At 54.1% G+C, this 64,706-nt stretch overlaps 3 protein-coding genes across 12 annotated transcripts; 1 reads left to right on the top strand and 2 right to left on the bottom strand.

Moving 5' to 3' along the window:
- The first annotated feature begins 24,314 nt into the window (after positions 1-24,314).
- On the top strand, positions 24,315-28,636 carry ERFL (ETS repressor factor like). Its single transcript, XM_036742674.1, has 5 exons — positions 24,315-24,378; positions 26,182-26,416; positions 27,138-27,321; positions 27,898-28,027; positions 28,185-28,636. The coding sequence occupies exons 1-5, from the start codon at positions 24,315-24,317 to the stop codon at positions 28,634-28,636; spliced, it is 1,065 nt and encodes a 354-aa protein (XP_036598569.1).
- Positions 28,637-30,200: 1,564 nt separating this feature from the next.
- ARHGEF1 (Rho guanine nucleotide exchange factor 1) lies at positions 30,201-51,922 on the bottom strand. Of its 10 annotated transcripts, none has more exons than XM_036745747.1 (31): positions 51,829-51,922; positions 45,123-45,161; positions 44,953-45,030; positions 44,135-44,248; positions 43,362-43,460; positions 43,198-43,240; positions 42,868-43,114; positions 42,673-42,702; positions 42,370-42,469; positions 42,183-42,279; positions 41,882-41,917; positions 41,620-41,754; positions 40,571-40,679; positions 38,965-38,976; positions 37,809-37,976; positions 37,442-37,587; positions 35,042-35,188; positions 34,734-34,816; positions 34,246-34,371; positions 34,031-34,145; positions 33,143-33,243; positions 32,811-32,888; positions 32,615-32,690; positions 32,363-32,530; positions 31,884-31,971; positions 31,635-31,718; positions 31,378-31,445; positions 31,211-31,300; positions 30,844-30,992; positions 30,666-30,760; positions 30,201-30,512 (listed from the first exon to the last, which is right to left on the bottom strand). In XM_036745747.1, exons 2-30 carry the CDS (start codon positions 45,147-45,149, stop codon positions 30,677-30,679), a joined length of 2,898 nt encoding a protein of 965 aa, XP_036601642.1. In that variant the 5' UTR covers positions 45,150-45,161; positions 51,829-51,922; the 3' UTR covers positions 30,201-30,512; positions 30,666-30,676. The 10 variants fall into 10 exon arrangements, with proteins under 10 accessions (XP_036601642.1, XP_036601646.1, XP_036601641.1 ...); XM_036745751.1 differs by having other exon boundaries at positions 31,211-31,297; positions 45,123-45,203; XM_036745746.1 differs by having other exon boundaries at positions 45,123-45,203.
- A 2,929-nt stretch (positions 51,923-54,851) lies between these two features.
- Positions 54,852-60,355, bottom strand: CD79A (CD79a molecule). The gene is made up of 5 exons (XM_036742876.1): positions 60,194-60,355; positions 58,441-58,740; positions 57,085-57,203; positions 56,176-56,244; positions 54,852-56,027 (listed from the first exon to the last, which is right to left on the bottom strand). The coding sequence occupies exons 1-5, from the start codon at positions 60,249-60,251 to the stop codon at positions 55,914-55,916; spliced, it is 660 nt and encodes a 219-aa protein (XP_036598771.1). The 5' UTR covers positions 60,252-60,355; the 3' UTR covers positions 54,852-55,913.
- Positions 60,356-64,706: the final 4,351 nt, after the last annotated feature.

Genomic DNA, 64,706 nt, shown 5'->3' on the forward strand with positions numbered 1-64,706 from the left:
CACATACAGATACACAGATGAGATAGGAACTGAAGATTCTGAGGCCACACACACACACACACACACACACACACACACACACACACACACACGCAGAGGTGAGTCACACAAACATAGATTCATACCTGGATATACACATATAAAAAGGCACACAGACAACACAAAGAAAAAGGCCCAAATGGACACACAAACTCCCCAACACCAACACACAGCTAATAATCAGACCCAGACATCTGCCAAGTCTCCCATGTACACAGAGACAATCATAGACACACATGGAAATGGAAGTGTTAACACACACACACACATACACATACACATACACATGCTGAGAAAGCTCCCCCACCGCCCTCCCCAATTTCCTGCCATGTACCTGCCGGTGAGGCACACACAGACACACACATTCAGATATACACTAGGACATTTGAACTCTGGTGGGCACACACACTAGGGCACGTAGCTTCAACAACCCCGAAATTCAAACTCCCTCTCCCTCCCTGCCCCACAAACATGGACACAACAACCCTACACCTATCCATCCCCAAACCAAGACATACACACACTGGGGCCTTTGTACTCAAAAATACAGAGAAATGGACACACACAAGCACACTTACAGGCCCACAAGCACAAGCTTACACGCAGATCATATCCATTGACATAGACACTTGGTCTCCAGTCCACAGTCAGGGGCTCTGGTGTAGTGAGAGGGGATTTGTGACTTAAGCACTCAGCTGCTAATGGCTCTGGTTACCCTCTCTCTGTCTCTGTCTTTCATCTCTGTCTCTGGCTCTTTCTCTCTGTTCATCTTTTGTTTCTGATACCTCTGACTCTTTCTTTCCGTCTGTCTCTAGAGCGCCATCTCTACTGTTACTCTTTTTCCTGTTCTTTCCATATCTCTCTGTGTCTCGGTCTCTTTGGCCAAGAGCAACAAGGTCCATCTATTCAATCACTCCCTCTCTGGTCCTCCTCCTCCCCTCTCTCCATCTCTCAGTCCTACTAGGGAGCTTCTCTGTGACCGTGTCTTCATAGAGATGTCTCTCTCCCTCCTTTCCTGGTTCTCTTCCTCCCCTTCCTCATTCTTGTCTCCTTCCTTCCTCTTCTTTCCTTTCTCCCTTCCTCCCTCTCTTCCTTCTTTCCTTTCCTTCTTCCCTCCTTTCCCCCTCCTTCCTTTTTTCCTTCCTCTTCTTCCTCCTTCCCCTCCTTTTCTTCCTTCCTCTATCTTTTCATCTCTCACTTTTTGTATCCTCTCTTGTTCATGTCTCCTTTCTTGCCCTCTTTCCTTTTCCCCTTCACTATCTGCTCCTTTCTTTTCTCCTTTTTCTCTCTTCAGACTCTTTATTTCCTTCTTTCCTTCCCCCCTTTCTATCTCTCTTCTCTGTCTCTTTAATCTCACAGGTTGTTGAGGTCCCCTTTCTGTTGCCACCTCTCTCGCCTATTTGTTCTCTTTTCCTCCCTTTCACTTGCTCATCTTTTCCTCTCCTCCTCTCTTTATCTCTTCCTCAGTTTTTCTGCTTACTTCTCTTTACCTCTTTCCTTCTCTTCTCCTCATCACTTCTTCCCTTGTCTTTCCACTTATCTTTCATTCTTTCTCTCCTCTTTTCCCCATCCTCTCTCTTCTCTCCCTTTCGCATCCTCTCTTCTCTATCTCCTCCCTTCTCTTTGTTTCCTTATGTTTTCCTTCTTTCTTCCTCCCCATCCACATTCCTTCACTTTTCTCTCTCTCTCTTTTTCTATATCTCATTCCTTCCCTCTCCTTCACCTTTCTCTTTCTCTCCCCTTTCCTTTATGTCTCTCTTTATCTCAAACATTCTTTCTTCTTCCTTCCTGTTTCTTTTCTTCCTTCTCTTTCCATTTCTTCCTCCTTCCCCAATCTCCTTCTCTCTTTTCTTTCCTCTCTTATCTTCTATAATTCTTTCTCTTTTATTACTCTCCCACATTCTCTTTGCCTCTCTTTCTTCTTCCCCCTCTCTCACTAATTCTATCTTTGTCCTTCCCCTCTCTTTTTCCCTCTTTCTTGCAACTTCCTTCTGTCTCTCTCATCTTCCTTTCTTCTCTCTAGATCACTCCCTCTTTTGCTCTTCACTCTTTCTCTTTCCCTTCTTCTTTCTGCTCTTCCTTCCTTCTTTCTCTGCTTGCTTATCTTGCTTTTCTCTTCTCTTTCTCTCTTTCCTTACTTTTGTTCTCTTTTCTTCCTCCCTCTCCTTGCTTCTCTCCTTCAGTTCTTTCCCTCTACAGATAGCTCTTTCTGTCTCTCCTCTTCCCCTCTGTCTTTCCTTTGCCTTATCTGTATTTCTCCCTCCTTCAAGACTCCCTCCCTCCTTCCCTCTCTTTCTTTATTTTTCTCATTTCTTCTCTCTTCTTTCTCTTTCTCCTTCCTTTCTTTCCATTTCTCTGTCTCTTTTCTTCCCTCTATTTCTCTCACCTTCCTTCTCTCTATTCTTATTCTCCTTTCTTCCCCCTCTCTTATTTTTTTCTGTCTCACTCTTTCCATCTCTTCTTCCTCCTGTCTCGCTCTTCCATCTCTCCTTCCCTCTCCCCCACTCCCTCCCCTGCCCCTCCTTCCCTCCCTCTCTCTCTCCCTCTGTCTCACTCTTCGCCTCTCTCTTTTCTCTCTCAAGTGTTTTCAATTTTATTCTGAGTGGAATTAACTACCCCTGATGTCAAATTGCCGCCGAAATCGATAATAATATCTTTACAAAAGAGGATATTCTTCTCTCGGAGAACGGCCTCTGAAAAATGGAAAATTTAGTCGAAATTGATTCATTACTTGACACTTTATAGAACGGCTGCGTATTGATCGCACCTGTCATGTCCCATCTCCCTTAATCGAAGCTGAAGGCCGGCTCCGATGCCTGCTATTTTTCATAATTCCACCAGAGCCGACAGCTCCGCAAACACCCACTCCGTGTGCCCGCCGCCGCTGCCGCCGCCTCCCGCCGGACACATGGCCCGGCTGGCCCAACCTGGCCCCGCTGCCTGCTGCCCGTGGCCCCTGCCCCTGCCCCTGCCCCTGGCCCCGCCGTCGTCCACCTCTGGGCCGAGTCTCGCTGCCGCCCCCCACCTCCCATTCTAGTTCGGCTGCCAGGATCCCTGCCCAGCCCCCCACGCCCCAGCACCGGCTGCCTGCTCCCTTCGTACCCCTCCAGGACCCTATCACCAGTGCTCATAGCCAGACCCCGCTGGCATCCATCCCTGGACGGAGCCCCGCTGCCCCGCCTCCTCCCAGCTCGGCTGTCTGCAGCCCCTGCCCAGCCCCCCACGCCCCAGCACCCGATGCCTGCTCCCTTAGTACCCCTCCAGGACCCTCGTGGCCCTTGCCTCTGGCCCCGCTGGCGCCCACCCCTGGCCTGAGCACCATTGCCGTCCTCTCCCCTCCAACTTGGCAGCCCATGGTCCCTGCCCTGCACCCCACAAGCACACTCCCAGGCCCCAGCACTCACTACCTGCCCTCTTTATGTCCCTCCGGGGCTCAGACTGCCCGCTCCATGGTCCCTGCCAGTGCAGCCCCATTGGTTCAGCACCACTGCCTTCCCCCCAGGCTGCCCAGGGTTCCTACTTTACTTCAGGATATAGCACACATTCCTCCATTCCTCTCAGGCCCAGCCTCACTTCCCATGACCCCTGCCCCTGCCACCACAAGCAAATACACACACCCAGCACTTATGCAACCCACTTACTTCTGAGCCTTTCTCCATCATGCATTGCCCCCACCCACAGCCCTCCTGGACCTAGCCCTGTTGCTCACAGTCTCTGCCCCTACTCCCACAAGCAACTTTACCCTCCCCATCCAGACCCACCATCCACCACCACGTGCCCCCATCCCCAGACCTATTCTTCAGTCCCTGTACCAATGTCCATGGCTCCAGCCACACACTGTGCCCCCTCCCCCTCCCTCCAGAAAAACACTGTCCCAATCCTTGGCACCTGGTCCTGCTCCCACTCCCATCTCCACTGACTAGAAGCTCTCCCAGCCCAACCCATCAACACATCCTCCCCTCCTTCCCAGCTTCCCAATCACTGCAGAGCAACACAGACTAGTGGGCCCAGCCTTGTCCCACAGCTCACAGATTTTCACCCCCCGGCTTTTGTCCCACCCACCCCCATCAACCATGTCCCCAGCCATGGCACCTACTGCCCCCCCCACACATGCATAGACATCCTTCCTGAACACATAGCTCAGCTATCACTTCCAGGCTCATGGCCTACAGTCCTTGTCCCCACCATACACTGCCCCCTCATCTAGCCAAATACAGTCCTGCTGACCCAGCCATTTGCCGTGCCCCCCCCCCCCGACTCCAATCTCTCACTTCTGTCCCTGCCTCTATAACCATCGGTCCTCCCTCATCCCCCTCCTATTATCCCCCATCCCTCCTAGACATGTTATCTAACTGTCAGAGCCTGGCCTTATTACCCACAGCAGCCTCACCCCACCTCTGTCATTGCCCCTTCAGCCAACCTCCCTCTGCCCCCTCCCAACTTCTTCTTTGACACATACCTTCTAGACACATGGCTCAACTCATCTAGAATTGGCTCATCCATTCACCCCCCCCCCCAGCCCCAGACCCACCACTCACTCCCCCCAGCCCTACCACTCACTCCCCCCAGCTCCCCTACTCATTCCCACCCAGCTCCCCCACTCACTCCCCCCAGCTCCCTCCCTCACTCCCCCCATCCAATCCTACCACTCCTCCCCCAGCCCCAGCCCCAGCCCACCACCAATTCTTCCCAGACACATAGCATGGCTGGTTTCACCATCTCTGGCCCTTTTTTCTAGTCTCTCCAGCATCCTCAACCCCTATAATCTCCCCACACTGCTTCTGGACATGCTCTCAGCCCTGTTTTTCACTGCCTCAGTTATTGCTCCACACCTAGCCCTGTTCTTAATTCTAACCCCTTGGCCACATTTCAGCCCCTTACCAGCCTCAACCTCTTGATCCTTCCTCCTAAGCTAAGACAAATGACCTTGGATGGTCCCATCACTCCTCCTAGGGCTCATCCCCTGCCCCCACTACCTCCAACCTCAGACCATCCTATTCCCCATTCTTCAGTACCTCCCCACCTGTCTCCCTAACACAGCCCCCTGCCTCTTCCCTTGGTCATTCCTCACCCCAGCCCCCAACCCCCCCTCACATTCCCTCCTGGACACATAACTCAGCTCCCAAACCCAGCCCCATTGCCCCAAAATCTTGCCTCTGCTCCCAGTCAGCTCACACTGCCCTCTCACATTCTTTCTGGACACATAACTCAGCTTCCAACCTTATCCCCATTGCTCCAAGATCTTGCCCTCTGAGATATGCTATTCGAAGATTCACCCAGAGTAAGAGAGTTCAGGGGGATAAATCTGGCCCCAGCAACCCCTACACACCTCTGCTCCTGTCCCTGTTACCCATCAGTCCCCATCCCAGGACAAACACCCAGTGTCCTCCCCAACATTCTTCCTTGATCCATCAACGTAGGTGGATCTGAACATACCCCAGCTTCTGTCCCCCAGTACGCAGGCAAGATCCCTAGAATCCCACACCTTTGTCCCAGACTGCATCCTCCAGCATCCCCTGTTTCCATCTTCCCCATCTACTGCCCTCCCAGTCCCTCTTATACACATGGCCCCACCTGGCTTCATTGCCCATGACCCCCATCTCCGCAGCTTCCCCTTCCTCCTATCTCACTGTCTTCTCAGACAGCTTAGACCATGTGGCCCCATCATGCATGGCCTCTCCCTATGTTCCCACCAGTCTCCACTCTGGACTGACTCCCAATATCTCTCCCAGACACATGTCCTTTTCCACATTGCCCCCCCCCCTCTGCTCCATGACAATTGGGTGTCTACAGACTTGAATTCTAAACCCAGCAAGGTAACCTATGTGATCATGGAAAAGTCATAACCTCTCTGGGCCTCAGTTTCCTCATTAGATGACCTCCAGGTGACCTTCCATCCCCATATCTATGAGTCTCTGATCCTTCTTTGCACCACTGATCAGAATCACAACTTCTGTCTCCCCTTCCCCCCAATTACCCACTGGCCCCTGACATTGAACCCAGACATACAGCCCAGCTTGGCCCCCCTACCTAGGTCTTCTTGGTCCCCTCCTTTCAGACTCAGGACCTAGCCAGGCCCTCTTGGCTTCACAGCATGCTGCCTGCCCCCTTCATATCCCTCTAGAACCTGAGCCCTTGCTGCCCATGGTCCATGCCCCTGCCAGCTTTGGTCTCAGTAACAACCCCCCAAAAAAACTGTAGGTCTTCCCAGTTCCATTACCACTGTGCCCTGAAAGACTACCCAGTCACTCATCCCAGCCTGGCATCTTATTGGTGGCCTGCCTGCACACTCAGAATATCTCTCTCAAACCCAAGGCCATCTATCTGTGTGACATTCCCCAGAGTGGTACAGTGGGGAAAATGCTAGATCTGGGGTCAGGGGACATGGGTTTGAATCCGAGCTCTGCTGTTTACTCCTTGTGTAACTTGGGGTCCTTCAATAGCCTTCCACCTCACTTTCCTCATCTATAAAATGGGGTCCCTAAGATTCCCTCTAGCTCTAAATCTATGATCGTATGATCTCCAACTCTGTCCGTCTGTCTGCTCTTCTCTAGAAATTCCTTGTTGGTTTTGTTCATCTGTCTTCCCTTAGGAAAAGGGATAGGGGCTCATAGAATCACAGACAGGTGGATAAAATCAGGGAGGGGGAAACTTGGGGAAGGGATATCAGAAAAAGTTTGAACTAGAGGCTTTAGAGCTAGAAACCCAACCTCATTATACAGAGGGGGAAACAGATCCAGAGAAGGGAAAGGACTTGTCCAAGGTCATAAGGAATCAACAACAAAGTAAAGATTTGAACTCAGGTCCTTATGTTCTAAATCCAGCGTTCTTTCCAGGAAGCCACAACTCCCCTGAACTCTCACTGACTCAGCCTGATGTTCCTCTTAGACACCCTCGAGCCTTCTGTCTCTCTCTGTTCCCATCAGGCTGTCCCTCACTGATTGTCCATTTGTCTGTCTGACACTCCCCAAAGACATCTCCCTGTCTGTCTCCCCACCCTCATCTTGGGAGTCATTACTCTGTCTGTCTTGTCACTTGTGGGGACCCTCCAATCTGTCTGGATTTCTCCTGGGGCCTCCTTTTGTCTGACTTTCCACATGCCAGGCTTCATTCTTTATGGGGATCCCCCCATATGGCCCTTTCTGCCCTACCCAGATTCCCTTATTCATCTGATACACATCCCTATTTCTTCCTCTCACCCTGACCCCCCCAACCAACCTCACTTTGCCTCTTTCTCCCCAAGTCTGTACCTAAGTATCCCATGGAAGGTCACAGCCCGGCCTCTCCTCTCTCTCTCTCTCTCTCTCTCTCTCTCTCTCTCTCTCTCTCTCTCTCTCTCTCTCTCTCTCCCTCTTCCCCCCCCTTCTGGCCTTTTGCCCTTCTTCCCTTTTCTCCCTTCTGTACTAATCTTCTCTTTCTCTTTTCCTCTCCCAACCTGCCTTATCTTTCCTTTCTTTTCCCTTATATAACCAGCCCTGAGAGGGATTATGCCCCTCCCGATGGGTTTGAGTGTGCATGTGTGACTGTGTGTGTCTGTGAATGTACATCAGTGTGTCTGAGTTTGTCTGTACATGAATGTGTGATTCTGTGGTATTCCTCTCCTGTGTGTGTGTACTTAAAGATGTGAGACTTCTGAGGACAGGTCTGGGAACGAAGAAACCTTGGGTCCCTGAGAGAGTTCAAGGTGTATTCACCTGCCTCCCTAACTAGAGGTATTTCTACCACTGGCCAGTTCTACCTATTACATGCAGAACCAAACGAAGCCAGTGGTGGGTGGGGAGGTGGTTTGGATCTAGGGCTGTCCCCAGGGGACATGAATTCATTGCAATATGGAATTATTAGGCAAAGAGGAGACTGTGGGGAGGGGGGAGGGAGGGAGACAGTAATCTTCACCCTGAGGTAGTCTGAGAATGATTGTAATCCTGACAGGGAGAAGGATCTTTTCTGGAGTGATGCAACTTTAAATGAGGGTTACGCTTACTCTAGGAAATCTCAGTCATATCTTTAGGGGTGTGTGGGTATCCCAAAAGTGTTCTGTTCATCCTAAGGTGTGTTATTTACAGCCTAGAGGGTATGTCCATTCAGAGAGTGCTAGCTACAGTCTAATAGGCATGTTGTTGTTGTTGTTCCTTCCCCCCCCCTCCCCTGGGGGTGTCATCTACAATCCAGTGTATGTAATTGCCAGCCTGAGTGTTACTCGATTGTTACCTACAGTCTAATAAGTTATATTTATTCTATGAACACTTTAAATAGTCCATTGGGTGTTGCGTCCAGCCTGAGGGGTGTTAGCTACAACCCAGTGGGTGTTATACCTACCCTGAGGGTGTTATCTACCGTCTAATGGGTTATATTTATTCTGTGAGTTTTATAAACAGTCCAGTGGGTGTTAGATCCATCCTAAGGGGTGTTAGCTACAGTCCAGTAGGTTATATTGATCCTGAGGGTGTTATATACAGTTTAGTGAGCTGTATATACAGCTGGGTGTTATATCTATCCCAAGGGGTCCAGTGGTTAGGGTGTGATATCTATCCCGAGGCTGTTGCATACCGCCTAATAGATTTTCCTAACCCTCAGGTGGTGTTAGCTACAGTCTAATGGGCCCTGGGTTTGTTCTGAGTGGGTAATACCTACAGTCTAGTGTGCAGGAAGTCCATCCCGGGGTGATAAGGCTGACCCTGTTACTGAAATCCTTTGAGGATCGGATACGGTCTCTGAAGTGTTAGTTTCATGATTCTTGTATACATCCTCGGTGTATCCATCTCATCCCGGGAGCATCATCAGGACCTGAGGTGGACACTTGTTTGGGGTGTTAGACGCCCTTTTGAGAGGACAGAGGTACAAAGCGGAGATTGGGGAGAAGGGATTGGAAGAAGGAACGGGGATGTCATGGGGTGAACAGGGGCAAGGAACAAAGAGAAAAGGGCAGAAAGGGGAAGGAAGGAGAGGGAGCAAGACTGGAGGAGAGAGGAGAGGAGAGGGGCGGGAGAAGAGGGGAGAGGGAAAGGAGGAGAGAAGGCACCGGAGAGCCAAAAGCCTAGCCCGGCTAGGCTGGTCTGTGGGCGCAGGCGGGCGCAGGCGGGGAGGGCGGCTGGCCCGGCCAAGCGGCAGCTCCTGAGGCGGCGAGGGCCGGTCGATATTTAATTGTTCTTTCAGTGGGAGCGGAGTCGGCGTCGGGGCTGGGGGCCGGTCCCTGTCACTGCGTGTGTGAGGGTGGGAGTGTGTGCGTGCGTGTGTGGCCGCGGGCCCCGGGAGTGTGTGCGTGTCCTCGGCTCCTGGACAGACTGCCTCAGTGCGTGCGTGTGTGAGTGCCTGTGTCCCTGGGTGAGATTGTGTGGGTCTGTATGTATGCGTGTGTGTGCTATCTTTATGTGTATCTGTGTGAGAGGCAGAGAGATTGTCGAGGGAGACTATGGGGGTCAGGACCAGTTGTGTCCGTACGTGTGTCTGTGTATTTGTTTATTTCTGTGTGTCTCAGGGTGTCCCTATGTGGATCAGTGTGCCTGGGCGTGCATCCCGAAGTCCGGGTGTGTGACTAGATATGTGTCCCTGAGTCTGGGTGTGCGACCAGGTGTCTGCACACGTAGAGGTCCGTGTGGCCAGGGGTCAGTGTGTGCCCGAGTCTGAGTGCGGCCAGAGGTCTGGGTGTGCCCAGGGGTCTCGGTGTGTGTCGGGTGCTGTGTGCAGGGGTCGGCACGCCAGAGTGTAGTCGTGTGGGTGGGTGTGGGCGCCCTCCTCGGAGCCTCCTCGGCCTGACTCGGCCCCCCCCCCCCCATTCTCCACGCCGGCCCAGGGATCGAACCTTATTTAGAGTCGCGATTCGACATCTGTTTTCAAATTTGATCAGCTCTGAACTTTATTTTCCGAGTTTGAGCAAAATTATATTCCATCGATCGGCTCCGTCCCCGGCCGGGCCGCTCCCCCAGCCCTCCCTCGCCCCCCCCCCCACCCCTCAGCCACCCTCCCCTGCCGCTGCCGCCTCCTCCCCTCCCTCCTCCTTCTCGTCCTCCTCCTCCTCCTCCTCCTTCTCCTCCTCCTACTTCGCTCCCCTCCCTCCCTCCTCCCTCCTTCTCCAGCCGCTGCCGCTGCCTCCATATAGCTGCGGCCCCGGAGCCGAGCGGCCGCCGAGCCGCCGCGGGCCGCCCCAGCCCAGGCAGCGCAGCGCGGGCGGGCTGGAAGGCGACGAGCCCGAGGCGGAGCCCCAGCCCAAGCCCGAGAAGGCGGAGACAGCGGAGGGGCCCCGAGAGCCCGCCCCCGGCCCGACCCCCCACCCCGGCCAGCCCCCGGGCTCCTGCGTCTCCCCCTCTTTCTCTCTCTGTCTCTCTGTCTCTCTCCTTCTCTGTGCGTCTCTCTCTTTCCCTCTCCTCCCCCCAGGTGCTTCTGGTTCTCTTTCTGACTCTGCATCTCTGTGTCTCTGTCTCTGCGTTTGTGACTGTATCTCTGTCTCTGCCTCAATCTCCTTCTGTCTCCCTGTGTCTGTGTGTCTGCCCTTTTCTCTCTGTCTCTGTCTCCGTCTCTCTGTCTGTCTCTGTTTCTCTCCCCCACCCCACTCTCTCCGTGTCCCGCTCCCTCCCTCTCTCCCTCCTCCCTCAGGCATCGACAGGGAGCCATGGCCGCTGGACCCAAACTTTAGACGCTCCCTACTAGCTCGTCTGGCCCTGCCAACTCCCCAGAGATCCGGAGCCCGGGAAAGTGAGTAGAGGGGGCAGGGTATGGGTAGATTGAGCTGGGGGGTCAGGTCCCTTGGCCCAGGATTTCGGGCCTTTGGGGTGCAGGGTGGGTGAAATGAAGGACATGGGGGACTAGGGGATGTTTCCAAATGAGAGTTGGAGAGATTGAGGAACACTGAGGGGAGACAGAAACACTGAGGGGAACCAGAACACTGCTGAGGACTGAGGGACTGGGGTATATGGAAGACTAAGAAACAGAGTAGAGACCTAGGGGCAGAGAGAGGGGAGACAGGGACAGAGTAGGAGATAGGTATAGTGAAAGAAGGGGAAACTGAGGGCAGAGAGAGAGGAGACAGGACAGAGAAGGTGAGGAAGACAGAGGAAGATATGTACAGCAACAAAAAGGGAAACTGAGGGACTCCGGTCCCCTACTTTGATAGGGGGACACTGAGAGACAAAGAAAGCAGGAAACTGAGGAACATATAGAGAGATGGAAACTAGGGACAGAAGAGGAGACTGAAGAACAGGAGAAAGGGAAAAACAGGAACAGAGTAGAGAAAAATGAGGGCCAGAGGGGAGAGACAGGGAGACCGAGGAATACAGGCAGACTAAGGGACATGAGAGGGAGATTGAGGTGGAGGGGAATTCTTAAATACAGATATGGAGGTGAAAGGGCTAAGAAATATAGACAGTGGGAAGGCACTGAGGCAGACACATGGGAGTCAGAGAGAAGGGGGGGGTCAAAGTCATGGGGATCAGAGATAAGAGGGTGTCAGAAATGAGAGAGGTCAGATACATGGAAGTTAGAAACATTGGGGGTGATATAAATGGGGAGTCAGAGGTAAGGGGATCAGACATAGAAATAAGGGGGTCAGTGATGAGAGAATGTAGGGGTCAGAGATGGTGGAGGCAGACCTAAGGAGGCATCAGAGATAAGACAAGGCCAATGACCTCGGGTTAGAGATCATAGGATAATAGATCTGGAGATGGAAAGGACTTCGGAGCCTTCTATTCCAACCTGTCATTTTACAGGGGAAGATTCCAAAGGAAGGGGAGGTTCAATGACTTGTCCAAGGTCACATAGGAGTAAAACTCAATGGGGAGAGGGGGTGTCAAAGATACAGGTGTCAGAGGCATGGAGATCAGAGATAGGAAAAAATAGACCAGAGGGGTGAAAAGTTTGAGGATCAGAGGTAAGGGGATTAGATGGAGACTGATGAGCTCTGATTCAAGGTTGGGGGGGCAGGGCTTAGGGCCCCAAGATCCATGGAATCTAGAGCCATTCGAACAGACCAAGGCTCATAGGGACTGGGGAGAAAGTGAATGAATAAGAGGATGGGGCCCACTGAGGCAGGGAATCTACCATTGCTTTGTAACTCTCTCTCTCTCTCTCTCTCTCTCTCTCTCTGTGTGTGTGTGTAGGTTGATCTCTGTGAGTCTGAGCATATCTGTGTATGTGTGAAGCTGTCTCTGTATGTAGTGTGTGGTGTGTGTGTGTGTGTGTGTGTGAGAGAGAGAGAGAGAGAAAGAGAGAGAGAGAAAGAGAAAGAAAGAAAGAGAGAGAGAGAGAGAGAGAGAGAGAGAGCTGTTTTCCCTCCAGCTCTATCCCTGTCTCTCCCATTGCTTTTAAAGATCCTAAGGCCAGTGGAGAGCTCCATCTGCCTAATGCTTGGGCAGAGAAGACACTTTCCCCACTTTCTATACTGTCTCTCAGTGTTGGTCTCTGTCTCTGTGTTTGTTCTTTGACTCTCTGTGACTCTCAGAGTCTTACCTGTTGGTCTCCCTTTCCCTGCTCTTCTCCAGGTCTATGTTTTCTCAGCTCTTGGCATCTCTGTCTCTCCATGTCTCTCAGGGCATCTCTGTCTCTCCACATCTTTATCTCCCTTAATGTGGTCACTATGACTCCCAGGTCAGTGTCTCTCCTCATTGCTGGTGTCTCCACTTGCCTGTCCCTTTGGTCACTGTCTCTCCCTTGTCTGCCTGTGTCTCTGTTTCCTTGTGTCTCTTCATCTCTGTTCTCCTGTGTCTCTTCTATGGGTTTCTGTCCCTCCATATCCTTGTCTCATTCTCTTCATGTTTTTATATTCATCCTTCCTTCTCTGTGCCTCAGTCTCCTTCTTTATGTGTCTATAGTATCTCTGTGTCACCCATTGACTGTCACTCTTCTTGTGTCTCTGGCTGTCTCCCTCTTCATGTTTCCAGTCTCTCTCTGTCGTGGCCTCTCTGACTCTCCCTGCGTCTCTGTCTTTCCTTGTCTCTTTGCCTTCCTTTCTCTGGGGGTCTCTGCCTCCCTCCCTGTTTCTATGTCTTCATCTCCCGCTGTCTCTCACTGTCTCGGTCTCCCTCTGTCTGTCTCTCCTTGAGTCTCTGGCTCCTTCCCTCTCCGTGTCTCTGTCTCTGTTTGTGTCTCCCGGTGTCTCTGGCTCCGTGTCTCCTCCCGCCGGTTTCCGCTTAGATTAAGCCGGGGACCTAATTCCAGGGCCAGGATCGAATTTTCTGGCAACAAAGGGAAATAGCGAATCGATCGGTCGCTCCGGAGATTAAGAGACAAGCGGCGCGCGGATCCATCATAGCTAAACGGCCCCCCCCCGCCCCCGCCCCCGCCCGGCCCGGCCCGGCCCCCTCCCCCCTGGGCGCCCAGACGCGCTCAGCATTGCAAACAGCCCGGTCGGCCCGGAGTCCGCCCGCAGCCCGGCAGAGAAGCCGCAGAGGGGAGCTAGGGCCGGGGGCAGCAAGACCCCACAGTCACACCCCCGTCTCCCACAGTCTTCCCCCCAAAACCCGGCCCCTCCCTCGCTGGCTCTCAGCTGCAACTTCCACTTGTCCCCCAAATCCTCATTCAAGTAGCGATTGGCCTCCATATCTGTTCCCTCACAGATCTTGTCATACCTTTCCTCTCACGTTGCAGCACCTGTTTCACCACATACCCTTGGCCGGTCCAGTAACGCTTACCCAGCGGGCCTCCCCCCACCCCCATTATGGGTAGCATCTGTGCCAAATTCTGCCTCCTGTTGCCCCCCAACTTGTCCCTCTAAACACCTGTTCCTTCACGTTTGCATCCAAAACACCTTCTCCCCATATAGCTACCCCAAAATCTTCCCCCAACAGTTGTGCCCATTTACATTTCCCCACATCTGTGAACAAGATAACATTGGCCCAAGCCTAAGGTAACACTATCCCCCACAAGTGGCCATTCTCCATGTCTCACGAGCTCTGCTCACATCCTTGTCACTTTGGGGAACAAGTGTGCCCACAAGTCAATTCCGTTTGCACTGGCCAGCCACCAATTTACCCCTGCTTTTGCACAGACAACATCTCCCCACGTCTATAACCTCAGCTAGCACCTGTCCAGTGGTAACACTTCATTGTCCTATACCTATCTCATATTACTCATGCCACACATCTATAAGCAACACCACCCCTCCACACCTACTTGTCTTTTCCATTAATACCTTGTTTTTCTTATTTGTCTTCAACTGCCAATTGTCTCAGGTAGTACCTTCATTTAAACTTTAAGAAGAAATGGCAGTTATTAATATTTGTGTACATACCTGTCTTCCATGTCTATCTCTTCCTCCAAAGAAACATCTTTCTTGGGGTGGATCCAAGATGGCGATATGAAAAGAGACTCGCTTGAGCTCTCCCCCAAATTCCTCCAAAGACACATCTCTCTCCCTACACATTTGCCCCCTCAGGTAGTACTTAGTCTATCTTTTCATCTCTATTCCTTCTATCTTGGACCTTACTTAGTACCTGTTCTTCTGTATCTGTCCCATCAACATCTACCCTCCCTCTCAAGGTAATACTCATCTTGAACACAACTCTACCCTCAAATAATACCTATCACCCCCACAAGGCCCTCAAAAAACACCGCTGCCCAAGTCTCTCCTATCATGTAAAAACAACCTGTGCGCTTTCCTTCGAAGGTAGCACCAGTCATGCATCTGAGTCCTCAGATGCCACCTTGCCAGCACACTTGTCCCTACTTAAGTCACATTGAGGCCCTACACCTATCTCAGGTAACAATGCTTCCCACTTTTGCCCCAATCCCTTCAGGTAATACCTGGCCTCAGGCATTAATTGTTCCCACAAATCTATTCCTTCTTGATTCCACATTTGTACTTTATCACAGGGAGCCCACCTACAAACATACACACACACACACACACACACACACACACACTCACATCCTTAATTTCCTCATGCACATGTTTATAGGCTCAGAAGGTGAAGCAAATGTGGAACCCCAGAATGGGGATCTAGAGACCTAGGGTCTAGTCCAAGCTCTGCCCCTAACTATGGGCAAACCTATTGCCTTCTCTTGACCTCTCTGTAAAATGAAGAAGCAGGACTAGAAGCTTGTCTAGAAAGGTCCTTTCCCAAGCACAGAGTGCACACACACACACACACACACACACACACACATCTGTAAAACAACCCACACTCTCCATATCCCTTCTCCCTCTTCCCCCTTACAGGTGCCAAATTCCTCTTCTGTCCTCTCTTCCTCTCCTTTTCAGGGCTCTCATGTTCCTCAATATTTGAATTCACATGTTCTCTGCAGCTCAGTTTTTTCCATTTTTTCTCCATACTTTCTCAAGCTTCATTCATACCTCCTTTTCTCCAGAGCTGTGTGCTTGTGTAATTGTGTGTGGGTGAACCACACACACAGACACACACACACACACACACACCTGTGTTTTGAAGAAGAGGGAATCTTTGTGCTCAGGTTTGGGGGTAAGGGGAATATAAGGAGAAAATGGTACTAGGAGGGGGGAGGAGCCATAAAGGAACTGGAAAGGTACTCCAAAGAGAAGGGAGGGATCTTTGAAGAAGGAAGCATGAAAAGGAAGTTTCTGAGTTGGGGAATGGGGGCTCTGAATAGAGGAGACCAATCTGAGAAAGGAGGAGGGGTTACTGAGCTTGGGCTAGAGGTCATTGAGGGAATGGGGAGGGGAAGGGGGTCTCTGAGCTGAGAAAAGAGTCTGTGAGGAAGAAGGAAAAGTCTCTGACTTGAGGGAAGAATCTCTGAAGGATAGAGTCTCTGAGGAGGAGGGGGGAGACTCTGACCTCGGAGAGAGCTTTCTGAGGGCCAGGTAGGGGTTCCTGACCAGAAAGAAGGGTCTTTGACCTGGGAGAAGGAGTCTTTAAGGAGGAAGGAGAGGTCTCTGACCTGTAAGAGAGGTGTTTGAGGTAGGGTTAGGGTCTATGAGGAGGAAGGAGAGGTCTTTGACCTTGGACACTTACTTCAGAGAGAAGTCTCTGATTTGGGGGAGGTGGTCTCTGAAGAGGAGGGAGTGGTTTGTGACCTGAGGCGAAAGTCGGGTGGTCTGAGGAGGAAAGGGGGGTCTTTGACCCAGCAGAGATGTCTCTGAGGAGGCCTCTGACCTGTGCTCAGGGTCTTGGAGACAGAGGGCGGGGTCTCCGAGTTGGAGGCGGGGCCTCCGCGGGCACCCCCGGGAGGGCCCCTGGGCGGGGGCGGCAGCGGCAGCGGCAGCGGCAGCGGCGGGGCCCGGGATAGGGGATCGATCGGCGGCGGCAGAGGCGCTGGGCCCGGGATTGCATCTTGTCACAATAATTTATGGCCTCATCCCGCCTGATCGATGGCGCTGAATTAGCACCTCCCCCGCCCGGCCGCCCACCCGGGCCGCCTCAGTCCTGCACCCCCAGCCCCTAGCCCTGTCCACGCCCACCGGTCTGGACCCCTCTGTCTTCGGTACTTCCATCTCCTGATCTGTCTCTTCTGTACCATCCCCCTGCCTTCCATCCTTCTGTTCCCATTCCTATAGCCTTCCTCTCTGTCCCTCATCCTTCTCTCCCCCTTTCCTCATCACTCTGTCCGGGTTTCCCTCTAACCTCCAAGTGCTCTGTTCCCTTTTCCCATCACACCCATGTCTCTGTTTCCCCTTCCCCAATCCCATCTTCCTCATCACTCTAAGGTGCCGTTCCTCTGACTCTGGTCCTTTCATCCCTCTGAGCATACATGGTGCTGTCCTTCCAGTTTTCCATGGTCCTGGTCCTGTTCCATCCGTTCTTTCCCCTCTTTGTCCCTCCATCCCTATCTTCCAGTTCTTCTACCCCTTAAACATCTTCCCCCCACTCCTCTGCCCACCATCTCTGTCCCCCCATTCTTCTGTCACCATTCTTTGCTCTCTAGACCCCTCCATCTTTCCCCAATCTTTTAGCCCCCACCTTCTGTCCCTTTGTGGCCTCTTGCCTCTTTCACCTCAACCTTCAGTTCCCTTCCTTCTCTTCAAAATTCTCTTTGTCCCTCATCCTTCTGTTTTTCCATCCTTCAGCTTTCTATCTCCCTGCTCTCCAGCCATCTCTTCCCATTTTTCTGTCCTTTCATCTCTCATCCCCATTTCACTGTCCCCATCCCTCTACCCTCATGTCTCTCTCACAGGAATTGTCCCCACTTGTCAGCGCCCTCTCCTTTTCTCATTCCATGCCTATCTCTTCTTTCCTCTGTCCTCCCATCTTTGTCTTCCACCCCCCTGCCCATTCCAACTCTGTCTGTCCTCTGTCTTCCTGCTCTTTAGTCCACATTCCTCTGCCCTTCAATGCTTCCTCCCCCATTTCCATTTTGACCCTGGGCCTTCACTTTCTGGATATCTTTTGCAGCCTTTCTCTCTGTTCCACAATATCATCAGTTCTGTCTTCCCATCTTTCTTTGCTTTCATTTCTCTGCTCCGGGTTCAACATCTCTCTTTCCTCCATTCTCATCTCTTACCCATCTTTCTGTCTTTTATTTTCAAGGGATTCCACTAGATGACCTCTAAAGCTCTTTCCAACTTTAAAATTCCAGAGGATCTCGTGATCTCTCTGCATGCCCATTTTGTTTCTCCATCCCTTCATCTCTTTTTCCTTTGCTTCTACACCTCTGTCCCTCATTTCTATCCTCATTCCCTATCTCTCTGCCCTCTATTTCTCAACCCTCTCCCTCTTCCTCCCATCCACTTTCCCCCTCTTTCTGTCCCAGATCCCTCTGTTCAATCACCATTGTTCCCAAAACATATATTTACCCTTCCCTCTGTCCTTGGCCATCCCTCAGTCCTCCATCCCTCTTTCTCTAGGGTTTCAGAGTAAATGAAACCTAAAGCCCCTTCCAGACCTAAAATCTTATGATGTCTTTGCCCCTGTTTTGTTGGAATAGGGATAAGGATTACAATGGAGTTTCAGAGAAAGATGGAGTTGGGGTTGGAATTGGGGTGGGGTTGGGGATGCCTTTGGACTTTAGGTTGGAGCTATGATTAGGATGGGGATAAAGATGGAGATGAAGTTAGGGATGAGGACGGAGATGGGGATGGAGATTATGATGATGACAGATACAGGGATGGAAAAGGAGATGATGATGGGGATGAGGATGGGGTTAGGGATGGAAACGGACATGGAGATAGTGCTGGGGATTGGGATGAGGGGTGAGGATGTGGATTATGACAATGATGAAGATGGTGACAAGGTTGGGAGTAAGAAGGGGCTAGAGATGGTGATGGCATTCAGCTATCCTAACACTCACTGGACCTTCAGGCTTCTCAGTTCTCCTTTAGTCTGTGGGGTTGGGCCCTAGTAGTTCGAGGTTCTCTCCTTTCCCCCTCAGGGGGACTGACCTTACTCGACTAATTAAGAGTCTGAGATGGGATATCATGGTGATGAATTAACAAATTATCTCTGGCCTTCCTACTGCTACTGAACACTCTCCTCTTCTCCCTCCTCCCGTGCCCATCTCTCCCTCCCCTATTTTCATTCAGCCAGTCTGTCTTCCTTGACCCTTAATCCCTCAATTTTCCACATCTCTGCCATTCTTTCTTTCTTTCTCCTCATTTCTGGCCTCCTTTGACAGATTGGTCTGTCCACTCATCTGTCCTCACTCTCTCTAACCCTCATGATGCTTTCTCTTGAGCTCTCTGCCATGGTCTCTGTTCCCACTCCCAAGCCCTTTCTCTCTCACTCCAGGTCTCTCCAAGACTAACTCAGGGTCTCAGGGTCTCTTTCTCTGTCTTTTTCAGTCTTTCCCCTCAGTCTCACCACTTTCTGGGTTTTGCCTCAGTCTCTTTCTGTTCAGCGTCTCTCTGTGCTCTCTGCAGTTCTAGGCATCAGAGTCTCTCTCACAACCTGTCTCTTACCGGGTCTGGGTCTCTCAGTCTCTGTTTTCCTATTTCCTCCTCCTTTCCTTATTATGTCTCTCAGTCTCTCTTTCCATTGTTCACATGCTCTAATTTTCTAAATATCCATCTCTTCCTCTCTGTCTCTTGATTGTTGTCTCTTCCTTTCTCTCACCCCAGCTCTAGTCCTATGTCTGTCTCTTTCTCCAGCTCTGGGGTTCCCAGCCTTTGCCTAGCTCCTTGGCTGAGGCAGAAGGAGCCCAGATGGGTCAGAGCTCCCAGATTTCCAGTTCCCTATCTCTAGCTCTGCTTGGTAGGCGGGGCGCGTGGCACTGCGGCTCCCACCTCCCGGGGGACACTCCCCTCCTTTCCATCCTCCCCCCTCACCCCCCTGCACTGACAAGGGCTCCGTGTTCATGTTTGTCCTTCTCCCCTCCCCTCAATGGTCCACTCAGCCCAGGGATATCAGGGGAGAGACAGATAGACACACAGACATATGGACAGAGCTGAGCTGAGCAGAGAGACAGAGACAGAGATCTCCAGAGACAAGATGAAACAACGTATGGAATTTTTCTGCCTCTCACCCAGCTTTTCCCTGTACCTCTTCCAAACACAAACCTACATCTCCAGAACCCTGAATCACACCTGAACCCCATGATGCCCCCAGGGTTCTCTTTCCCATAGAGGCTTTGGTCCTGAGAAGTGAAGTTGTCTATCTGCTGTGTGTGTGTGTGTGTGTGTATGTGTGTGTGTGTGTGTGTGTGTGTGTGTGTGTGTGTAAGAGAGAGACCGAAACAGAGAAAGACTCAGGTTGAGAACAAGGAAAGGGTATCAGGCAGTGACTGGTGAAACTTGGGAGATGAGGGTCAGGATGAGAGCCTGGGAGATTGGGGGGGCGTTGTTATGAGTATCTAAGTGTCTATATATCTATGCTCACACCTGCCATTTTATATACCAGTGATTGGGGTGACCTCACAGTATGTATAGGCATGTGAGTCTCGGGGAATGATTTTGCTGCTGCTCATGTCTCTGGCTCTATTTTGGGTTTGTTGAATGGATAACTAAACATGTGTATGTCCAGGGTCTAAATATATGTCTGTGTCTATACGTGTGTCTTTGTATGTGCATGTTATCTCTGGTTGCTCTTCCTTTGTTGAATGAATAATTAAATGCATAGGGGGGGGGGTAGTTCTGAATGTGATTGGGATGGGTCTGAACATGATTGGGGATGAGAGGGGTGTATGTGTGTATCTCCATGGGATTCTGAATGAGGTAGAACTATGGTCAGGCCCAGGCTGGGCTTTTTCAAGTGGGGGTGGGGTAAATAAATGTGTTCAAACACATCTAGCATCTGGGGCCCAGGAGCAGAGATTAAGAGCCCAGTGGTGAAGGGGTGAGGGTCTGAGGCCAAGTAGATGGGTGGTCTTTCTTCTATGGGACTGAATGGAAGAGGTGGGCTTGGGAGGTGGGGAGGAAGTTTACTTGACATGAAGGTGTGTGTGTGTGTGTGTGTGTGTGTGTGTGTGTATGTCAGAAGTGGGGGCAGGCTATACATGTGAGTCTTGGGTATCTGAGGGCACAGGACTATGTGAACTAGCTAGATGGATCTGTGGGTGAGTGTGTGTGTGTGTATCAGAAGTGGGGGCAGGCTGTACATGTGAGTCTTGATGGGTATCTGAGGGCACAGGGCCACTTGAACTAGCTAGATGGATCTGTGTGTGTGTGTGTGTGTGTGTGTGTGTGTGTATGTATGTGGGGGGGGGTGTGTGGCTGTGTGTGGCTTGGGGGCCTGGGCCATGTCTCGGTGCCTCCTTCTTAGACTGAGCCTGGAGACGATATGAAATTTAAAAAAAAAAATCAATTTTCATTCCACTTGTGCAGACAGTGTCCTGGGGAGGAGGGGGGAGAGGGAGGGAGGGAGAGAAGGAAAGAGGGAGGGGTCCGAGGGTGAAGGGTGGGGAGGAGGGAGCCAGGCCCGAGGCAGCTCCAGAGGCAGCTGCGGGAGCTTTAAGGAATCAAAACAGCTGGTTAAATCCCAGCTCCAGGGGAAGGGTGGAAACAGGGGACCCAGAGACAGGCAGAGACAGAGATAGATGAAGTGGGGTGGGGGCACCCATGGGAATGATCAGTAAATTTTCACCAATTCTTACAAATTGTGAAGTGGGTTGTATCTGTATATTTTTCGTGTTTCTATGTGATTATATATCTAGGCATGAGTACAGATGAGTGATTTTGTATTTTGTGAATCTGTGTGTGATTGTGTGTCCACAGTAGAGGCCTGTGTGGGATTCTAGTTAATTGTATGTGAGTGAGTCTGTGTGACTGGGTGTTACATGTATCCATGTGTGCCTCTGAGTATGTCTGGGATTGTGTGTCTGTGTGCCCAAGACTGTGTGTCTGTTGTGACTGTGTGTGATCTGTGAATGTGAATCTGTGTGTGACTGTGTAGTTGGGTGTTTCTCTGTGTATGTCCAATCTCTGCACACATGGACCTGTGCTGGGGGCTGTGGGGCTGGGTGGGTGGGGGCAGAGGAAGCAAAATAAAATTAAAAATTAAAACTTGCCCGAAGCCCCCATCCCTGTGTGAGAGCGAGAGACAGAGAGTGAGGGGGAAAAAAAGAGAAAGTGAGAGTCTGAGACCTAGGCTGGAGGAGGGGTGGAGGAAACAGAGACCTAGAGATTGAAAGAGACTGAGACAGAGAGCCTCAGAGGCAGAGAACGGCCGAGTCAGAGAAACTGAGATTTGAGGGGAGGGGGAGGGGGAGGGGAGGAGACCAAGAATGTGAGACCCAGAGGGCAGAAAAGGAGAGAAAACATAAGTATCTCCGAAGCAGAGACAGAGATAGCCATGGAGACAGGAGAGACATAGGATCAAGCCACAGAGACAAGGAGAAAGAGAAAGAGACAGACAGACCCAAAGACTGCTTCACACTTGGTCTCTGCTCTCTGGTCTCTGCTCTCCCATCCCAGCTCTCTTCAGCCCTCTGCCCCAGTCCTGGCCGGACCCTCAATCTTGGCTATGCTGGGCTGCCCCAGGCTCCTTCCTGCTCCTCTGGGTCGATCGGGAATCAATGGGGCTGGAGGGGAGCCAGGGGCGAGAGGCAGATCAAAGCCAGAGGTTGGGGGTGGGAGTAGTTGGCAGAGACAGAGACAGACCTAGGGAGACAGTGGAGAGATAGAGAGACATGGAGGGGTAGGGAAGGAGAGAGAGACAGACAGACAGAGAGACAGAGAGTGAGAGAGAGACAGAGACAGAGAGAGGCAGAGAGAAACAGAAGCAGAGGGAGATGGAGAGAGAGAGAGAGAGAGAGAGAGAGAGAGAGAGAGAGAGAGAGAGAGAGAAATGCAGATATGGATTGGGACAGAGACTCTGAAATAAAGAGACAAATACTGGAGAGCGAAACAGACGTGTCCAGGAAAAGAGATTGAGAGAGATATACACCAAGCAACAGAAAAAGAGAGAGATAAGTAGAGAGAGAAGAGAGATGCCGAAATACAAAGAAAAAGAGATAGGACATGGGCAGAGATAGGAAGATAAAAAGACATTGACTCCACAGAGATAACTAGACAGGTAAAGAAACACAAGAGACACAAAACAGATGCAGAGACAGAGAGATGGAGAGAGAGAGAGAGAGAGAGAGAGAGAGAGAGAGAGAGAGAGAATGCACACACGCACCTGGGCCCGGAGAATATAACAGAGGAAAGAAAATGGGGAGACACAGAGACACAAAAAGCCAGAGAAAAGACACACACGTAGCCAGGCCTGAAGAAAGGGACGGAGACAGAATCAGTGAGAACACTAGGAGAAACTGAGACAGAGAGACAGAGGAGAGAGTGGGATAGAGACAGAGAAGAAGAAACAAAGAGGGGCAGAGACAGAGACTGAGGCAGAGAGACAAGGGAGGGGGAAACTGAGGGTTGGCAGCAGCGGGGGGAGGGCTTGGGAGGGAGCGGGCGGGCGGTCCCCCGGCTCCTCGTTATAACGTGTCCGGAGGAGGCGGCGGGGAGTTGAAAGCGTCGGGAAGAGAAATCAAAACCAACACGGAAATGAGCTGGCCCAGGGAGGGGGAGCCGGGGGGTGAGGGGGGGGGGGGGACAAGGAGAGAGATGGGGGGAAGCAAGAGAGATGGGGAGAGATGAAGGAAAGACAGGGGAGAAGTGCACGAGAGATGGAGGAGAGATGAAAGGGGGAGAGATGGGGGAGTGCTGAGGGAGAGATAGATGGAAAAAGATGGGGAGAGATAGATGGGGAGAGATGGGGAGAGATAGAGAGATGGGGAGAGATGGGGAGAGATGGGGGAGAGAGAGAGAGATGGGGAGATACGGGGGAGAGATGAGAGAGGGGGAGAGATGAAGGAAAGATGGGGGAAAGATAGGGAGAAACAAATGGTGATAAGATGGAGGGAGATAAGAGATAGAGGGAGGAGGGAGATTGGGAACAGATGCAAAAAGATGGAGATGGGTCGTGAAGGGAAATGAAGGTACAGAGAAATGCCATGGAGGGAGCTGGGGAAGAAGAGAAGATGGAGGAAGATTGGGGGGGGGGCAGGAGATAGAGGGAGCTGGGTAGTAGAGGAAGGAGGGGAAAGTGAGGGAAAATTGACAAGACTGGGTGCTGAGGGGCTGTTTGCAGAGACATGAAGAGGTCGGGATAGAAGGGGAGAGATAGCATAGCAGGGGAACATTCAGAGAAATGAAGAAGCAGGGGGCTATGGGAAGAAATGTGGGGCAAGTGGGGGGGCACTGGGGAGACTGGAGGAGATGAGAGATAGATTGAGAGGTGAGTGAAGGGTGTAGCGCTGGAGCCAGAAATAGTGTATGGGTTTGCAAGGGTGTCCTGAGTGTCCGAGGCGGTCTGTGATGTATCTCTAGGTGTGGGGGGTGTCTGTGAGAATCTGGTGTCTGTGCGTGTGCTTGTGATGTGTCTGTGTTTGCACTAGCTGGGGGGTGGGGTAGGAGGATGAAGATAGTAATCAACACAGGGACTTCGAAGACAGTGAAACAGTCATGACAGCCCCAGAGGAGACAGATTCAGAGACAGAGAAAGATAGTTACATGCAGAGACAGAGACATAACGCAGAGACAGAGAAAGATAGTTACATTCAGAGGCAGAGGCAGAGAGCGAGCCAGAGCCAGAGCTAGACAGGGCTTCCTGAGCCCAGAGCAGACGGAGGATGTGAGGGGAGCTGTGGTTTTAGCGATGGGGAAGGAGGGAAGCTGGGGGAGAGCCGGCGGGGCGAGACACCGAAAGCCAGAGTCTGGGGCCTTGAGAGGTGGGAGGGAGATGTTTGAGGATGCAAGAGCCCGGGGCATGGACAAGGGAGGAGGCCGGAGGAGACTGGGGGAATCTGGGCACAGGGGCCAGAGAGGGTAGGGAAAGGGCCCTCGGGCCCAGGTGCCACCACGCTTCACCCCCTTCTCTCTGTCAATGTCTCTGTTTCTCTGTCTCCGCGTCTCTGGCTCTGTGTCTCTGGCTCCCTGGCCTCTCTGCAGCGCTCCCGACATGGACTGTAACTGCGTCTCGGATCTGCTCTTCACCCCACCGGTGCCGGCACTCTGGACTCCGGGTAACTCTCCCGGCCCTCCCCCAGCGCCGCTGGCCCCCTCCCCTTTTCTCGGCTACTCTGCTTCATCTCCGCAACTCGGCACCTCTGGCTCCCATGTCCCTCGCTACATAGTTCTACCGCTGTTTCTGTATATCTACCCTTTCTCTGTCATTCATTCTTTCTGTATACTGCCCCGGCCTCGGTATCTCCCAATTTCTCTCTCTCTGTCTCGCTCTCTCCTCTCTCTCTCTCTCTTTCTCTCTTTCTCTCTCTCCCTCTCTCCCTTTCTCCCTTTCCTTCCGTCTCTCTCTGTCCCTGCATCTCTTTTTCCTGTCACTGTCCTCTCTCAAGGAAGAGTATCCACATTTCCCTCCCAAATGAAAAACTGGGATGACAAACTTCCCCACAAAACCCTAAAACTTTGGTGGTGGCTGGGGGGAGGGTTAGCATTCAAGGGAGCAGGAGATGATGGGGGATGATGGGAACTGGAGGGTAAGATGGGAACCAGAGGAATGCCACAATGGTCCAGGGAGAATTGCAAGGCAGGGGAGGGGGAGAATGTAAGGTAAGGACTGGGAGAGGGGCCTGATTGGAGAACACACAATTGGGAGATTAGAAGGGACTGGGAGATGGAGGCATTGGGGGAATGTGGGATTGAGAGAGGGGGAGATTAGGAGATGGGAGGTAAGGAAATCGATAACTAAGGTGGGAGGGGGGCAAAGCGGAGGGTCTCCAAGCTGGCAATTAAGAAAGGTTCCCTTTGCATTTTTATTGAGATTCCCTTTCATGCACCCCCAATCATTCTGAAGGGGAGAAGCCAGTAAAGAGTGTATGTGTGTGTGTGTGTGTGTGTGTGTGTGTGTGTGTGTGTGTGTGTGTGTATGACTGGGACTGTCACAGGTATCTCCTATTAAGAGCATCTCTGTGTCACATTATGTGTGGTAGGGTGGGGTGACCAACCCAGGTCTGTGAGGGTAATTGAGTATGTGTGTTTGTATTCTCCTGTATCTGTATGTCTGTCCGGGTGTCTGGGTGCATTGGTATGTTTGGGCAGACAGGACTAAGGAGGGGAGAGAAGCCAAAGGTTTGCCTGTACATTCCTCATTGACCCATTCCTTTCTCACTCAAAGGTTCCCACTCTGAGCAGATGGGGCAGGACTGGCAAGTGATCTGGGGTGGCAAGATGGGACACAGGGATCTGGCAGATCATAGGTGGGGTATGTGTGCAGGAATCCAAGGGTCTGAGAGACCTCAGGCATCATAGGCCAGTGTCATACAAAGCCACCACTGGTGAGTGCCTGGACCAAAGTTGTCCTTGGCTTTAGGCTCCATGTGAGAGGTGAGGGGAAGTACAGACAAGCCCCCTTCCCCTAATTCCAGTCCCACCCCATGGCCCATAAAGTCATCCCAACCTGACGCATTGAGATTCGAGGGATTCCCCATGCCTTTGTCCCCCTCAGGTGTGGGGGTTCAGAAAGCCAGAGACCCCAAGGGGTAGGAGGTTGGGGGATCAGGACACCTGGGTGTCTGAGGAGGAGGAGGTTGGAGCATCAAGACTCCTGAGTCTTCAAGAGGGAGGATGTTAGGGGATCAGGATGACTGGGTCCCCAAGTGGGAAGAGGTTAGGAGATTGGGGTGCCTGTGTCTCCAAGTGGAAAGAGGTTGGGGGATCAGGACGACTGGGTCCCTGCGTGAGAAGGTGGAGGATTGGGACACTTGTGTCCCCGAGTGGAAGGAGGTTGGGGAATCAGGACACCTCCAGGAGGAGCAGGATGCTGGGCTCCTCCATCCTAACTCCTGCACGCCTCCCACCCCTTCCCACAGGCTTTGCCTTCCCGGACTGGGCCTACAAGCCCGAGTCCTCCCCAGGCTCTCGGCAAATCCAGCTGTGGCATTTCATCTTGGAGCTGCTACAAAAGGAAGAATACCAGGGTGTCATCGCGTGGCAGGGGGACTACGGCGAGTTCGTCATCAAGGACCCCGATGAGGTGGCGCGCCTGTGGGGCATCCGCAAGTGCAAGCCCCACATGAACTATGACAAGCTGAGCCGGGCCCTGCGGTGAGCCATGGTGCAAAGGTCACTGAGAGGAAGGATGGGTGATGTAGGGGTTAAAAAACTCAGGTCTCAGAGGGATGGGGAGATCAGGATGCCCGAGTCCTCCAAAGTTGAGGGCTTCAAAGTTTAGGATGCCTGGGTCCCCAAAAGGGTGTGGGGGGATTTAAAATGTTTGGGACCCTTAAGGGGGAGTAGCTGGAGAGGGGTTCAAAACACCTAGATCCCTGGGGGAGGATCCAGAATGCCTGAGTCCCTGGGGTGGGGAGAGCAAAGAGTTGAGGGGATTGGGATGCCACAGAGGATGAAGGATGGATGATGGGGTCAGGACACCTAGGTCCCTGGTGAGTGGGGCTTCAGGATTCTTATTCCAAAATCTATGCCCAGTCCAGAATACTCCCCTTTCCCCCTTGTTCTGTGATACAGTGCCACAGGCACTGCACCCCAGTCCAAATACTAGCTCTGCCATGCACTGTATGTGCTGTATGACCCCGGGTAAGTCACTTAACCACGATGGCCTCAGCTTCCTATCTGTAAAAAGGAGGACATTAGACTAGACAGTCTCTGAAGCCCCTTCTGGCTCTCAATCTATGATCCTTCTCTCATCCTCTCTGAGCCTCAGTTTACTCATCTGTGGGGAATGGGGATGGTGACTCCTGCAGGGTAGTGTCTTCATACCACAGAGCTGTTAGGGGGCGCAGGTGAGATGTGTTGCTTCCCTCCACAGTTACTACTATAACAAACGTATTCTTCACAAGACCAAAGGCAAGAGGTTCACTTACAAGTTCAACTTCAGCAAAGTTGTGCTGGTCAATTACCCGCTGCTGGACATGGCTGCAGCCCCTCTGCTGCTCGCTCCAGGGCCCTTTGGAGGGGCAGCGGGGCCCGACGGCCCTCCCCTTACTCCTGAGGTGAGCCAGCCTCGTGGAGAATCAAGATGCTTGCATCTCCAGAAGGGGCAAGGGCTGGGGCATCAAGATTACTGAACCCCCAAAGGGAGCTGGGAGTCAGAACAGGGTCCCTGGGAGGGCTACCGAGCCACAAAAGAAAACTTGACTTCTAGGGTGAGGGTTGGAAGAATAGGGATGTTAGAGTCCCTGGCTAGGGAGATTTGCAGGTTGGAGGGTTCCCCCGGGAACTAAAGAGGGAGCTCATCAGGACACCTGGATTCCCGAGGAAGCTAGGAGGAGGTTAACTGTGTCCCTGGGGGTGGAGAGTGAGGGATTCAGGACACCTGGGTCCTTGAAGAGATGGGGAATTCAGATGCTTGGGTTCCAGAAGGATTAGGGGTCAGGGTGTCTGAGTCTCGGAGAGGGAGGGGATTCAGGACACCTAGGTCCTTGAAAAGATGGGGAATTCAGATGCTTGGGTTCCTGAAGGATTGGGGGTCAGGGTATCTGAGTCTTGGAGAGGGAGGGAATTAAGGACGCCTGGGTCCTTGACGCATAAAAGGGAAGGCTTAATCCTCACTTCTGCACCACCCCTAGACGCTACAGACCCTGTTCTCCACCCCGCGCCTGGACCCAGGAAGCAGGACGCCCCTGTTTGCCCAACACTTGTCTGCCCCAGACACAGACAAACTCCGGCTGGATGGGCCATTTCCCTTCCTGGGCTCCGGTGAGACTCAGGGGACTGAGGAAGGGATGTATTGGAGAGAGGGAGGTTTGGTACTAAGAGGAACGTCCATCCTGCCCTCAAAGGCAGGAGGAGATGCTCTTATTGGTGAGGAGGGGGGACCACCTGACCTTGACCCTCCATTCTCCTTCCCAACCAGGTACTGCTGGCTATTCGAAACCCCCTGCCCTCCTGAGCCCCTACGGCCGCACCTTTCCCGAGTATCCCTGGAACTTTAACCCCTACCTGGCGAGCCCCTTCCCCAAGCTGCCTGCCTCCCTATATCCTCCGCATTTCTACCCCAACCCCTTGGCGGGATCCTTGGGCCAGCTGCCCACAGGGCCTGGGGGAGGGGGCCCTGCCACAACACCCCTCCAGGCCGGCCCCATTGGTGATGGACCTGGATCCCAGCGCACAAGCTTGGCCCCAGGTGCCCGTCTCACTCTGCCTGGGACAGGGGTCCCCGAGGTTCCCTCTCTGGGGCCCAAAGAGGAAAGCGACTCTGAGCTGGAGGTGACTGATGTCAGTGGCTGCAGCTCGGACAGTGAGGGTGATGATGGTGCTCCAGGGCCCCCTGAGAGTCAGGGGAGCCGAGGTGGGGCCGGGAGCTGAGGGGACAGGGAATTAGTGACATTGGGAACCCTGCCTCCTCCTTCCCCCGGGGGGTCCAGGGTTTCCTCTCCCAGATCAAAAGGAGACATAGTATCCCCAGGGTCTCCCTCAAAGCTTACCACCACCACCCCTTCCCAGGACCAAGGAATGGACCAGTTGTCCTTTCCAAAGCCCAGGGAGCTGCCCCCACATATTGCCCTTCCATCCCAATCAGAAGGAGACAGGGACCAGAAGCAATCATTTCTCCTCTCCAAGCTGGTCTTGAGTCCAAACCCCAGGGGTGTCCTCCCTTCCCAGCCTAGGGCAGGAAAGCGATCTGGGCATGGACTTAGGACCCATCCCTTCCTCTCTCTGGCCTCAGTTTCCTCATCTGCAAAATGGGGGGGGGGTTGGACTCAATGACCTTCGAGGTCCTTTCCAGCTCTAAATCCTTCCTCCTTCCCCTCTCCTAGGGTCAGGGTTTCCCCCCATGCCCAAGACTAAGTTGAAGAGCACGGTCTCTTCCTTCCATTCACCCCAGCCCACCCAAGGAGGGGGGGACAAGGTAGTTTCCCCCCACAAAAAGGGACACTGTGCTCCTCTCCCAGACCAGTAGGGAACTCAGTCCCCTCCTCCTGAACCCCAGGGGTCCATCTCCCTTCCTCCCCTCCAGCCCAAGGAGGGGACCAAGTGTCACCCCTCACCCTGGCCTCTGAGGGGCCAGTGCCAGGTGTACCCTGGGAGTGGCGTTGAAGGAGATGGATCTCTTCTCAAAGGCCCCTTCTGGTTCTCAAGTCCACAAGCCCCCCTTTGACCCCGGGAAGGGACAATTTCCCCTCCCCCAGCCCCAGGAGTTCCCAGCTGTGCTCACCCCCTTCCAAAGTGCAATATGGTGTTGCCCCCCCATTTCCCAGATGTGTTTGTGAGCCCCTCCTCCCCAACCTAGTGCGTGATGTGCTTGTGTTATGAAGGAGAAGCCTCCTCCTTGCCCATCCCCACCCCCAGCCCTGGGGCCAGGGGGCTCAGAGCAATAAATCCGCCCCAACCCCTACCCCTCCAAGGGAAGAGTTTATTACAAAAATAAAAAGGGAGAAAAAAACCATCCCGGGATGAGGATTGAAGAGTCATGTGTTACTGTGGGGGAGGTAAAGAGGGCCTAGTGAGGCCTGAGGGCAGACTGACTGAGCTGGAGGGCAGAGGGCCAGGCCTGGCTCTGGGACTCCCAGTATGAAACAGGGATGTGAAGGTTTCCAGAGTGCCTTCTTCAGGACAGTGAGGGCCAGGGAGGCATTACTGCCCTGCTCTCCCTGGGTAAGGAACCTGGGGCCTCAGTGACCCCTCTGTCAAAGGCGGGGCTGGCTCTACCTTCAAGGACTCCAGGCTCAGGCAGGGTGGGATGGAGACAGATAGACAGACTCAGGGGTGGGGGTGTCTCTGACCCTCCCCCAACTCCCAGTGTGAAGCAGGTAGTGCCATTCCCCAGATGAGAAAATTGAGGCCCAAAGCAGGGAAGGCAGTAAGTGGCAGATCTAACACATAATCCATCCATCCATATACATACATATATATATATATATATATATATTAAAAATAAACCTCAGAATATAAAAACGATGCATAACAGATAAGGCACTGGAGAAGGACAGGCTGGGGAGGACAGCCCCCCACGTGTGGGAGCAAAATACTGACATGTCCCATGAGTGAAGAGGAGCTGGAATGAAGCCCTGAGGTCCCCCAAGGGGCAGAGGATAAGAGGTGGGTGGGGCAAGGGGCTGAGGAGGAGGAGCAGCCTGTGTCAGCCGGGCCTCCTCTCTGCAGATGTAGGCAGTGGATGATCCGATGTGGGGAGCGTCCTGACATCTCCCCTCCCCCTTCCTGGTCCTCCCTTGGAGAGGGCCTGGGTGGGCAGGAGGGCACAGTAAGAGCCTTGTTCCCTTAGGGAGCCAGCCCGCACCTCCGAAGGGGAGCTCTGATGTCCTGGTCCCCCAGGGGCCCACGGCTCACCCACCCAACATCTGGGGTAGTCTGCACCCTCCCCGGGGGGGCTCACCTGCCCGACCCTCAGGAGCAGCCAGCCTGGCTGGGGGTGGCCCCATTGAGCTGGGATATGATGAGTCTGAGCCGACAGAATTCTTCCTCTACTTCCTGAGGATGCAGGAGGGGAGCTCTGTGAGGGGAAGCCCCCCTTTTCCTCTCCCCACTTCCACCCACCCCTAACCTTGGCTCACCTCCAGCCTCTTGAGGGTGTCTTCCAAGTTCAGAAGCCTCTCTCGTAGCTCCTGGGTCTGGGCAGCCCCCGACACCCCCTCACTTTCAGGGGCTGGCCCAGGCCCATTCTCCTCCTCCCCTGGGAGCAGGATTTGCTTAAGGGAAAGGACTGAGGGGCACAGAGAAGGCAGATCAGGAACATGGGGATGGAGTCTGGGACACAGGGACATCATGATGGGGCTGGCGGGGATGGAATCTGGGGCATGGTGGAGAAAGGTCAGGCAGAGATCTGGGCCAGGGCAGGATCAGGGCCAGGGATGATGAGGTGGGGCAGGGACTGGACTGGGGCTGGACTGAGGCTAGGGCAAGCCAGGGCCCCACAGTCACCTTCTTGGAGGGCAGAGGCTGCGAGCTGCCCCTCGGGGTCCAGGCAGGAGAAGGGCAGCAGGTCAGTCAGGATGCGTTCACAGCGGCCTGCTGCAGGCAGGGAGCCACCTCAGATAGCCGCCCGTCTGGCCCCAGCCCAGCCACCTCCCCTCCTCGGCCTCCCTTACCTTCAGCCTGAGGAATCTCTCTGCTGCTGTTTCCATTCTCAGAGATGCTGATTAGGGGCTCCCGAGTACTGAGGGGAAGGAGACCCAGCATGGGAAGAGATGGAAGAAGACTGGGGGCCCAGAAAGAGGGACACGTACCTGGAGTGGGGGGAAGGGGAGGGGGAGGGCAAAAGGGGGAGGAGGACAGAGTGGGGGAGGGCAGCGAGGGGGGAGGTGTCAGAGGGGGAGGGCAGAAGGAGGAGGGGGAGGCCTCTCACCTGATGGGGCTTGGGCGTTTGGGCCTCGAGGGTGGGGCTGGGACCTTCAGAGAGCCTGCAGTGTCAGTGATGAGGGTACACCAGCTAGGACAAAGGAGAGCAGGGGACAGCAGTTGGGAGGCCACACACGTCTCCCCACTCCTGCCCCAGGCCAGGCTGCTAGGGCCCTCTTCCAGAAGCTGGGGGACCCACCCAGGCAGGGCACAGGGGGACTCCCGGCCAACACCCCCACAGGCACCCACTGCTCACTGCTTTCTTTCTGACACGGTCTGGGCCACCAGTTCATAGATATGAGCCTCCTGGTCCCAGGTAAAGATGACGTAGAAAGCTCTGTGGTCTGTGCAGGGGGGAGGCAAGGTCAGCTTGGGGCTGCTCCTGCTGGGTCACCCCAAAGTCCCAACCTCCCTCAGTGTCCCCCTGGGCTCCACAGCCTCTGCCCTCCTCCCCAGAACGTCTCTGCTGGGTCCTCCACGGCTCCACACCTCTCAGCATGGCACCCACTCCTGTCCTTCGCAGGGGCCCTGAAGCTCTTGGCAGCTCCCTCCCTATGCACACACATGAAGTAAAGCGCGCACACACGCACACATACACACACACACACACACACACACACACACACACACACACACTCTCTCACACTTCATATCTATATTCGTAAGCATACGCGCGTGCGCGCGCGCACACACACACACGCTTGGGATCCCCTCACTGGCCCTGCCCCAGCTCACCGGTGGCCACCTCGCGGGTCATGGCAGAGGTCAGGCGCAGCACAGGCCGCAGCATGGTCTTGCCATCGGGTGTCGGGGTCAGTGTCCGGCTGTGGGATTTGAGCAGCAGCCTCTCATCCTGGCGCTGCAGCAGGAGCAGGAGGTCGTCCAGCAGAAGCACATGCACCTCTGCGGGGAGGGGTGGTGGGTCAGGGCCTGAGCGGGGGCGGGGGGGGTCCCCCACCCCGCCCCCACTGCCTGGCCCCCACTCACCCACAGCCTTGTCCTTGGTCACTCTCCAGGTCAGGGGCCCTTCGTGCACCAGCTTCTTCTTGGTGATGTCCAGGTTCTGGTGCAGGGAATGTGTCCAAGGTCACAGTGGAAAGGATTGGGGGGGAGTGGGGGCAGTCCTTCCAGAAATGGGTGCCCTCAGGGAGAGGCAGGGGCAGTGGGCAAGGAGAAGACCCACCTTGAACTCACTCAGCATAGGGTCACTGCTCTGCCGCAGGTGAGACAGGTCCAGACGGCGCTGGTAGTCCTTGAGCCGCTGCAGACATAGGCGCAGTCTGGCCCACTGCCCCCCTCCCCAACTTGGCCCGGCTTCTTCCTCCTCTCCCCCAGCTTGGGGGTTCTTCCCCAATAATCTTTGGTCTGAGCTCTGCCCCCCATCCCCTCCCTCCCCCAGTTCTCCCCCCTCCCAAGTTCTCCCCTCCCCCTCCTCAATTCTCTCCTCCCCCCAGCTCCCCCCCCAACTTTCTCCCCTCCCTCCAATCCCCCCCACCCAGCTCACTGCACCCTCACCAGCAGGTCCTCCATGTCTCTCACAGACTGGTTCACATGATGCAGAATCTCCTTACAGCACTCTGCAGCCTGCTCCACCTTTGCCTTCTCCTTTGGCTCCTCTAGAGGGGTGAGGCAGGGATGCATCAGGAAGAGTCCGAAGGCCCTTAGCAGGTACCCCTCCCTCTGACTGATAACACAGCACATCAGAGCTGGGGGCCCTCTAGAGAGCTGGCCACAACCCCATTTTACTGGGGACAAACTGAGGCATCACATGGCAACTGAGTGGCAAAGTGAAGGCTGGACCCCTGGTCTTGGGTCTCTGATTTCACCCAGGGTTCTTCCTGCTACACCATGACTAGGGAAAGACCCTGCCCCCTTCCCTGAGCCTCAGTTTCCTCTCCTGAACAAAGCAATCAGAGCAGGTGGTCTCAAAGGCCCAGGGAGAGAGGGATCCTCGCTCAGTATGCAACTTTAGGCCAGAGGGAAGATGGGTTCTGGGAGTCAGGAGGCTCAGTTCCCTCCTTACCCACTGCCATGTTCCCCTCCCCAGATCAATGGAGGGAGGCCCTGCTCCCTCCCTCTCCCAGCTCCCTCCCTCTCCCTGCTCCTTTTCCCCTTCCCTCCTCCCTCCCATCTCCCTTGATCCCTTCCCCCCTGCTCTCCCCATCCCCTCTGCTCCCTCCCCTCATCCCCTCTCTACTCCCTCCCCTCTCCCTGCTCCCTCCCCTCATCCCTCCCCTGCTCCCTCCTTCTCCCTGCTCCTTTTCCCCCTTCCTCCTCCCTCCCATCGCCCCAATCCTTTGATCCCTTCCCCCCTGCTCCCCTTCCCTACTCCATCCCCTCCTTGCTCCTTCCCCTATCCCCTCCCTGGCTCTCTGCTGTGCTCTTGCCTACACACATGCTCACCTGTGTTCTGCCAGATGCTCTGCAGAAGCAAAGGGTATTTTGTGAGTCGCTGCATCTCCGTGGGGATCATATCCTTGAGCTGTAGCCGCCGGCAGCGGGGCCTGCTCTCTGCTTCCTAGGGGCAAAGGCAGCGAGGTGACCTCAGGGGTCCTGACTCCCAGAGCCTGCCCCCCCAGCTTCTGCCTCCTCGGAGACCCAGGCCCCTCGGGTCCCACCTGCACAAAAGTGCAGAATCTCGGCTCCTTTCTCTGCTTGGCCTTGAGCTGCTCCAGCGCAAAGGACTGACGGCTACAGAACCGAGAAGAGATCTTCTGGAACCAGGAGCCCTCTGGGCCGTCAAACTGTGGGAAGATCGTTGGGGGTCGGGGTGTGCACACGGTGCCTCCCTCCAGACCCTCCTCACACAACTGTGGAGGGGGAAATCGCTTCTGGGGGGACTGAGGGCTGAATCCTGAGAGTGACCAGGGAGAGAAACTGGGGCAAGGCCTGGGAACAGGCTGAATGAAGGGGCAGGGGCTGGGGCTGGGAATGAAGATGCCTGAGCCCTGAGTGGTTAAGGAGCGGGGCACAGCTCAGCACACTGGTACATATGGGGGCCAGAAGAGAGGAAGCTGGGTGACCTGGGACACCTGGGTCCCTGGGGGTAAGGAGGGGATCGGGACACCCTGTGGCTGAGTTGGTGGGAGCGGGGCTCCCAACTCACCCTGGCTAGCAGCACATCCCCAATCTCCTCGATGAGGTAGCCGCTTTCCTGACGCAGCTTCATCAGGCTCTCCAGGAACAGAGCTGGGACCACACAGGGAGGTTTTGGGCACAAAGCCCAGAGTCTTCTCCCCGAAATACCCAGGAGCTGGGAAGGTGAGTTTGTATGTGGGGGGTGGGGGGTGGAGCAGGCTCCAGGTTAGAGACACTAAGTGAGAGGAGGGTGGGGGCACCGTGGTTACTGGCAAAGGAAATACAAAACAGGAGGTGGGGAGAGGGAAGAGGGAACGGGAGAAGGGCCCTACTCACAGTGCACATCGATCAGCTCATCCAGGCTGGGAAAGATGTTCTGCAGTTCATCCATGGTGAAGAAGCCCCCATCAGCCATGGGCTGGTAGAAGAGGTCATGCAACACCCGAAGCATTCGCACATGGGCGGCTTCGGTCACCAGCAACTCTAGAGGGGAGAGGGAGAGGTCAGGACCCAGGCATCGGCCCTACCAGGGGGTGGAAAGCACAGGACGGCTCCTCAGGAAGGGCAGGATGGAGCAGGGGCGGGGTCCCACCAGGGGTCACTGCAGAAATGGAGAGGCTGTTAATCATCAGGCATTTTTCAGGCATGTCTGCGTAACTCCTTTTGGGGTTTTCTTGGCCTTTGCATTTATTATAATAATTATTAATAATAATAATCGAATGAGATTAGCACAATGCCTGCACATAGTAGGCACCGCATTGTTGCTGTTTAGTTGTTTGCTTGTGTCCCACTCTCTGTGACCCCGCTGGAGGTTGTCTTGGCAGAGATCCTGGAGGGGTTTGCCGTCTCCTTCTCCAGCTCATTTTATCAAGGAGGAACTGAGGCAAACAGGGTGAAGTGACCGGCCCAGGGTCACTGGGACCTAGTAACTGACCATAATTCAGGAAGACTTGAGGCCCAGCGCTGTATCTACTGCGCCACCTAGCTGCCCTAGGGGATAAATGCAGCAGTGGTCAATCAGGCAATTAAATACTTAAATGTGCCAGGCCCTGGGCTAGATACTGGGCAGAAACAGGTAAGAGTGAAACAGCTCCTGCCCTCAAGGGATTTCCATTCCATTCCATCAGAGGAATGACAACCAGACAGACAGACAGACACACACACACACACATTGTACATACGTGTATTATATTGTGTATGTATTTTATACACACACATATACACACATGGGAGGTGGGAAGGTGGAGTAAAAATGTACAACAAGTCTAAAACTCGGCCTGGAGCCCGACAGTAAAGGGCTTCCGATGCTGCGGAGTCCGTGTTTGGCTGAGATGCCGCATCTCAGGAACAGCCAGAATTTTCATAGCAAAATACCTGACAAACATTATTTCATTTTATCTCATGACAACCTGGGAAGGCAGGTGCTATGGTATTCTCATTTAACTTATGAGGAAACTGAGGCACAGATCGGCTAAGTCAGGAGTGAGGAACCTGTGGCCTCAAGGCCACATGTGGCCCTCTAGGTCCTCAAGTGCGGCCCTCTGACTGAATCCAAATTTCACAGAATGAATCCCCTTGATAAAAGGATTTGATCTGGAAAATCTGGACTCGAAAGGCGGCACTTGAGGACCCAGAAGGCCACATGTGGCCTCGAGGTTGGAGGTTCCCCACCCCAGGTAAGTGATCCGCCCAAGGCACAGGTTCTGAGGTCTAAGCATCTGAGATCAAATTTGGACTCAGGTCTTTCTGATCCCGGCCCACTTTACTCCCTAGCTGTAGGAGAGTGACATGGTTAGGCCCATGTTTTGGGAAAACCACTGGCCTAGCTGTGTGGAAGGATGGAGGATGGATGTGAGGCAGGGAGGCCAGTCAGAAGGCTCCTGCCCCTGTCCAAGGGAGAGGTGATGAGGGGCCCGCACCACAACATTCAAGGAATATCGTTAATCAAGGGTAACTGCCTGGCTTTGCGGGGTGAGGGAGAGGTTGAAGCTGAGCCTGGGGCTCTTGGGGAGTCACAGGGATGCTTGGGAGAGGGTAGTTAGGGTAGAGGCAGAGAAGTCTGATTTAGACGTGCTCAATCGGAGCTGTCAACGGGGCATCCAATTGGAAACATCCAGGAGGAGGCTTCGTGTTACAGGACTGGGGCTCAGGAGAGAGACTGGGGCTCTAAGAGATGATCACTGAACTCCTGGGAGCCCACAAGATCCCCAGGGAGGATGGGAAGGCCCAGCAGAGCCCTGGGGCCAAACACAGTGAGGACCAAGGAGTAGTCAGAGGGTAGGAGGGGAAGCCCAGGTCAAAGAGTGCAAGATGAAGGCGGAGAAAACCTGCTTGTGTCTGGCAAAGCAGAGGTGGTGAATGACCAGCTCTGGAGAGGAGGATGGGAGAAGCTGGAGTAGCAGGGGTGGAGCCTGAGGGCATGGAAGGTTTTTTACAGAGGGGAGAGATGCAGGCAGAGGGAAGGAGCCAGGAAGACAGGAAGAGTCTGGAGATGGAGGACAGAGACCATCCCGAGGCACCAAGACTTCGCACAAGAGAGATGGGGGCAGGGACCTAAGAGATGGAGGAAAGAGCAGGGGGGTCTCCAAGGATCACAGGGACCCAGGGTTCTACAGGAGATGGTCTCACCAAGAGGCTGTCAGAGGTCACCACCAGATACCAGGGCCTGGGTAGAGATGGCGACCCGCAAAGACTGGGCAGGTTGGAAGTGGAGGAAGGGGAGGACCTGGGACTCACCACTGATCACCTCTTGGCGCTTCACCTGGTTCTTGTGCATCCCACTCAAGGTGTCAAGGGGGACCAGCTCACGCCAGCCGGGCGGCTCCTCGGGCTCCAGCTCAAGCCCTGCTCGGCCCGGCTCCCCCTCCTCCCCTGGCTCAGGGCTATGGGACAGACAGCTGTGAGGGACCCTGGTGTTCAGCCCCCTCCAAACCCCTTAGCTTGGCACCCTAGGCATCTGGCCCCCCCACTCCAACCCTTGCCCCCACCCTACCATCCTGCCAGAGCAGTCCCCAGGCCACCCCCTCAGGCTCTGTGACCAGGGCACCCTCCACTCTCCTGCTCGTCCTGAGCGGGAGGGGGGGTCAAGGAAAGGGTGACCTACGTGGCACGTCGGGCGGAGCCAAGGGCCGCCGTGGCAGAGCCAGGGTCTGTGTCCACGTCGCTTCTGGAGCGGCCCCCTGCTCGGCCCTTGGCCCCAAGGCTGCCCCGGGATGGCCTGCGCCGGTCGGTCACCCGAAGGCTCTCGGAGCGCCCCAATCTCCCAGACAGTCTGGGCCCCAGGTGAGTGAGAGATACCAAAACAGGGGTGGGGAGACCAAGACGACCAGGACAGAGACCAGGGAGAGACAGAAACCAGGGAGAGACAGAAACCAGGAAGAGACAGAGACCAAGGGGAGACAGAGACCAAGGGGAGATAGAGACCAAGGAAAGACAGAGACCAAGGAGAGACAGAGACCAGGACAGAAACCAAGGGGAGACAGACACCAGGACAAAGACCAAGGGGAGACAGAGACCAGGGAGAGACAGAGACCAAGGAGAGACAGAGACCAGGACAGAAACCAAGGGGAGACAGAGACCAAGGAGAGACAGATACCAGGACAGAAACCAAGGGGAGACAGAAACCAAGGAGAGACAGAGACCAAGGGGATACAGAGACCAAGGGGAGACAGAGACGAGGTGAGAGACCAAGGAGAGACAGGGACCAAGGAGAGACAGAGACCAAAAAGAGACAGAGAGCAGGACAGAGACCAAAGAATGGGAATGAACATAAGGCAAAGGGAAGAGGCAAAGAGAGAAATCAAGGCAGGGGGACAGAGGTGAGGGGGGAGACAGGACAGAATCCAGGGGGAAGAACATGCAACAGGGAGAAGACCAGGTCAGCACTCCATGCCATGCTCCTGAGTTGGGGGAGGCTGGGGAAGGGGGAGAGGCCATAAGGGACTCTGGGAGCCTGGAAGGGGATGGAGGCAGGGAGAGGGGCCTGAGGGGAGGAGAGGGAACAGGAGCTGAGTCCCACCCTGGGCTGCAGTGGATTCCAGAAAGCACCCCACCCCACATTTCTGAGGAGAAGGGGGAGCAGGACATGGGGCAGGCTTCAGAAAGCCTGAGAGGGGCATTGGATACTTAGCTGTTCCTGGGGGTCTGATCCCCCTCAAAGGTAGGTAGGTGGGGCGGTGCATGGGGAGGGGGAAGGAGGCCGGGAAGACATGGGGGAGAGGGATAGACCCCTTCCCCCACCCCGGGGCCCAGGCACCCACCTCTTCCACTTTCTGGGGAGAGAGCAGGTTCAGGGTCAGAGGTGCCCAAGATGGGCCCCACCCCCCAGGTCTCCCAAAGCAGCAGCACGAGGACAGGCTGGGGGCAGTGCCCGTCCCCCCCAACCATGAGGGGGGCGAGGCCCCCGGGGCAGCATGTAGCAAGGTGGGGGTAACACTGTAGGGAGGCAGGAACTGAGTGTGGTGAAAGAGAGAGAGAGGAAGAGGAGAAGGGGAAGGGGGAAGAGGGAGAAGAGTAAGAGAGGAGAGAGAAGAGAAAGGGAGAAAGGAGAAAGGGAGGAGGGAGAGGAGAGGGGAGGAAGAAGAGAAGGGAGAAGACAGAGGAGGAAGGAAAAAATGGAGGAAGGAGAAGAAAAGGGGAGAGGGGAAATGGAGGAGGGAGAAGAAAAAGGGAGGGAGAAGAGAAAAGGAGGAAGGGAAGAAGAGAGGGGAGGGGGGAGAAGAGAGGGAAGAGAAGAGAGGGAAGGGGGGAGGAGGGGGGGAGAAGAGAGGGAAGAGAAGAGAGGGGAGGGGGGAGAAGAGAGGAGAGGGAGAAGAGAGGGGAGGGGAAAGGGAGAGGAGAGAGGGGAGGGGGAGGGGAAGGGGGAGGAAAGAGGGGAGGTGGAGGAGAGGGGAGGAGGAGGAGAGGGAAGGGGAAGGAGAGAGGGGAGGGAGACGAGAGAGGGGAGGGGGGAGGGGGGAGAAGAGAGAAGGAAAAGGGAGGGAGAGGAGAAAAGAAGGAGAGAGAAGGGAAGGAGAAGAGGGAGAGGAGAGAGGAAAAGAAAAAGGAAGAAAAAAGGGGAGTGCTTAGCGGTCATCTGGTCCAACCTCCTCCTTTGGCATATGGGACAATTGAGACCCAGAGGGGGAAAGGAATGGCCCAAGGTCACACAGCTCATGAGAGAGCCACAGAAGGCTGGAAGGGGAACCACAGCCCATGCAATACTGAGCTCAGGTCAAAGAGGCCTTGGCCACAGGCCTCCAGGGCCAGGCCGGGTCTAGCCCAAGCCCAGGCCCAGCTGGAATCAGCCCTGCCCTCCGAGGTCCGACCTCGTGGCTGCCTCCCAGTGGCAGCTTCCCAGAGCTGCTCGGCCTGGGGGGAGGATTTTGTCCTGGCCTGTCCTCCCCTAGCCCCACGCTCTGGCTCTCATCCTGTTCCCCACCATCCTGGGTCTCTGAGGCCCCTGATCCCTCTGGCCTCCGGCCTAGGCACACAGGAGGGCTCAGAAAGAGCTGACAGACACGGCGAGTCAGAGCTGGAAGTGTCCTCAGACCCCTCATGTTAAAGCAGCAGCGAGCGAAGCCCTGAGGGGCCGTGACCTGCCTCAGGTCAGAGAGCTGGTCAGCGGGTGACCTGGGCCATGAGCTGGCCTCTCCATCAAGGCCGAGGCTCTGTCCACCACGAGAATGAAGGCACTCAGGGAGGTGGGGGTGGATAGGGGTGGGAGGTGGAAGGGGCAAGATGATGGGCTGGCGGGCGGGCAGGTGGGCAGGCGGACAGGCAGGCAGGACAGCTCCCTCCCCAAACAGGCACCCCCTCCCCTGCTCCCACTTCCCCTCTTCTCTGTCCCCACCTGAAGGCCCCACTCAGCCCCAGCCCCCTTCCTACCTTTCCGTGTCAGCCCCATCCTCTGCATTGCTCTCTGGGAGGATGGGGGACTCTGAGCTTGATGGGCCTTGGGGGGGTGGGTCCCCCACTTCTGAGGGTAGATCAGTACCTGGGGAGAAAGAAGGCATATGGTTCCTTTGGGAATGAGGGAGCCAGTCTTCCAGCCTGCTTTGGGCCCAGGACCTCAGCATTCAGAGCCCTCCTCACAAATGTACACAAATGGGGCACCCCCTCCCCAAGTCCAGTAATGATGGTGTAGTGAGATGGAGGAGAGAGCCCTGGCCTGGGGCAGCTGGGAGTCTCTGAGGCCCAGGGAGGCTGGAACCATGCTGGGGACAGAAAGCAGCTCTGAAGTTAGTCTGGAGGCAGCCTGGAGACCCCTGCTCAGCAGCCCCAGCAGGGGGGCTGTAAGGACAGTCTGGGGGGGCCAGAGAGAAAGGACCCTGCCCAGGGGGTATGGGGGGAGCCTGAGCCCCAAGAAGGGCTCGGTGTCTCCTCCAGCACACACATCTATACATACACATCACACATCCATTCACACAACATACACACACACACACACCCCACACATATCACCCACATCCACCTATACATACACACAACACACATATACACACATCACAGACACAGACACCCCCAATCTGAAGCGAGGTTGTGGTCAGAGAATCGCTTGTAAATGCCCCTGATTTAAGGGCATGATGTCCCCTTCTCCGGGAACCCTCCCCTAGCCCTGGCGGAGACTGGCACCTGGAGGACAGCAGACCCTAAGATCATGCACGTGGGCACCCTTGGGATCTTACAATGAGTGACGGCTAGAAGGAGGAACCCACAGCCCACGGGTCCCAGAACCAGGGACTCCCGTGAGCTAGACCATGAGAGGGGGTTCCCAGAGCAGACCACGGAATCTCATACTCAGTGTCTGGAGATCTCTGAGTCATGAACCGGTGGGAATCATGGGGCCCCTCCCTGCCATGGGAGGACATCATCACTGTATCCCTCACCCTGGACCCAGGCGAAGCTATTTGGTGGGAAGGAACCCCTTTTCTCACCTGACTCCTTGTCAAGGCTTTCACCTGGAGGGGGATGCACAGTGACACCAGGGGCATCTGGCCCAGGGGGTCCAATGATCCCCTTTGGGGGAGTCACCTGGCTGATTTTCCTCTCAGGAGGCCCCAGCTTCTCGCCTATGGGTGGGAAGGGGCTGGTATCAGGGCCCCCTGACTCCACATCCTTGGGAACCCAGGCCCATGAAACCCCTCCCTGGCCTCCCTCAGACCCCAAGGGCAGGGACCCCAAAGTTAAGGCTGTTACCGTCAGTCTCAGCTTTAGGGTGTCGGAAGTCAGGGGCTGAAATAAACAAGAGGAGCCATGAGGAGCTATGGGGGCCGAGGCCATTCCAGTCCCCAACATAACTGGAGGGCAAGGCCTGGGGGGGACCAGGGGGAGGATTGGGGGGGACAGGGCCTGAAGGGGTGGCCAGGGGAGGATGGGGGGGTAGGGCCTGAGGTGGTGGCCAAGGCAGGATCTGGGGGGCAGGGTTGAAGATGTTGAGCATAGGGCCTGAGTGGGGTGGCCAGTGGGAGGATCTCGGTTGGGTAGGGCCAGGGCTCACCCTGCGCATCTCCACGGTTCCAGCGGGCTGCATCCAGGATGCTGATGAGCACACTCTTGCTCTTGGGGGTGTCATCTGTGCGGCGATTTCCAGGCATCTGTGGGGGAATGGCGGTCAGAGTGGTCAGCAGCCTCCTCCCTCCCCAGTCGCTCTGGGTGGGCCTGGGGGAAGCAGAGGGAGGAGGCACCTTTTTCCGGAAGAAGTTTCCTCGGGCCTTCTTGTCGCTGCTCTTGGTCCGAACACCGAGGTACCGCATGTAGGCGCTGATGGCGTTCACTATTGCCACACTGGGGGCAAGGAGGCAGTGAGCCAGGCCCCACCCCTGGCCCCCTCCCCACAGGCTGGGGATGGCAGGGCCCCAGAGGTTCTGACCACCCCCCCACACCCCTAGCCCTCTCCCCACAGGCTGGGGGTGGCAGGGCCCCAGAGGTTCTGAACCCACCTCCCTCCACCCCCAGACGCCACCCCAGAGGCAGATCCCAGGCATCACCTCTTCTCCTCATCCGCAGAGATGGTTGGGCTGTGGGGAGAGGGTGGGGGGAAAGTCTAGTCAGCTGGCTTCCTGACTAGCCCTTCCACTCCCAGGAGAGCCAGGGGAGGCAGAGGGGGCACCCGCCCTCACCCCCAGGAGGGCAAAGAAGGGTGCAGTCAGCAGAGGGTGGGAGGGGGCAAGGAGCCCACTCACTGAATGTCCTCCAGGCGGTTTAGGATCCTCTCGGCCACAAGGCGTTCCCGGCCCTCAAAGCTGACCCGGTCCCGGGCAGCCCAGGTTTCCAGCTGGGACAAGTCTGGCTCTCCGGGGGTCATCCCCATGAGCCGCTTGGACCGGAAGTCCTCAAGCTGACGGGAGATGGCATTCTGCTGGGCCTGGACCACCTCCTGCAGGAATCGCCGTTGGGTCTCCTCCGGGAGCAATTCTGGGCGCGTGCGATCTATGGGATGGGCACGGTAAGCATGGTGGCCCCAGGGGCTGAAGCAGGGCTCCCTGCTCCCAAGGGCCCCTACGATGACTTACCGAGCTCAAAGGACACTGACTGGGGCACAGGCACACGCAGGACCTGCCAGGAGGAGAAGCCTTATGAGGGGTAGGAGTGGGCAGGAAGGGGGCTTCTCATGTGTCCCTGGGTAGGGGAGGGGAGCCTGGGTTGGGACAGGGAGGGGGAGGGAGGGTTTCCTCACCGCCGTCTTCTCTAGGAAGTTGTGGTAGAAATCTAGAAAGCCTTTCTTGGCCTCCTTGGGGCCCAGCGTGGTCAGCATATCAGCATGGAGACAGCAGAGCTTGGGGGCAGGAGGTGGGGGAGAGCAGAGGTCACCATCCCACCCCAGCATCCACTCCCCCCCGCCAAGACCTCCACCTCCGACCCCCAGCTCTCCCCATTCTAGAATCGCTTGGGGCTGGTATTCAGGTTCTAGGTGCCCTTGGCCTAGGGGACCCTCCCGCAGGCTGTGCTGATAACATTCTAGATCACAAGAGTCTATGACCTGTCCTGGGCCCGAGCCCCCAGAGTCACACTTTTGAAATGCACAAAACAAAATACAGAGGATCACAAAGAAAGTTCTATGGAGACACAGGAAGGGACAGAGGAGGGAGGTAAGAGATTTGTTTTAGAGTTCACAGGCTCCAAGTTAAGACTCCCTATTCCATAATGAAGCCAGGTTCTAGACTCCAGATAGAATCACAAGTTCTAGATGCCATAGGCCGCCATCCAGGTGGTAGATGACCACAGGTCATGCAGAGTCTGGCTCTAGACAAACACACACCCTTGGCTGTTCCAGGTCTGGTTCTGGATCTCTCTGATTCTAGATTCCTCCTGGCCTGTGTGGTCTCTGCCTTCTAGATGCCCTCCTAGGCTGTGCACCCTGGCTCTAGGCCCTACCCTACAGGCTCTGTACCCTGGTGCTAAGGCCACCTCAGTCTTCCCAAATTGCTGGGCCCCAAGCCCAGGCCTCACCAGAGGTCCTGGCTCAAACTGCAGAGCCACATGGTGCAGGAGAGCCATGAGGTGGGCCGGGCGGCGCTTCACCTGCTCCAGGCTCTGGAACTCACTGCTCCGCTCCTCTGGGTGCTGGGGAAAGAACAGAGGCCATCAGCAGGACGCCTGGGGGCAGAGTCCAGAGAGCCGGGGTCTTGAGCTCCAGCACTGCCCCTGATGCTGGGAGGAGTCTGAGCAAGTCCCTGGCCCTGGACTCTCCCATTCGTCATATGAGAAGGCTGGATGCATTGACTCCTGGTTCCTCTCCAGCAAACCCAGTCCCTGGAGGGAAGAGGAAGGGAGTGCAAGGGGCCTCTTTGGCCCTTAGGTTCCCCATCTGGAACATGGCCAGCTTGGACCTTTCCAACTCCGACATCTCATGTTCTAGGTCCCCTTTCAGCTCTGACATCCCCTTTTCTAAGGCCCTTCTCAGCCCCGACATTCCCTATTCTAAGGGGCCTCTCAGCTCTGACATTTCCTGTTCTAAGGCCCTTCTCAGCTTTGACATTTTCTGTTCTAAGAGCTCTCCCACCCCTGACATCCCCTGTTCTAAGGCCCCTCCCAGCCCTGACTTCCCCTAAGGGCCCTCCCAGCTCTGACATCCCCTGTTCTAAGGGCCCTCCCACCTCTGACATCCCCTGTTCTAAGGGCCCTCCCAGCCCTGACCTTCCCTGTTCTAAGGGCTCTCCTAGCTCTGACATTCAGTTATGGGATGCTGAGATACACGTGGCAGGGAGGGAAGGAGGAGACAAGGGCCCCGGCTGTGATGGAGGTGGTGTCCTGGTATGCCAGCTCACCGTCTCCAGCTCATTCTCAAAGTCCTCATCTTCAGCACCAATGATGCTGACCGGAGCTGGCCGGGTTGGGCCAGGGGCCTGGAAGGCAGTAGGGAAGGAGGATGGGTGACCTGGGCTGCCCCTCCCGGAGGGTCCCGGCCCCCTGCCCTCCCTCCGTCAGCGGCACTCACCCCTCGAGCAGCATCTTCCATCTCCATGCTGTGCTGAGGCTGTGGGGAGAGTCCCGGCCACAGTGAGGCCCCAGGCCCGAGCTAGGAGGCCCGGACGCCTGGGTTACTCACACATTCCTGGCCCAGGTGGGGAGGTGAGTAAACAGAGCCTCCCCGCATCCACCCATCACTCAATGGAGCCTCTGTCCCAGCCCACAAAGAGCCCTTCAGAAGCCCGGGGCCTTGGCCAAGCTGGGGGTGGGGTGAGCCAGGATGCCGGGCCCCCAAGGGCACGGGGATGAGAAGCCTGGAAACCTGGGTCCCTGAGAGGAGCAGGGATGGGAGACAGAGCCACTGAGCAGAGGAGAGGTGGGACAACGTTTTGGGGGGATGAGGGGGCCCTGACCTGAAGAGAGCAGGGCTGGGGGCCGGATGTTGCCTTCTTCACCCACCAGCCCCACTTCCTGAAACAGGAAGTCACATGGGCCCCCAAACCCACGAGCCCCCGCCCCATGGGGAACCCAGGCCTCCTGATTTATGATCCCCACCCCCTCAGGGACCCGGGAGTCCAGGCTCCCAGCCCTCACTCCCATCAGGCTTCTGGCTCCCCCACCCAAGGGCTCAGGTTTCTGGATCCCAGCAGCTGGCTTGAGGCAGAAGGCGGGGTCTCAGGAGCTCTCTGTCTCTCTCTTTCCTCCTCTCCATCCCACCCAGGCCGACTCTGCCTGTCTGTCTCTGTCTCCACCACCCCATACCCCCCCACACACACTCCCAAGTCTCTCCGTCTCTGTCTCTCCTCCCTCGTGGTGTTAATTAGTCTGTCTAATCGGAACATTAATCACACATAAGTGGGCCTTATGTGTGTGTGTGTGTCAGGGGGGCAGAGCCCAGAGGAGGGGAGGGCGGGAGAAGGGGTGGGGAGGCCCCACATCCCCAGGGAAGGGGAGAAGGAGTGGCCTTGGACTGCTGACCCAGCAGCTATTTTTAACAGCTGGCATCGCCCGGGACCTGCCCCGGTCCCACCCAACCCCTCATCCTGACTGCTGGGGGGTGGGGGGACCTCAGTCTTCTCCCTCCTGCACCCCCCATCCCTTCAGCTGGGTCTTCTTTCACCACCCCAGCCCCTAAACTGGCCCTTCTCCCCCTCCCACCCAGTGGCCCCTCAGGTCAAACCGAGGTCTTCTCCTCCTACCCAGACCCTGCTCTCTCAGCCCCCCAAGCCAATACCTTCTCCCCTATCCCACATCCGGTCCTTCCTGCCTCAAGTAGCTCCCCAGCCTGGTCATCCAATAAGTGTACCTCCTCCCAGGACTGGGCTCTGTACAGAGACCCCAAAGGAAAAGGGGTTCCCTAAGCTCCAGAGGAAGAGTGGGAGGGGTCTGCAGGAAGTAGGACAAGTCTATACAGACAGCAGACCTGCAGGAGGCCAGCGAGTTCTATCAGGGACTAGAACTCTAAGAGGGCTCAAAGGAGGTCCAAAGAGGTTGGGGGCTTGGGGTACAGCAGAGAGAGTGCGGACTCTGGAGCCAGCCTCTGCCACCTTGGTGACATGGTCAAGCCGCTGACCCACTCTGGCCTCCATTTCCTCATCTGCAGAACAGGAGCAAGACTAGACAACTCTGAAGGTCTCTTTGCCCTTTGGTGTCCAGGGAATAGGGGCTTTACAGGCCCAGGTGCCAGGGGGCATTTGGGAGGCTGGCTGAGGTTTGCACAGGAGAGGATCCCATGCTGCAGAGGGCTGCAGTGCCCTAACAGAGTCTGTCCTGCAGTGAACGGGCTTACTAGAAAGAGGGATGCTTTAGAGGCAGGGGTGTGTGATGGGAGCGAGGGGTCCATGGGGAGCAGCCAAGGGAACAGGGAGAGCTGGGGGAGTCATGAGAGTCGGCTCTAGGCACCACTCCTACGGGCAGCCAGAGCACTGAAGAGGTGCCGTCTTTATCTGCAGGCTTTGAGAGGGATGGAATATTAGAGGAGAGCCCTATAAAACAGACGTCCTTCACCTTTCCGTGTGGTCCAGACCCCTCGAGCAGGCAGTCTGCAGACGTCTAGGGAAACTTCTCACAACTGTGTGTTTAAATATGTAAGATTACAAAAGAGACCAGTTATCAAAATGTTAAAAACCAAGTTCCCAACAGCCAGGCCTACACAGGGGCTCTCTAGGGGCCATATTGGGGGTTCAGGGGAGAAGTCCTTCAGGGGTATCAACAGGAGAGTGAGCACCAGATAGGACTCTCCCTGGGAGACTCTATGTCATCCTAAGGGTATCTCCTACTGAGGCCTCCAGAAAGGGCTATTTTTAAGTGATGGCGGGCAGGGGTCTACAGGCGCAGAAGCTGATAACAGGGGTGGAGGGTGCCATCTTTTGGCTGAAATCGCTCTCTTCAAAGTTCCCGAGAATCTCACCTCCTCAATCTCCAGCGTAGCTTTTGCCAGTGCTGACGTCCCCCTCCCCCGGATCTGTCCATGTGCCTATTTCTGCCACTCGCTCCCTGCCCATCCATCCTCTCCCTGTCGGCCTCCTGCTGGCCAGTCGTCCACAGTGGGTGTCCCCTAAGGTGCTGTCCTTTCTCTCTGTTCCATACCCACAGCTCTAGCCCCAGTCCCTCTCCCGAGCGCCAATCACACATTACCAACTGCCTCTATCTGAAGGGCCCACAGGTACTGAAAACTCAACATGCCCCCAAACAGAACCCTTGCTCCTCCTCCCATCTTTTGCAGAAGCTACAGCCATCCTTCCAACCACCCGTCCTCAGAATCTTCCAATCAGTCAATCAAACAATCCTTCTAAGGCTCAGGTCTGACCATTCACCCGCTCAGGACCCTTCCGTGGCTCCCTAGTACCCACAGCCTGAATTTCTTGTTTCTTCTCAGAAGCCCAGGCGGGCTGCCGTCCATAGCCTGGCTCTGAGTGCACCTCTCTGCAGCCTCATCACCCTCCCCTTCACGCACTCTACATTCCAGACAAACTGGTCCACTCTGCTGTTCCGAGAACTTGACATTCCATCAACCACCTCTGCTCATTTACTTAAGCCTGGAATGCATTCCTCCCTCAGCTCCACCTGTGAGAATCCTTATCTTCTTCCAGGTGCCATCTTCTGGGGAAGCCTGCCCTCCTCCCTCCAGGGTGCACCCCTGAGACCCTCCCTAAGAAGGCCGGACACTCCTTAAGTGCACTGACTCTTGGTAGACTTGGTCTTGTTATCGCTTAAAGAACATTTATCCTCGAAAGGACGGAAAGAACAACTTGTTGAAGCGGAATTCTCTGAAGATTATAATGCAGGCTGGTCACTAGGCTGAGGATTTTTGTGGGCAGAGAGATTTCTATAGGGCCGAGGGCCCCCCCACAGAAAATGGCTTTTAGTGATATTCGCGTGAACTCAGAAATGTTGTGACTGTCTAGGGACAGGGAGGTGCCGGAGTGAGGAATCCACAGGGGTCAAGACTTCTTGGGTTGGCAGGGGTTCCTGGGGTTTGGGGTCTAGAGGGACTGAGGAGCACAAGAGATGGAGAAGTCTACGGGGGCAGGTTTTCCTTAAACTCTGGTCATCAGCGTTCAAGAGGGTGGTAATCTATGGGGTTCAGGGAGTCCAGGGGCAGAAGAGAAGATCCTGCAAAACTATGGGGTCCAGGGAATTGACAGAAGAGGAAGCCTATAGGGTCTAGGGGAGTCTAATCTAAAGGGCCCAGGGAGAGTCTGCACGGCTGAGGGATTTCTAGGATAAGGCGCATCCACAACGGCCCAGAGTACAGCAGTGTCTCCAGGGCCCAGGGATGCCACAGGATGAGGGAGGTCTACGTGGAATATATAGACTGGGGCATCTACAAGGTCAACGGAGTCCATATGGTAGGGGTGTCTACAGGGACGAGGGCTGCTACAGAATGGGGTAAGGTCCACAGTGTGTGTGGACTATGACAACAGTAGTAGTAGTAATAGTAGTAGTAGTAGTAATAGGAACAGTAATAGCAGTAGTAGTAGTGACAGGAATAGTGATAGTAGTAGTAGTAGTAGTAATAGTAGTAGCAGTAATAATAGTTCTAATAACAACAGCTCACATTTATATAGTACAGGTGCCATGCTAAGTGCTTTACAATCATTATCTCATTTAATCTTTGTAACAACCTTGGAAGAAAGTGCTATTATTATCTTCATTTTATAGACAAGGAAATGAAGACAGACTGAGGTTAAGTGACTTGCCCAAGGTCACACAACTAGTAAGTATCTGAGGCCACATTTGAACTCAGATCTTCCAGACTCCAGGGCCAGGGCTCTATCCACTGGGCCACCTAGCTGCCCAAATATATAGGGTAAGGGTGTAGACAAGGTCCAGAAATTCTATATGCTGGGGACATCTATAGGGCTACAGAGATTATACAGGGTAGGAGTTCTATGAAGTCTGATGGTCTACATGAAATATATAGGATGGGAGTCCAGGGATGCCGGGGGAGGGGAGGAGTCTATGGTCTTCCTGGATTATGCAGGGTGGGGATACTTATCAGGCCCAGGAAGTCTATATGGGGTAGGCATCTCTAGCAAGGATTGTACAGGGTGGGCCAGTGTCTACATGCCAGGGAGGTTGTAGGATGGGGGGGGGGGGTGGTCTATAGGGTCTGCATGGATTATATAAATTGGGGGTATCTACAAATTTCATGGAATCTAGATTGTCTGGGTTTACGTAAATTACATGGGGTGAGGTGTCCAGGAAATCTATATGGTGGGGGGCATCCATAGGACCCAAGGGTCTACATGTGTTATACAAAGTGGGTGTCTATTGGGTCTAGGTACAGGATAAGGCTCACTTGGAGGGTCTGTGGAATCTATGTGGTGGGAGTGTCTATAGGGTCCAGGGGTCTACAGGCATTATAAAGGGTGTGGGAGTCCATAAGATCCAGGGATTACAGGGGAGGGTGTGTCGACGGGGTCCATGGAGTTTATGTGGTGGTGTGTCTATAGGGTGAGGGGAGAGATTACGTGCATTATATATGGAGGCGCAGTAACAGGGTTCAGGGATTGATAGGGCAGTGCTTATAGAGTTCAAGGAGTCTTGTAGTACGGGTGTCTATAGGGTCCAGTGATTGCACAGGGTGGGTCAGTGTCTGCAGCATCCAGGGGTATCTATAAGGTCCAAGGGTCTACAAGCATGCGGGATAAGGGGATCTAGAGGGTCCAAAAACTGTACAGGGTGGGGCATGCCTACAGGATCCAGGGGGTCTACATGCATGATATGGGGTGGGAGGTCTGTAGGGTCCAGGAATTGTATAGGGTAGGGCGTGTCTACAGGATCCATGGAGCCTCCGGGGTCGGAATGTCTATGGGGTCCAGGGACTGTACAGGGTGGGGCAGTGTCCGCAGAGTCCAGGGAGCTGTGTGGTAGTGGTATCTACAGGGTCGGAGTGGGGGTTGGCTGGGTATAGGAAGCCGGTGCCTGAAGGGCGGGGCTGGGGAGGGGGGAACCCTCACCTGCTCGGTAGCCTCGTCCTGTCTGTCCAGCTCCCCGGCGCCCCAGCCTCCTCCCCCTCCCTCGGCGGAGCCGCTCTAGCCACCCCCTGGAGCCCTTCCTCCCCAGCTCCACTCCTCCCGGAGGCCCGGCTCAGTCCTCTCTAGCCCGCCCACGGACGGCGCCGCAGCCCCAACTCCACTGCTCCCCACGCCACCACCTGGGGCCGCTCTAGGCTGCCCCCCCTCGACTGCTCCCGGGACACACACGAGGCCTTTCGTGCCAACCCGGAGGACCCGCCGCTTCCGCGCTCTCTACTGCTCTCTATTGTAGAGGCCCCTCCCCCTTCCCGCCCCCACCCCGGGCGCTCGCGTGTTGTCCAGCCCTCCCACCCCGGCCCTGCCCAGCCCTGGGGCTCCATCCCGGCCCCGTCCGGGCTCAGGGACCCCCTCTGGAGCAGGCAGTGACCTTCCCTGCAGCACCACCTCCTTTCTTCTCCATTCGCCCGTCTGGCCAGAGCTTTCTCCCATCACCTCGCACCTCACCCCCTCGCTCCCACCTGGGCCTCTGTCCTTCAGTCCCTGACCACCCCCTCGGCCCGGCCAGTCTGGCAATCCCCCCTCCCCCACCGCGCTCTGGTCCTTCCCCCTCAGCTCCCCCTGCCTGGTGATCCTTCTCCTAGGCATCCCTCCCCCTCCTACCTGATTCGCCCTTCATCCCTTTCTACCTCCCATTAACTACCCCGTCCCTGACCTACTCTTCTTGTCTGGTCCTTCTTTCCTCACCTCCCTCTGCCTCCTAGTCCTCCCCTTAGGCATCCCTCCTCTTTTCTGATCCTCCCTTCATCCCTTCCTACCTGCCTCCCATTAGCCTTCCTCTCTTTTCTGGTCCTTCTTGCTCAGCTCCCGGTGGTCCTCCCTTTAGCCACCCCTCCTCCTTCTCCCGTCTAGTCCTCCCTTCATCCCTTCCTGTCTGGCCTCCCCCCCAGCCGCCCCTCCTTCTCCTATCTGGTCCCTCAGCTCCCTCTGCCTGTTGGTCCTCCCCTTAGCCACCCCTCCTCCTCCTACCTGGTTCTCTCGTCATCCCTTCCTACCTGGCCTCCCATTAACCACCCCCCCTTCTCCCCGCTCTGGTCCTTCTGCCCTCAGCTCCCCCTGCCCGGTGGTCCTCCTCCCCTGACCCAACCCTTTTTCCCAGGTGATAGTCTTCTGCAATCAAAGGAAAACAGGGAGAACTCCGGAAGTACAGCCCAATGGGTGCTAGAGAAAGGAAGGAGGTGGGAGAAGATGTACCTGGGGTTAGGCCGGGGAGAGCCCCAAAGGTCTTGGGGGTACAGGGGGATGGGGATCCCGGGCCCTGGGTCCCGGCTTGGGTTTCCTGGCTCTGGCTGGGCAGGAAGCGGAGCTGGGCCGGTTTTCCGGAGGCCCTGGCCCTCCTGCCACTCCCCGCTTCCTGCCCTGGCTGGGAGGGGTCCCCCCCCACACCCCACACCCACCTCCTCCCCTCCGCTTCCTTCCCCTTCTCTGCCAGTGCCTGCGAGCTCCTCCTCCCTGGGAGGCTCAGCCCAGCCAGAGGTGCAGAGTGGCCCCTTCTTCTCTTCCTCCATCACCGGCTCTTGGACTCTCTCTTCCTGTCCCTCTTCTTCTCCTATTTTCCTAGTCTCGGGTCACTGTCAGCAGCCCCAGCAGGGGGGCTGTAAGGACAGTCTGGGGGGGCCAGAGAGAAAGGACCCTGCCCAGGGGGTATGGGGGGAGCCTGAGCCCCAAGAAGGGCTCGGTGTCTCCTCCAGCACACACATCTATACATACACATCTCCTTGTCTTTGTGTCTCTGCCCCTTGGTCACCGTGGAGCTGGAATCTGCCCAGCATGTGTCTGCCACCCCTTCCTTCCTCTGGCTCGGGACCTGCTGACTCTCCTATTCTCTGTCTGTCTGTCCGACTGTAGGTCGGTGCTGCCCGGGTGTCTGTCTCTTTCTCTGTCTGTCCGTCTGCCTCCCTACCCTTTCTGTCTCTCTGTATCTCTCACCTCCGTCTACCTCCTGCTCCGACTGTCTGTCTGCCTCTGTCCCTCTTTCTGTCTGTGTCTCTCATCTCTTCGTCTCCCTCCCGGCTCCCTCTGTCTGTCTGTCTGCCACTCTACCCTTTCTGTCTCTCTACGTCTGTCACCTCTGCGTCTCCCTCCTGCTCCGTCTTCCTGCCAGCCTGTTTCTTCCTTTTTCTCTGACTCCCTCGTCTCTCTCTGTGCCCCTCTCTCATCTCTCTTGCTCAGTGTCCTTTCATCTCTTTCTCTTTCTTGTCTGTCTCCCTGTCTCTCTTTCTCTATTATCTCTCTCATCTTTCTGTGGGCAGCTAGGTGGCGCCATAGTTCATAGAGCCTGAAGTCAGGAAGACTCATCTTCATGAGTTCAAATCTGGCCTCGGACACTCATGAGCTGTGTGACCATGGGCAAGTCACTTAACACTGATTGCCTCAGTTTCCTCATCTGTGAAATGAGCTGGAGAAAGAAATGGCACTCCAGTATCTCTGCCAAGAAAACCCCAATTTGGGTCACAAAAAGTCAGACACAACTGAAAAAACAACTCTTGGGTTTTTCTCTGTCCATCATCTCTGCTTCTCTCTCCTTTTCTCTCTTTCATAGTCTCTCTTTTGTGTCTCTTGTCTCTCTATTTCTCTTTCTCTGTCTTCCTGTCCCCCCCCCACCCTTTCATTCTCTCCCTCAGTGTCTTCCTTTCTATCTTGTCTTTTTTCCTACCTCTCTGTCTGCCTGCTTCTGTGTCTCTTCCTTTGTCTTTCTCTATATTCATTTTAATTCAGCAAACATTTATTAAGCTCCTATTACATGCAAGGCCCTGTGCTGAACTCCTGGGGAGGGGGGGGGGCGGGGAAAGAGAGGGGGGGGGGGGAGAGAGAGAGAGAGAGAGAGAGAGAGAGAGAAGGACAGAATACACACTCCTGGAGCACCAGGAGCTTACATTCTACTATCATTATTTGGCCACAGTAATAATAATGCACCCAAAGACAAAGACACAAAATGTTCTAAAGTATATTTAAGGGGCAGTGAAATCACTTGGTAGGGAGAGATTCAGGAGGGCTTCAGAGAGGAGATGGCACCCTCTTGTTGACAGTCTTGAGAGAAGAGAAGGCTTCTGAGAGGCCCAGGTGCAGAGATAGGGCATGGCAGGCATTCAGGCTAGCCAAGGTGGGAGATGAGAACAGTGAGTAGGGCCTGTTTGACTGAAAGGCAGACTTTGTGGAAGGGGGAAAGTGTGAAAAGGGAGGGGGCAGCCAAATCTTGAAGAGCGCAGCTTCTCAGCAGAGTGTGTGTTGTATCCTAGAGGGAACAGGAAGCCCCAAAGTTCTTTGAGCAAGGCAGTTGATTCAGTCACCCCCATGCCTTAGATAGTAATTGGCAGCTATGCAAAGGATGAATTGGTGAGAGAAGAGACTGGAGGCAGAGAGAAAAATTCAAAGGCAATTAAAAGAGTCTGGACAGGAGGCAGTGAGGTCCTGAGCTAAACTGCATGGGTTTGGTGAAAGGAGAGAGGGTACAGGTAGGATTGACAAGACTTGGCAACTAAGGGAATGGAGAAGGAAGAGTCAGGATGACCCTGAGATTTGGAAAGTGATTCACCTCGTGTTCACCCTCTGTCTCAGCCACTATTTACCATCGTGTCTGTATTTCTCTTTGTTGATCTCTGGGTAGCTCGCTCTCTGTCTTGTCTGTTTTTTCTCTATCTTTTGGTCTCTTTGTCTCTTTCTCCCATTCCTTATGCCAGGTCTCATCCCTCCCCATCCCTCCAGATAATTGAGTTCCCCATCCTGTGGCTCAGTGATTTCTCACCCTAGGGGTATGGATGGGCAGGTCCCCTCCAAGTCAAGAGACTCTGGATTCGTGTCCTGTTTGTGACACTTACTGACAACGTGACCTTGGACAAAGACCCAGTGCCCCCTACATTGCAGAGAAGGTACGCCTTGGTAAAGAGAATGCCCTAGAGCAGTGATCCCTAACCCCCATCCCTCATAGCTGAGGGAAATATAGGATCAGCTTGTCCTGGGCCCTGGTCACAGAAGCCCATTTCTTCTGAGCTAGGTAAGGGAAGAGGTCCTCTATGGCTACATATGGTATACTCCCACCCCCTCTAGATGATCTTCTGGAATGTGGAGCATTTCCTCCTGTGCCTTCTTTCATCATCTTTCAGCACCTGTGAGCTTATACTTGGGCTGCATCTGGGAAGGCATTGCCCTCCTCGCTCCCCTGGAGCTCATGGGACCAGAGAGGTTAGCCATCAGACCTGAGGACCTTTAGAAGCCACTTAGTTCAAAGTTCATTTTACTAGAGGTAGGAACTGAGAGCTAGACCTGAGATGGTACGAGGGAGATGAGCATCTTGGTCTTAGGAGAAAAATAAGGCTTGGGGTGGGGTGGGACAGGAGATGCTTAAGCATGCTTGAAGGGAATCAGGATGCCTGGGTCCCTGAGCAGGGCAGAGATCCAGCTTCGTTCTATCTCTGAGCACCTCTCTCCGGCCCCCTCCCATAGGTACTTCCTGTTTCTTCCCCACCCACACCCCCAAGGGAGGGGTAGAGCAGCAGGTGCTGAGAGAGGGGAAGGGGGATGGGGCTTGTTTACTCCCCAGCTTGGGGAGACTTAGCTACAGCTGGGGAAGAACACCGGAGACCTGCCCAGCTGGGTGGGTTTCCAAAGAACTGGGGACTCAGGCCCTAAGAGAGGACAAAGACGTGAAGATCAGACACCTGGGTGGCTGAGGGGGGTGAGGAGGGGGTGGCAGTCAGGCAATAAGGATGTCCAGCACTAGGGGGATGAGGAAGCTCAGATCTCTGAGGTGGGGACAGCTAGGCTTCGTGACCCCTGGATCCGCATGGCAAGGTGTTTTACATGAAGACCATCAGTCTATCTCTCCCCATGGAAAATGGAGTCTCTTCCTTCCCAGTGGGCCACAGATTTATTATCAGGGGAGGGATCCTGCTTCAGGCATCCCCCGAATTACAGGGGAGAAAGAAGGGGTCAGAAGTCAAGGCATGAGGGGGATTCAGAAGGGGGCATACCATGGGAGAGGAGAAAACATGTCAAAAACTTAGGAAACAACAGGGAATGTCAGGGCTGGGAGGGGCCTTAGAACAGGGAATGTCAGAGCTGGGAGGGCCCTTAGAACAGGGAATGTCAGAGCTGGGAGGAGCCTTAGAACAGGGGATGTCAGAGCTGGGAGGAGCCTTAGAACAGGGGATGGCAGGGTTCAGAGGGGCCTTAAATACCATCTAGTCAAACCCATTCTTAAGGAAACTGAGCTGGGACAAAGTCAGGAAGACCTGAAGGGGGAAGTTTGGGGGGGGGGCGCAGTGCTTTGAGCAGGGCCCTCACGGCTTCTCCAGCTGGACGTCTCCCACCCTGAGGGTAGTGGCATCCTGGTAGGTCCCCTGCAGACCCCGGGAGATGTCCTCATACATGGCACAGTCATCCAGGTTAAGGCCCTAGAAAGAAGAGGAGAAATCTAGAGGTCAGCCTCAGGGAATAAAGGTGGGAAATGTCTCCTGGGGCCCTCCCTCCACCTTAGGTCAAGGGAGAGAGTCTAATCCCACCTCCCTCCGTAGTCTCTCCACCCCTAAAGTGGCCCCTCACCTCATACAGGTTCTCATCATCATAATAGTCCAGTTGATCCACAGCATACCTCTCATTCTGCCAACGCTTCTAAAGTGGAGAAAAATGTGGGAGTGAGGAGAAATCACCCAGAGGGTTGGGGAGGAGGGAGAGATCAGGGAGGGGGGTGGGGAGTGGGGACAGATAGCCCAGAGAGGTGGCAGGGCCCAGATCAAGGGTGGGGAACCTGCAGCCTCAAGGCCACATGTGGCCCTCTAGGTCCTCAAGTGGGGCCCTTTGACTGAGTCCAAGTTTTCCAGAACAACTCCTTTTATGATGGGGATTTGTTCTGTGAAGTTTGGATTCAGTCAAAGAGCCGCACTCGAGGACCTAGAGGACCATATGTGGCCTCGAGGCCACAAGTTCCTCACCCCATGACCCAGACCCATGGTCATGGGGCTGTGAGATTTAAAAGCTCGAAGAAACCATGGGATTCAGCTCACCTAGCCCTCTCTTTTTACAGAAGCTGAGGCTGGGAGAGGCACTCTGCCCAAAAGGAAACATCAGAGCTGGGATCCAAACCCAGGGCCTCTGCCTGAAAATCCAATGCATACACTCTGCCTCTGGGAGGCTTCCTCTGACTGCCTCTCCCCCCCCCCCCCACTACCCATCCTGAAGTTGCCTGTCCCTTTCCTCTTTTCCCATTCATCTCTGCTGACTAGATTCAAGGAGATCTTTCTAACTACCAGAAATGTGTATATAGGCGAAATCAGACAGTGAGGCCAAAGAAGCTTGGGCAGGGGAGAATCAGGTCCGCCAGAGCAGGACTGAAGGTCAATGGGGAAAGAAAAAGTAGTGGTGAGAAGCCTGGATGGCCAAGGGGGAGGGAGGGGAGCCGAGGGCACCAGGAGGGCTTGGGGATCAGGACTCAGGTCCCCAAAGGAGCCTCACCCTGAAGAGCAGAAGTGTGCCAGGGACAACGGCACAGAAAAGCAGGATGATTCCCTCTGCGGTGATGATCCTGTTCTTAGTGCCTTCTCCCATGTCCAAGAAGGGTCTGGGTATTGGCTCTAGGAAAGGGAGGACGGTGGGGAAGAGGGAGAGATCACTGAGGACATCAGCCCTGCCTGCACCAACCAGGACCAGAATGCCCACGTCCGTCCCTGAAGCGCACCCAGGCCCGGTCCTAGCTCCGGCTCCTTGTGTCTTCCAGGACAGCAGCCCCTGAGGCAAGGATGGGGGCAGGGCACTAAAGGGTCAGCCCTACACCAGTTCCCCCCAAGCCTTTGGGGTTTGTACAGTTTTCTTGGCAGTGGGAGAAAGTGTAGTGGTGAGGGCCAGACTTGGTCCCAGCTCCTCCTCCTATTGGGTGGTGCAGCGGATAGAGCCATGGGCCTGGAGTCAGGAAGACTCATCTTCCCGAGTGCAAATCTGTCCCTCAGACACTTCCTAGCTGTGTGACCTCAGGGAAGTCACTTAACCCTATTTGCCTCAGTTTCCTCATCTGTAAAATGAGCTGGAGAGGGAAACAGCAAATCGCTCCGGTATCTCTGCCAGTAAAACCCCAAGTGGGGTGAAAAACAACTGCCTTTCATCATGATCTCTGTGACCCTGGGTGAGCACCTTCCCTTCTCTGGGCTTGTTTTCTCACTTATCAGATGGGGATGGTGATAGTCTCACTGCTCAGGGTCACAAATTCAGAGCTAAAACACCCTTGAGGTCATGAAGTCCAGCTCTTTTGTGTTACAGATGAGGAAACTGAGAAGCCCAAAGAATTCAAGTGACCTGCCTAAGGTCACACAGGAACTAAGTAGGAGATTCCAGATTCCAAGGGGAGTCCTCAGACTGGGGCGTCTTCCATTTGCCTTATCTATTGGGTTATTGTGAGGAAAGAATTGTGAAGAGCCACGCGATTATTCAAATGGACGGACGTCATCGGCCCCACTGAAGGAGAAGCTGAGGGTCCCCAGGAGGGGTAAGTGGCAAAGCCAGACCACCTCTGAAACGTCTATCCAGTGGGGTCCAATCCCCGAGCTCCTGAGTCTGAGAGAGGACAGGGCTGAGGAATTAGGACAGCTATGTCCATGAGACGTAAGGGTGAGGGAGAGGATGGTTGTGACAATTAAAATCTTATTAACTCACTTTTATAGAGAGTTTTGGGGCTGGCAAATCACTTTCTACCAATTGATTCCTCAAACATTCTGGTTTCCTGGGGAAACACTTCAGGGTCCCCTGAGCCCCTGAACTGGGGTGGGGGGAGGTGTACTGGGAGAGCTAGAAGTCAGGTCTGAGAAGGAACCAACTCACCTCGAACTCTGAGGTAGGTGCCGCAGGACTCTGAGGCTGTACCACTCCTGGCAAAGACTCGACATAGGTACATGCCCCCATCACGCTTGCTCACTTCCCTGAAGACCAGCGTCCCGTTGGGCTGCACAGGCTTTTCCACTGGGACCCTGGGCCATGTGATGTCACTAATGCTGATGCGCCACCAAGTCACATTGACATCGGAATCCCCATTATGTTCACAGTGCAGCAGGGCTGTGCCCCCCACAGGCACAGTCACTGAGGGTGGGCCAGAGCTCACCTTCAGGTCCCGGGTGAGAGAGCCTAGAGACAAGGGTGGGGTGAAGGAACAGCCGATCAGGATGATCTCCAAGCTCCAGCCTCCTAACTAGCTGCCTATGGAGTGAGCCCCAACCTGGGAGCCAAAAGTCACTAAAGATGGGGGCCTATGACGTAGCTCTTTCCTTCTATGGGTCTTATTTCCCTCCTTGGAAAGAGGGGATTCAGTTCAATTTTTGTATTCTAGCTCTCCCGGTTTTGACCTTCTATAGTCTGTTCTCAGGGCTCTCCCAACCCTGACATTCCTTGTTCTGAGGGCCCTCCCAGCTTTGATATTCCCTGTTCTCAGGGCCCTCACAGCTCTGACCTTCTCTGTTCTAAGGCTCCTCTCAGCTCTAACATTCTATATTCTAAGGCCCCTCTCAGCTTTGATATTCCATGTTCTCAAGGTCTTACCAGTTCTTATTTTCTTTTTCTTTGGCATCTCCCAGCATTAGCTGGGATCACAGAAAATTGAGAGACTTTTTAATCCAACCCTTATGAGTTTAGTGATGAGAACAGGCCCAGGGAGGAAAGGGGGCTTGCAGATGGAACTCAGAATCACTAGCCCGTACAATGTCAGAGCAAGGAGGACCCATACCAGCTGCCAGCCCAACCCCCTCCAGGGCCCTCTGATTCACAGGAGGGGAGAATGAGGCCCCAGAGGGCCAGGTTTTTACCCAACACCATAAGAACAAGGCAGGGGACAGAGGAAGGTCTCGATACCATTAATTAAGCACTTACTATGCACAAGGCACCCAGGTCATTTGCTATCTACTATTTGCTCTCTGTTATATCTCCATGAGAGAAGGAATTTTAAAAGTTTGGGTGCCCCCTGCCCTCAATTCTCCTTCCCCAAACCCACTATGGATTGGGGAGATGAGGAGGGAGGCAGTACTTTCATTTCTTCATTTGGACCTGGGTAGATATAGATGGGTGATAGGAAGGCAGATGTGGGCCTGGTGTATCAAAGAGGCAGAAAACTCTGCTCCATGGCTCTCTCTGGCTCCCCTAGACCCCTTGGACCGGGTTTCCCTCTCCCCAGTTTCTTACTATCCCCAGAGCTCAACCTGTTTTCTATGTTCCTGCTGAAGGGTTTAATTGAGACCCAGACCTGAGCTGGGTGTCAGGAGATGGGAGATCTAGTCCTTTGTCACTCACTCAACAGGGGACCCTAGGTGAGGGCCTTGCCTCAGTTTCCTTATCCCTAAAGGGCTTCGAGGTCTGTGGTTTTGTGGTTTGATGGTCCTCCTCTAGATCTCCATTTCTCCCTATATAAAATTATGGCCGTCTTGACGGTCCATGAATCCTGCCTCAAAAGGCATTACATCTGGACCTGACTGGACACCCAATCAGGGATATCGCTCTGACTCCTCCCCGTGCCAACCTCACCCCCAAACTCTGTATCTCAGTCCTTCCCCAGGCCCTAATCCCCTTTCACCCATACTCAAACACTTACCAGGACTCAGGGCAGAGATGAGGAGAAGGGTGGAGGGTAAAATCAGGACAGACATCATCTCCAAAGGGTCCCCAACTGGCTGAGATTGTGCTACGGAAAAAGGAGAGCCCTCTTTGCCTATCAGGGTGTAGCTTCCTGCTGCACCGGGATAGGAGATAAGCTCCACCGAGCCCCAGTGCCAGCCCCCCAGCCCCCCAGACCGAGAACGGAGCTGGGCGGACCTTTGGAACAGAGAATAACAGAGCTGGGAGGGGCCTCAGGCAAGGCAGGGCAAGAAGAGCTGATAGAAACCAAGTGCTGCTGATAGAACCTGAAAACAGAGAGACTGTCCTTACCTTCCAGAGATTCCATTCTAAAGGGAAACACTATGCAAAAAGGCTCCCGGAAGAGGGGGCAAGGAGGGGTGTGGAGCTCTAAGGATTAGAAATAGGGCTGAGAGGATAATGAGGCATGGCCAGCCCAGGTCAGTGCCCAAAATGGAGACCCCCAGATGGAGCTCACCCACCGAGAACAGGATGAGGGAGAGTAAGGGATGTGCCAGATTAAGAGGGCCCTCAGGCCCTGGGGGAAATTCTGGTGTGAGAGGGAGGGAATAAGTTTTTAAGTGCCTGCTGCCTGCTTTTGGGCAGAAAAGACTTTCCCCGCTTCCCACAGGAATGGATTGTTAAAGGAAAAGAATTCTGAGTGTAGGAGGGCATAGACCCTGGGCATCACTTTCCCTGTGCTCTGGACTTAGAAGAGGCTCCTCTCGGAGGCTTGGACTTGGGCTCAGATAGCGGGCTCCATCATGCTCACGAAATCTCTTAAAAGTGGAGGATTGTAATTGTCATCTGCTACCCTGGGTCTTTGCTTCCTTTGCTATAAAATCAGGAGATTGAACTGGATGACAGGTGCTTAACCTTGTGTGTCGTGAAGCCTTTGCTGACCAAGCTTGGCCCCCACTAGGCATCTGAGTGACCTTCTCCTCCTCCTCCTCCTCTTCCTCCTCCTCTTCCTCCTCCTTTTCCTCCTCCTCTTCCTCCTCCTTTTCCTCCTCCTTCTTCTCCTCCTCCTCCTCCTCCTCCTCTTCCTCCTCTGTCTCTCCTCTTTCCTCCTCCTCTCTGTCTCTCTCTACCTCCTCACCCTCTCTCCCCACCTCAGTCCTCCAGCACCTAGTCTCTATCCTCACTATGATCTCCAGCCTCATTATGATCTCCAGCCTCTCAATCCCTCCCTCTGTTCTTTGGTCATCACCCCAGCTCTGGACATCTTCCTTCACTTCACCATCTTAACCCTTGGCTCTTCATGGATCCCTTGCCCCTTGCCATAGTCATTCATATCTTGCCAATCCCCCTCCCCTAATCTATGGTTACCCCGACCATCCAAGTTTTCTTTAACTCAGCTCAGATGCCACCTCCTACATGAAACATATTTCCCCATCCCCACCTGCTAGTGTCTCCATCCCACTAAGTGCCTTGCATTTATTATGATTATTATTAATAATAATAATCAAATGATACATTAATAAATTGCTTAGCACAATGCCTGGCACATAATAAGCACTATAATGTTGTTGTTTAGTTGTTTAATCATTGTTCCCACTCTTCCTGACCCCATTTGGGGTTTTCTTGACAAAGATACTGTAGTGGTTTGCCATTTCTTTCTCCAGCTCATTTTACAGATGAGGAAACTGAGGCAATCAGGGTGAAGTGACTTGCCCAGAGTCACACAGCCAGTAAGTGTCTGAGGCCTGATTTGAACTCAGAAAGATGAGTCTTCCTGACTCCAGGCTGGGTACTCTATCCACTGTGCCATTTAGCTGCCCCCAGGTACTATATAAATGTTAAGTGTTATCATTTTTATTCTTAATAAATGCTTGTTTTCTTCCTATTGTGGAAAATATTATACTGTTTTATATCATTTCTAATTTCAACCAGACCCAGAGCCTGAATTAATGAGTAACTGGATGAAGATCCAGGACCTGGGCTTCTTTGTTCTCTCTACAAGTTTGCTCATGAAATAACCTTACCTCTGTCAACAAGGCCAGATACCTGTTAGCCATTAAGGGATTGAGACCCTAAACCCAAGAGAGACTACCTCACTTAATATTAACTGACCTTTGTCAACATTCTTTCCATTAAGGAAAATCCTCTTCTTGTATCATGGTTAAACATACATGGGGGTCATAAAAATGAGGTCATACAGGCTTGCTAGCTCTGCTAAAATAACGTATATAAGTTTTCTCATTGCTTTGTTCAGACAGCCAGAGCCTATGCTCTGACTTGTACGTACAAGTAAGCTAGCCTAGCTATGCTTTAAGGGAAAATAATAAACAACATGGATTTTTCTATCACCTAGCTCTGTTGTTTCCTTCAACCAAATTTTCAGGTTTAACACTATGTACATGTATGTTGTGTCCCTTGCAAAGAATATAATCTCCTTGAGGGAAGGGACAGTCTTACTTTTTGTGTTTGGAGCTCCCAGGCCCTGGTACCTAGTAGGTGCTTAATAAATGCTTCTTTGCTTGATCTACTCTCTCTGCCCTGATCCAGAGTGGTTGAACAGTAGTAGTAACCTGCATTTCTTTATCACTTTAAGCTTTGCAAAGTGCTTTCCAGAAATGACCTCATTCGAGCCTGGAAACAACCCCGGGAAAGGGGCTACGATCATTCCTATTTTAAAGATAAGGAAACTGAGGCTGAGAAACTTGCTTTAGGTTACATAGCTGGTGTCAAGATGTGCTCTGAGGCCTACAAAATACAATGTTGCCTCTCAGATTGACCCTGGAAGGAGCCTGAATTCACTACTAAGTGACATTCTCTAATATCAACCGGGTCCTGCCTACTGAATGGCAATCCTTCAACACTCCCTGTTTACTCTCATTCCCTCTGACTGTCGCCCATGCCTGGAAAGCTCTCTCTCCTCTGCTCTGCCTACTGATGTGTGGGATGGATTTTACGAATCCAAGAATTAAAAACAGAGGCATCTCAAGGTGAAAGTAGAAAGGAAAATTTATTACGATCCCGCGGGGAAAGGGCAACCCGGACCTCAAAAGGACTGGGGGTCCTCTCAATGTCAGAGCACACTGGACACAGAAAATTGGGGTGTTTATATAGGTCCCTAACCGCAGTTCTCCCTCCCAACCTCCTTCCTCTCAGCTTGCAGATGTAAGCTTTGAGGGTACAATCTGGACGCAATAAATCTATCCCAGGGACAATGGCAAGGAACAAACAGTATGGTTATTTTTGACAAGCAGGTGACGAACATGAACTTCCCACCATTCTTATTTCATTCTACTATCAACCTCGAGGTAGTAAATCTGTCTTAATAACAATGACAATGATGGTTGAACAAACAGTTCGGTTATCGGTAACAGGCAGGAATTAGTTGTTAGTTACCTCATCTTCACATCTGTGGCTACGACGGATATCCCCAGTACCCTTACACCTTGTCTCCCATCATTCATACCTAACTGGTCTTGCACGTCTACATTGCACCTGGCTTTCCGGCTTTTCATTCATTTTTCTGCTGAGCTGAGGGTCCCTTATCCTGGGGTCAATGCACAGGGGGTGAGCATCCTGTGTCCTATCCTTACTTTCAGAGGATTTTATGGTTGCTGACTTATTCACCTCAACCCTTCTTTCTTTCAGGCCTCTCGCCATTAGGTAAATACACAGGATGCGAGCATCCTGTGTCCTGTTCTTAACCTCGGGGGCCTTACGGTCACTAGCTAAGCTTGTGGAGGGGAAAACATCTAAGTAGAGAAATAGCTTTACAGAAAGGAAAATATCTAAGTAGAGAAATGGGACTCACTATCCTACTTATTTCTATTTATTTAATTTGTCCTCTTTTATGAGAGGTCTTCACTCGTCCCACACACTGACCTCCCTGGCTTCCTTTAAGTCCCAGTTAAAATCCTATTGTCTACAGGAAGCCTTCCCCAATCTCTTTTCATTCTTGAACCTTCCTTCTGTTAATTATTTCCTATTTATCCTGTATGTAGTTTGTTGGTATATGTTTGTTGTCTCCCCCACTACATTATGAGTTCCTTGAGGACAGGGGCTAGCTTTTGCCTCTTATTTTATTCCCAGGGCTTAGCACAAATGCCTAGCACATAGTAGGTGCTTAATAAATGTTGATTGATTTTATTCAATGTTTAAATTAAGAATAAAAAGAAATAAACCCCCTTCCCTTAACTCAGCCAGCCCCTCAAGTTATTATTCTATATCTATTCTTTTCCTGGCTCAACTCTAGAAAAGATCATCTCTACTCATTTCTTCCATATCCTCACTTCCCAGTCCTCACTTCCAAGTAATCTGATTTCTATCCCAACCATTCAACGGAGAAAGCTCTCTCCCAGATTACAAATGGTCTCCATTACCGGACACAATGGCCTTTTGTTAGCCTTCAATCTGCTTGACTTCTCTGAAACTCTGGGTACTAATGCCCATCCTTCTCCTCCTGGGCACTTATCTTTCTTTTTCTTTTCCTTTCCTTCCTTCTTTCTCCCTTCCTTCCTTCCTCTTTCTTCTTT

Source organism: Trichosurus vulpecula, chromosome 2, assembly GCF_011100635.1.
Source record: "Trichosurus vulpecula isolate mTriVul1 chromosome 2, mTriVul1.pri, whole genome shotgun sequence".
NCBI lineage: Eukaryota > Metazoa > Chordata > Mammalia > Diprotodontia > Phalangeridae > Trichosurus > Trichosurus vulpecula.

What these genes read in the sequence shown, in the direction of transcription:
- ARHGEF1 (XM_036745747.1), bottom strand. Translation starts at nt 45,149, where the DNA reads ATGGAGATGGAAGATGCTGCTCGAGGG. An exon ending in TGGAAGATGCTGCTCGAGGG is followed by an intron (nt 45,031 to 45,122) that starts GTGAGTGCCGCT and finishes ACTGCCTTCCAG; the next exon opens with GCCCCTGGCCCAACCCGGCC. An exon ending in GCGCCAAGAGGTGATCAGTG is followed by an intron (nt 35,189 to 37,441) that starts GTGAGTCCCAGG and finishes TCTCCCCTCTAG; the next exon opens with AGTTGCTGGTGACCGAAGCC.
- ERFL (XM_036742674.1), top strand. Translation starts at nt 24,315, where the DNA reads ATGGACTGTAACTGCGTCTCGGATCTGCTCTTCACCCCACCGGTGCCG. An exon ending in GCCGGCACTCTGGACTCCGG is followed by an intron (nt 24,379 to 26,181) that starts GTAACTCTCCCG and finishes CCCTTCCCACAG; the next exon opens with GCTTTGCCTTCCCGGACTGG. An exon ending in GCCCTCCCCTTACTCCTGAG is followed by an intron (nt 27,322 to 27,897) that starts GTGAGCCAGCCT and finishes CACCACCCCTAG; the next exon opens with ACGCTACAGACCCTGTTCTC.
- CD79A (XM_036742876.1), bottom strand. Translation starts at nt 60,251, where the DNA reads ATGATGTCTGTCCTGATTTTACCCTCCACCCTTCTCCTCATCTCTGCC. An exon ending in CATCTCTGCCCTGAGTCCTG is followed by an intron (nt 58,741 to 60,193) that starts GTAAGTGTTTGA and finishes CCTTGTCTCTAG; the next exon opens with GCTCTCTCACCCGGGACCTG. An exon ending in CACCTACCTCAGAGTTCGAG is followed by an intron (nt 57,204 to 58,440) that starts GTGAGTTGGTTC and finishes TCCCTTTCCTAG; the next exon opens with AGCCAATACCCAGACCCTTC.